Source organism: Ziziphus jujuba, chromosome 8 (assembly GCF_031755915.1).
Source record: "Ziziphus jujuba cultivar Dongzao chromosome 8, ASM3175591v1".
NCBI lineage: Eukaryota > Viridiplantae > Streptophyta > Magnoliopsida > Rosales > Rhamnaceae > Ziziphus > Ziziphus jujuba.
In genome coordinates, this window is record NC_083386.1 from 21,395,084 (window position 1) to 21,454,934 (window position 59,851).

At 32.6% G+C, this 59,851-nt stretch overlaps 5 protein-coding genes across 7 annotated transcripts; 1 reads left to right on the top strand and 4 right to left on the bottom strand.

The window, feature by feature from the left end:
- Window positions 1-1,232: 1,232 nt before the first annotated feature.
- LOC107413888 (putative Myb family transcription factor At1g14600) lies at window positions 1,233-3,217 on the bottom strand. The gene is made up of 5 exons (XM_048469570.2): window positions 2,626-3,217; window positions 2,429-2,505; window positions 2,261-2,297; window positions 2,040-2,151; window positions 1,233-1,899 (listed from the first exon to the last, which is right to left on the bottom strand). Exons 1-5 carry the CDS (start codon window positions 2,897-2,899, stop codon window positions 1,269-1,271), a joined length of 1,131 nt encoding a protein of 376 aa, XP_048325527.2. The 5' UTR covers window positions 2,900-3,217; the 3' UTR covers window positions 1,233-1,268.
- A 12,450-nt stretch (window positions 3,218-15,667) lies between these two features.
- Window positions 15,668-35,338, top strand: LOC107413895 (uncharacterized). 3 transcript variants are annotated; one of them, XM_048469485.2, is made up of 8 exons: window positions 15,668-15,974; window positions 16,252-16,330; window positions 16,897-17,031; window positions 32,304-32,638; window positions 32,747-32,891; window positions 33,290-33,447; window positions 33,761-33,845; window positions 33,958-35,338. In XM_048469485.2, the coding sequence occupies exons 4-8, from the start codon at window positions 32,553-32,555 to the stop codon at window positions 35,179-35,181; spliced, it is 1,698 nt and encodes a 565-aa protein (XP_048325442.1). In that variant the 5' UTR covers window positions 15,668-15,974; window positions 16,252-16,330; window positions 16,897-17,031; window positions 32,304-32,552; the 3' UTR covers window positions 35,182-35,338. The 3 variants fall into 3 exon arrangements, with proteins under 3 accessions (XP_048325442.1, XP_060675718.1, XP_015877436.2); XM_060819735.1 differs by having other exon boundaries at window positions 16,252-17,031; XM_016021950.4 differs by lacking the exons at window positions 15,668-15,974; window positions 16,252-16,330; window positions 16,897-17,031 and adding an exon at window positions 31,668-31,790.
- LOC107413914 (uncharacterized) lies at window positions 27,375-31,689 on the bottom strand. The gene is made up of 4 exons (XM_048469488.2): window positions 31,123-31,689; window positions 29,825-30,310; window positions 28,611-29,123; window positions 27,375-27,842 (listed from the first exon to the last, which is right to left on the bottom strand). The coding sequence occupies exons 1-4, from the start codon at window positions 31,687-31,689 to the stop codon at window positions 27,759-27,761; spliced, it is 1,650 nt and encodes a 549-aa protein (XP_048325445.2). The 3' UTR covers window positions 27,375-27,758.
- A 202-nt stretch (window positions 35,339-35,540) lies between the features above and the next one.
- LOC107413896 (proline-rich protein 1) lies at window positions 35,541-36,518 on the bottom strand. The gene has a single exon (XM_016021951.4). It carries the CDS (start codon window positions 36,142-36,144, stop codon window positions 35,608-35,610), a length of 537 nt encoding a protein of 178 aa, XP_015877437.1. The 5' UTR covers window positions 36,145-36,518; the 3' UTR covers window positions 35,541-35,607.
- Window positions 36,519-37,727: 1,209 nt separating this feature from the next.
- Window positions 37,728-42,422, bottom strand: LOC107413918 (probable inactive receptor-like protein kinase At3g56050). Its single transcript, XM_048470410.2, has 9 exons — window positions 42,049-42,422; window positions 41,792-41,927; window positions 41,091-41,162; window positions 40,834-40,977; window positions 40,598-40,738; window positions 39,805-40,280; window positions 39,176-39,366; window positions 38,961-39,093; window positions 37,728-38,491 (listed from the first exon to the last, which is right to left on the bottom strand). Exons 1-9 carry the CDS (start codon window positions 42,161-42,163, stop codon window positions 37,896-37,898), a joined length of 2,004 nt encoding a protein of 667 aa, XP_048326367.2. The 5' UTR covers window positions 42,164-42,422; the 3' UTR covers window positions 37,728-37,895.
- Between the last annotated feature and the right edge of the window lie 17,429 nt (window positions 42,423-59,851).

A 59,851-nucleotide genomic window follows, 5' to 3' on the forward strand; every position in this document is an offset into this window, starting at 1 on the left:
GGTATGTCAAAAAATAAAGGGACATATGCCTGATTTCTTCTTAGAAATAAAGGAACATACACCTGATTTCTTATATATAGAATCAAGTGTAATGCATTCTGTAAACATTTATATAATTTTACTAAAAAACGTATCAATTTTTCATCATATGGAGTGCCTCACGAGTGTTTTTTTTTTTTTTTTTTTTTTTTTTTTTTTTTTTTTATCAACAATAGACTAGTTATACAAGTTATTGTTGACAAATAACTCTATTATTGACAAAAGATTGATGACGTGCCCCTTATAATACAAGAGTGGTATGCATTATAGCAGAGTTGCATATACACATATATATATATATATATATATTTATGTATGTATGTATATACCTAAATCGTGAAGTTCTATACAAATGAAAAGGAGTGTCATTTGTATACCTAAATCGGATTTAATTAGTAAGTTTCATGCTATATATACTAACTCAAATATATACAGTGTTTGCCAAAGTTTTTGAAGAAAACATGAACTAACATATGTATAAGTACATGCAATGTTTATGCAACAAATAAGAGAGATTTCACTTCTCAAAATTTTCTCTCTAAACTAAAACTAAAATAGCCTTATAGGCAACTAAAACTTCGAGAAATAGGAAAGTGTTTAATATATATACGGATAAGAAGTTACTGGGTAGATTTTATATAAATGTATGCAGAAAATAAGCTTCTTGAATTTCACCTTAACGAATGCTGTTGATCAAGTCACTGCAGCTTACAAACAAAAGCTTTTTCTCAATTTTAGCGAAGATGGTGTTCTAAACAATATGTGAAAAATTGTTTGAGGTTCAAGTAACAAGGCTTCAGAGACAATTTTATAACAGAAGTTAAATATGATTTGAGTAATTCAAAAAATATAGTTCTTAATTAAGCAGGAAACGTTTTTCTTTTGGCTTGGAGCGACTATCAAATGACGGGTTTACTAGGATATTGGAGCCCTCTAATCTCTCAAAACTATGCAACATAAAAAACTTAAGGTGCATGTCTGCTAGTGCTATATAAAAAAACACACTCACATATAAATAGAGATTAATTCCTCGAAATTCACCCATTTGAAAGCGTACTAAAATTACCAGTTTAATCATGCATACAAAAATAATGAAAAAAGCAACTAGAAGGACAAAGTGAATCAATGACCATTTACCTTTGTATGCTGAAGCTACATGACAATGTTTCAAATTTTCATTTTGATAATCGTCAACAAGTACTTCAAGATCTCACTCAGAATTGTCTCATTCATAAAGTCAGATCAAAAGTACTTGTTGCCATCCTCCTAGCTTGCTTCCTATCTTGATGATCACCACCTTTTTCTTTTACCCTGCTAAGCTTCGAGGATGAAGTTGAAGACAGAGAAAGAGACAAAGTACTACTAAGCACTTCTTCATGACCTTCCAAACCCTTCTCATAAACTACTAGTTCATCATCTTTTGGTCTTATTTTCAGAGATAAATTCAAATCTAAGTCACAATCCGATTCCGAACTCTTTCTTTTCAATGGGTTTTGACCAGCTTCTTGAATTGTTCTACTATTTGTAGTAATAGACCCATTGTTCTTTAAAGAAATTGCTTGATGATGAAGGTTAGCTTCCATTGATGATGAATTCGGTCTAACTGGCTCTTGCCAAGATCTATGAAACGAAAGGTACTCGTCCTGAGCTTGATTTCTTCTCCAAGTAGCAATTTTGTTGAAAGAAGGATTGTTTAGTGGTGAAAGATTACTACTTGAAGAAGTGGCAATGTTATTGTTTCTGAGCATTCTGTCAGCGGCTGAACCATATAGTCCATGTCTTGAACTACCAAGAGCTGCTCTTCCTGAATAAGGGAAATAAATCTGGTGATCGTGACCTCGCCGATAAGAATCTCCATATCTTGAGAAGAGAAGAAGTGGATATGGTTAATTATGATAGTACTAATTAGATTAAAACAAGTTATATATATATATATATATATATGCAGTGCTTCCGAATCAAGGAGTAGGGAATATTTTGTGTAATGAATTTTCTTATACCTTAAAGCCGAATTAGAAGGCCATTGGTTAAAACTTTGTAGCATAGGGAGTTGGCTGAAGTTGTAAATATGGTGGTCTCCTCCTTCCATGAAAAACCCTTGCTCTGATAGAACTGTGTCAAAGAAAAGCAAGCAAGATCTCAACAAATTACACAGACAAACAAACCCTAATCGTTTTTGCTACATGTCGTAAAGATGATTGAAAAAACCGATAAAGTTTACCTTGATTCGGATCTTCTATCTTCTTACTCCTGTACATCTGAAGAAAGCAATCCAAAAAAGTCGGGAGAAAAAGAAAATCAGGTATAAATCATTAGCTAATTATTAGAAATAGGGGATTAATCTAGGTTAATTACGCAAGAAATTTATGGAAATATTTTATCGAATTACTTGAAGATGGCTCTTGACATGAGCTATGCTTAGACCCTTTATGTTCATCAATTGAAGAACCAACTTAGGTGTTGCTCCTGCGCCAACAAATCACAATTAATATAATTGAGAATAATAATAATAATAATAATAATAATAATCTCTCTTTATCTTCAATAGGAAAAGTTTAGTTCAGAGAAAATGAAATTGGTACTTACTATCTTGTCCACCTAGTCTTTCAACTGCATGAACAAAGCAAAGATGGAGATCAGGAGTCCATCGGAGCCTTGGTGTCTTGGAACGAACATACTGCCTTACAGATCCAGAAGCTCCCGTCTTTGCATTCTCTTCTGCTGTGCTATTGCTTGAGCTTCCACCATTCTTCAGCCGCTGGCTATCGTTGTCGAGCTGCTGATCATAGTCATCCTCGGGTTCGTTCTCCTTTGAAGGGCTTGGTCTGGAAACTTCGGAACTATCGTCACTTCTCACCATCGATCTCTTGATCTTTATGAAACTACTTTGCTTCCTATTTCCAATTCCAACTTGTTGATCAACAAGAAATAGTAGTGATGAGATCTTGGTATCATCTTCTTTGTTTTTGATTGAGAAATGATTTTGATGCGCTCATCCCCCTTCTTAATTACCTCAAGATGTGTGTTTGGAGAGAAAAATTGTCTTGATGAAATAAGGCAGTTGAGCACTATGACGAATTGGTACGGAAACTTGGAAAAACTTGGATACTTTTCTCCTTTGACATACAAATTAACTCTCTCTCTCTCTCTCTCTTTCTTTCTCTCTCTGTAGCTACTTGGATGTATTATGTAAATCTCTGAATGCCCTTTATGTGTATGTATGTGAGATGTTGATGTGAATATGATATATATATATATATATATGAAAAACTAAATAATTACCACATATATGCTTAAGGAAATGCTATTACACTTAATAAGAGAACCCAAAAAAAAAGAAGGAAAAAGGAAACTGCTAGCCCATTATGACCAAAGAAAGGTAGGTAGCTAGTTGGGAAAATGTCATACATCCGAAATACAAATTATGAATTAATTATCACAAAAGAAAAATGCGGATGCACATAATAAAAACTGATAAATTGTGGTGTGTTCAAATGTACATATAATTTAGATGTTATTTGACCACAAATATTATGAACTGTATAAGAAAAAACTGATACAGAAATAGTAATCTTCCGATATCTAACTCGGAAAAACTTAAGCATACTAAATGAAGCTCATGGAAGTCAAACCATTCTATTAACTACCACGCACCCTAAAAATTGACATTTAGATTTTGCAAAAGACTTAAAAAAAAAAAAATCACTTTCAGCAGTTACAAATTGATGGAAAACATATAGCTTTCCTTTTAATTTAAAGAGTAAATTTTCAGAAATTTTCTTCATGAAGACAATTCTTAAATTGGACAAAAGTAGTCAACTTTTATGAACCAACGTTGTTGCTTCTCACTCGCCTCTACAAGAATCCTGTGGCTCTTTAGAAAGAAAAAATAAAATAAAATAAAATAAAATAAAAAGGTTTAGGTCGTCAGCTCGTGACTAGTGAGAGGAAAAGACACATTAAATATAATAAAATAAAGAAAGAGAGAGAGAGAGAGAGGGGAAAAAGAAAAGAAAAGCATAAGGATGTGTGCTAGGAAAGAGTTATCTCCAGGGTTTGGTTTCAATTAATTTTTAAACTTGCTGGCCATTCATTCACTCACTAACAAAATTTATTAGAAAAATGGTAGAAATGCCCTTTTGATTAAATCATGGATTTGTCCTAATAGGGGAAATCTTGTCCCTCCCTAACTAAGTCAACTATTCTTTGAAACTCTAGGTACCCTAGCTAGGCTTTGGGTTTTATCTTGCCCCTTCAATATATGGCATATACTACCAAAATTATGCCCCCATACTTGGGACCATCACATTTGGACCCACTTATGCATTTACATAATTAAGAGAATGTTAAGAGGAATCTGGAATGTTGTAATTAATTAGAGTTAATTATAATCACCTAAACTGCAACTTTAAAAAACATATGCTATTTTATCAAATAATGATTTTAAATTTGAATCTCCACAACTATAATATAGATATATAAAAATGAAATATATGAATATGTATATCAATGAACCCCTATAATTGCAGATACGAAGTGTCAAATATAGCTTTGAGTCTGTTTTTGGATTCCTTGGAACAATGATGAATCCAAATATTCAATCCCAAATTTATAATGCATATATGTCCTCAACTAGACCATTGATTATTGTTTTTTTATTATTTATTTATTTATTTATTAGTATTATTATTATGTTAAAGATGGGGATTTGAACTCCAAATATTTTCCTAAAAAATTTAAGGAAACAGAAGCTTTGCCAAAAGTTAAAATTCGGAATTGAATATTCTGCTTATTAATTTCAAGTAGAAGAATATATATAAAATCAAGTGGTGTAGATGAGGTAGCTTATAAAGCTTGAACCTAGAACCTTAAAGGGAGGGGCACGTATTAATTATGCCCGTGGGTCGAACAAAAGTCAATATTCTGTGCTCGTGTATTTATGGTTTACAACATAAATACTACGCTGCATGATATATATAACCACTAAAGCTATATTTCATCCCCATAATCACAAGAATCCTGAGAGAAATCACAGCCGTCTAAGCAAAGCGTCCTCAAAAAAAAGGCGTCAAAATTAATTAAGATGGTTTACCATCTTCAGGGGAAAAAAGAAAAAAAAAAAAAGTAAAAATATGCTATAAGAATGTCCCTCTAAAAAAAACATATTCTAAATATATATATATATATATTTATTTATTTATAACCTATATAGGCAGGGTATCACTTACCCCAGTTGCTCATGAATCCCCTATACAAAAGAGAAAATTGAAAGACCTTTTTTTTCTATGAGGTCGTCTCGTGGTGCACGCTTTTCTTTTTAAAGTAGTTTTTTCTTTAAAGAAATAGAAAGCATAAGTGAAAAACATTCAATAAATTAACCTTATTATTGACTTTATCAGTACCAAATCTTGCTTTTAACACGTTTTTTCTTCTAGTTTCCCAATTATTAACAAAAATAATTATATAATTAAATTTTCGTGATGTGATCAAGAAATTAAACTTTTTTTTTTTTAATTTGTAGGAGAGAACAAAACATTTAATATAAAACAATTTTTTGGTTTCAAAAGATTGATTTTAGGCATATTTGGATATATGTCACACAGGAGTCCAAACATTTCTAAACTAAAAACCAAGCTGAATGTATATATATGTCTATATTCATATATAATATATATTTTTTGTATTTTATATGTATTAAATTTTAATGAGGAGCTGTCATATAGAAATAGGAATTTATGGAGAATCAAAAAAAGCCAATATTAATTTTTATTACAAACTACACATGACATTTACCAACACATGCAGGAGTAGTTTAGCCTGTGAAAACTATTAAAATACAGGTTTGCATGGTCTAAAGATTCGGCATCCATCAAACCCAACTCTAAAGTCAACCCCCCAACAGTACCTCTTATTTCTTTTCTTTTTCTTTTGGCCCCTACTTTTTCTACTTGTTAATTTAAACATAACTGTTTTCCATAAATTTATATACATATATTTTTCATGCATGAAAATACGTGACCCTAATAATGCGGATCTATATATGCCCTTTGATAAGAGGATGTCTGTCTTTTCTACATCGACTAAATCATCATCATCATTATGATGCATTTGATACATCATATATATATATATATATATATATGCAAATGCATGCCAACTTGAATGATATATTATTCAATAGCCATTGCATTCTCATATGCATTTTGCCCCACTTGCAATGGGACAGAGACTAAGCAATTATATAATTCAATATTTCAATTCTCACTTGAGGCATTCAAACTCAAGAAAGAAAATAAATCAAAGGGGAGGACTCAAATAAGACTAGTACAAGAGTCACAACTGCCCTGAATTTAAAATTATTAAACGTATATTTAGCTTATTATAAATTAATAGAGATATTACTTCTACTATATTCCTTTAAAGGCGACGTTGACTTCCAATAAATGTGAGCTCACATGCAATAATTGAGTTTTGTCCAAAATCAATAAACACATCCACGGCTATACTGCCTTGACAAACAAGTACAATGCCATGGATGGTACTATTTCTTTTCTTAGAAAAGAAAATTATTATGTGAGCATGCTAAGCTAGTTGTATTATTTTTCTGGCCAAAAAAGAAAAACCTCCAAATTATACGTATACAAGAACTTGAAAAGGAATAATACGAAGCTTAAAAATATAATTAATCTAAAAGGTATATTTTGTCTCCTTTTCAAGCAATTTGTATATTCCGTGAGGTTGATTATCATATGTTACCAATCATAAGTTGAAATCTCACAAAAGAGCTAGAGAAATAGGAAATAATATAAAATTGCTCGGATGTTATTGAGGTTATATACAATGTGAAGAGCTACACTATTATAGCATGTTAGAGAAAAATATAAATGTATTGATGAACTACCTTCTTTTAGTTTAAACTCTTAAAAGAAAAAGTAATTCAACATGGTGTTGAGGCAAAAATCTTTGAGGTTTTTATAATAAAGCATAATATTATCTATATATGCTATGCATCTGTGTAACATCTTGTCTAAAAAAATATTCGAAATTTTGAAGCGTTGATTGAGTTTGACCAACAGAACTATTCGTAGGTCTCAAATTTGACTTTTCACATGGTCAATATTTTGGTTTGACTAATATACCATTATATAGAGCATGTCAATATGAGTTCATAAACTGGCGGTACAACAAATTTTGAGTTATGTTTACAAAGCTGTGGTTTTAAAAATTTAAAATATCAGTATTATATCAGTTTCCAAACCAGTCTTAAATTTTTCTCTGCTAGTGACCCAACTTTGAACAAATTCCAAAATATCTGCTTTGTTCCCCAAATCTAAGAAACCTTTCCCCAAACTCAAGGGTCTGAACCTAGTCAAACTGAACCCATTTAATGCCAAAACCGAGTGGTTGCCATTTTGTCCCATTCCTGCCACTGGTAAGCTACATGCACTAGTCAGGCTTGTAGCCCGTTAATCGGTGATCACACCCTCCAATTTTCCTGCTGATCCACTGTTAGATGAGCCGAATCAGGCCGGCAAAGATATTCCTTGGATAACACAATTAAATTCATACTTCAACATCCTTTTACTCAAAACTCTTCTTCTATGATGTATTTTGGGAATGTTGTTAGTCCTCAAGGGTATAACCAGTTTGCTGGCAATACAAATATACTCTCCACCTCAAGTTCGAACTTACAATCAGTTTGTAACTCCTTTAGAGTAAACAATGGTGCTCAAATTGCTCAATCTTCTCAAAATCAAGTCGTAATCATTGATCAACTTAGCTGATTTTGGATCTCAAGCTGTGGTTAACTTTGCAGCGTCTATAACAATTGGTGATCCAAATTGGTATCTTCACAGTAATGCAACAAACAATATTGTTGGTGACACTACAAGCATGTTTCGACATGTTGACTACAATGGTAAGAATTAGCTTTTGGTGGGTAATGGTCAAAGACTTTAAATAACTAATATAGGAGGTACTTTATTACCTTGTTATAAGTTTGTTCACTTCTGCTTAAGAATGTTTTTTAATACCATGTGTTGCTAAGAATTGATTAGTATATCAATATTGGCTCAAAACAATTCAATTTTTCATGGAATTTTCCTCTAATTACTATTAGGTTAAATTCCAATAGCTCAAAGCAATAGAGTTTACAAGGACTATTAAAGGTGGTTTATACAAGCTTGAACTTCCAATCAAGAATTAGCATGAAGTATTACAAAGGGGATCAATAGTATATGTTACAAGTCAAGAATGAGAAGCTTTAAAAGTTGTCAAACTGTTTCAAACTCATATTTGTGTTCTTTCTAGAATGCTACTAGAAGTAAATAATGATGTCTCTTTTGTAAAATAGAACATCACGACTAATTTAGACATCTTGCATCAATGATTAGGCTATGCTTCAACTTTTGTTGTACAAGAAGTATTAACTTTTTGTAACCAATTCAAACATGCTAATAAAGACAACTTACCTTTTTATGAAGCTTGTAAATTTGGTAAGCAGTTAATCTAGTAAAACAAGTTCTTCTCTTGAATTGATTCATTCAGATCTTTTGTGTGCAACTCTAACACTATCCAAAGAAGGATATCGATACTACATTCACTTTGTAAACTTCACTAGATTTACATGGATTTATCCCTTAAAGAATAAACTTTTAGATTACTTTTCATGGATCGAAATGGTTGAAAGAAAGACAAAGTGCAAGATTAAATATCTACATACAGACTTGGAAGGTAAATTTAGAAGTTTTGTTCCATATCTCAAACAACATGGAATATTAATAAAGCATCCTTGTTCTTTTACACATGCACAAAATGGGAAAGCAAAAAGAAAGCATAGACACAATATAAAGGTTGGATTGTGTACGCTTGCATAAGCTTACATGTCACCGCAGTTTTTATGGAAAACATTCAGTTCTGCTATATTTTATCATCATCAATTTCCAATTGGTTGCCTATTACTGTGTTTCACTTTTACAGTCCTCATCAAAAGTTGTATGCTAAAATACTAAATATCTCGCTTCTATTTATTAAAGGTACTAAATGCACAGACGGTAATACAAATGGTAATATGTCTATGTTTGGCAATCTGCCATGTACATTATGCAATGGTGCTGGTGAATTGTCTTGCACGATTTGCTTTGGTGTTACTAAAGGAAGTTCATGTGATGCTAACGTTGTTAAAGGAAAGCTAGTACTGTAAAAGGAGGGCCATGTGCTATTGGTACTGATAAAGGAAAATAGTCATTAAAACTGATCAACAAGCTCATCCTTACACGTTAGAGCATTGCTGTAGTGCAGCCTCACATGTTAAGTATTGAAGTCTGACATTGATATTTGTTTATTTCATTTGATATATATTTACAATGCTTTATGACGTTACCATAAAGATTTCATATGGTAACACTATACAATAACCAACTTTTGTACGATTATGTAGTGTGGAATATTTGAATAAAACAATATCTTAAAACTCTTTTGGTATCAGAGCCACAACTTACAAGCCTAAACATGACTTCCTCAAACCTTTCCAAACCAATACTCAATATTCAAAGCTTTCATCAATGTACTAACTTGGTTTCAAGTCGTTTAACTCCTTCCAACTTCCTCATCTGGCATTCTCAAATTCTTCCCTTGATTAGGAGTCTCGGCATACTCCACCACATTACTGATGCTAAGAGACTTGATTTAAAAATTCATTCAAACATGTTTGAAGCATGGATCACGAATGATGATCTACTAACAACCTGGCTGCGTAGAAATATGTCTAAAGAGGTGTTAAATCTAGTAGTATGAGCAGATTCAGCAAAAAAAATGCAGACATCATTAGAAGAACAACTTCTGCCATCCATAAAGGAAAAGGAAGGACAACTGAAGAACATGCTGATGTTGCTCATAAAGGGATCTCTCACTTTTGATGAATACCTTAAGAAATTTAAAAATATATGTGACAACTTGGCTGCCATAGATTAACCAGTTTCTGATATTGATCAGGTTTTTCAACTTACATGAGGCTTAGGACCCAAATATCAAGATTTTAGACTTGGCATGCTTACCAAACCACCATACCCTACTTTCAATCAATTTCTTGCTCTTCAAGGACATGAACAAGCCTCATCAATTCAACCAGAAGAAGAAAAATAGACCTTTGACCATAATCAAGCATTTTTTGGATAGAAAGGTACAGGACAGAACAGCGAAGGTGGTCGAGATTTTAATTCCCGTGGAAGAGGCTTTGCACCCTCTGCTAGACAAGACTCTTGCAATCCATTTCTTTCTCGACAAAACTAGGTTTTAGATAATTTTAAAGATATGAAAAATCATAGAAATATGGATTATCCTTCTCAACGTAATCAAAAGAAAGAGAGGCCAAAGGTTTAATGTTAAATTGGTCATAATTTTTATCGCACTGCTGCAACATGCTAGAAGAGTTATTCATACCAACTTGATAAGGAAGGTCAAGCACTGGCTGCTATTTCATTAAGTGAACCAATTAATGAAACCTTTTATGTGGATTCAGGTGCATCTTCTTATATGACAAATGATGCAGGTAAACTTTCTAATCATCAAATTTATCATGGAAAAGATGTTATTTATGTTGGTAATGGAGAGAGTCTTTCCATTTCACACATTGGTGATGTCAACATTCCTACAAGCCACAGTAAAGTAAGGTTAAAGGATGTACTTGTTGTTCCTTCCTTGACAAAGAACCTATTATCTGTTAATAAATTCATTTCCAACAATCATTACATCTCTAAATTCAATTCTTTTGGTTTCTTGATAAAGGATTCAAACCAAAGGATAATAGCGAAGGGGCGTAGAAAAGGCTGATTGTTTGCCTTTGAAGATCCGGTTCACAAAGTTTTCTCAGTAATAAAAGGAAGGGCAGTTTTGTTAACTATCTGGCATCAAAGATTGGGCCATCCAAATTCTAAATTCTTACATGTTTTGAAGGAAAGAAAAAAAATATCAATTTCAGTCACTGGAATTCTAAGCCTTCGGTTTGTGTTAGTTGTCAGTTATGCAAGAGTTGTAAACTTCCTTTAGGAACATCAAATAAAACTTCTAAATTTCCTATTGAAAAAATTCATTGTGATCTCTGGGGACCTACTCCAATAACTTCTTCTCAAAATTTTGATTTTATGCACTCTTTGTTGATGATTATTCCAGATTTTCATGGTTTTATCCTATTAAGAAAAAGTCTGATTTTTTTGAATGCTTTATCAGATTTCAAAGACTTGTGGAATTTAACAAGTTTTAAAAATGTGGAATCTAATAATGTGGAATTTAACAAGTTTTAAAAAATCAGATTTTAAAAATATGGAATTTAACAAGTTTCCTGTCCTGGAACTCCCGAACAGAATAGATTGGCAGAACGTAAACACTATCATGTTGTGGAGATTGACTCGACTCTCCTTTTTCAAGCTAACCTTTCTCTCTCACTATGGGTAGATGCATTCTTAACAACTGTTTATTTAATCAACAGTTTCCTATCTTAGAACTCCTGAACAGAATGGAGTGGCAGAACATAAACATTGTTATGTTATGGAGACTGGCTTGACTCTCCTTTTTCAAGCTAATCTTTCTATCTCAATATGGGTGGATGCATTCTTAACAACTGTTTATTTAATCAACATGCTACCTCTATCTACCGTCAACAACAGCTCCCTATATTTTAAGTTATATCAATGGCATCCAAATTAAAATGACTTACGGGTATTCGACGACTGTCGTTGTTTCCCTTCACTTAGACATCTCAATCACAAGAAATTTCAACCAAAAACTTGTCCATGTATTTTCATTGGCTATAGTTCTCTTCACAAAGGTTACAAATGTCTGTATTACCTACAAATAGAGTTTTTATCTCTTAGCACGTTATGTTTGATAAGACATGTTTTCCATATGCTTCATGTGCAAAGTTTCATAAGAGTTCACAAGAGTTAGAACTCATCGAATTTCCTAATTGAATGAATGGTGTGCACCAATGGTGATAAGAGCTCCAAAAAGTTCGAATACTTCACAAAAGGACCAACAACATGGCCATTCATCACGAGTTGATAATTCTGTCGATACTGGTAAAAACATTTGTCACATGGCACCAGGACATTCTACTGGTCCTTACACAGTTACTCATAATGGTTCAGCTATTTCTTTTTTGCCAACAGCAAATTCTACTGTTTCTCTAACAGTTGAGCATACCGAATCCTCTGTTGCCACACCAGAATCTTTAACTTATGTGGAACCCTAGAGCTTAAATAATTCCCAGTTTTCTAAAGATATTGAAACACACAGTACTTCACAGTGTTTTGAGAATAATGAAGGATTACCTATTTCTTCTGCAATAGTTACTGCATTAGATTCTGTTCATGTTTCACCAGTGCCACAAAATGACATCTCACAACGTCTTTCTGTATTGCTTCCTCTTGCTCAGTTAATGTCCTCCATGGTTCAAAATTCTTCAACTCCCACACATCATATGATAACTAGGTGAAAGCTTCAGAATGATCCAACTCTTAGTTCTCAGATGATGCTACTGACAATAAGTTCCTCCAATGCTGTTAAAACAAAAACTTTTAAAAACAGCTTTTAAAGATGAAATATGGATAGCTGCAATGCACGAAGAACTTCAAGCTTAGAGAAAAATCAAACGTGGACATTGGTTCCCTGGCCAACTCATGCCAAAGTAGTTGGTTCAAAATGAGTTTTTATACTAAAATATAGAGATGATGGTTCCCCTGATAGTTTAAGGCTTGGTTGGTTGCTAAAAGTTTCACTTAAGTTCCTGGTCATGATTATGATGAAAATTTTAGTTCAATTATAAAACCTACAACTATTTGATTTATTATATCTCTTGCTCTTACTCATAAGTGGACTTTAAAGCAACTGGATGTGAAGAATGCCTTTCTTCATGGCGATTTAAAAGAAACCGTATACATGGAGCAACCTCCTGGCTTCATTGATTCTCATTTTTCTGATCATGTTTTTCTTTCAAAGATCAATTTATGGCTTAAAACAGCACTCGTGTGAAGTCCCACATCGGTTGGAAAGGAAAACGAAGCATGCCTTATAAGGCTGTGGATACATTTCCCTTGTGGGACATGTTTCAAACCCGTGAGAGCTGGATTGTAAGAGGATTCCTCGTTGTCAATGCGGACAATATCCACATGTAGGTGGACTGGACTGTTACACCTCGAGCCTAGTTTGATTGGCTATCACAGTTCCTACTCCATCTTGGCTTTCTTTGTAGCAAGGCATATTCATCATTATTTATTTATCACCGACCATCTGCTATCATTCTTCTTTTAGTTTATGTAGATGACATTATTGTTGCTGGAAATGGTCATTCTCTTATTCAAATCTTATTACAAAAGCTTAGTCAAGAATTTACTATCAAAGATCTTAGCATGCTCCATTATTTCTTAGGTGTGTCGATCAAATATTTTCCAAGTGGAGCTCTTCTTTCTCAATCACAGTATATAAAGTATCTTTTTCATCATTTCGATGTATCTTCTTATTCCTCTCTTGCTACCCCAATTGCTCGAAAAGAAAAATTTAATTTGTTAGACAATGAGCCTATCAATGTTCATCAATTTAGAAGCATTGTTAGAGCCTTTCAATAGTTATCTTTTACAAGACCAAATATACAGTACGTTGTTAACAAGATTTGTCAATCATTTAATAATCCTACAATGTTTCATCTCAAGGCTGCCAAACACATAGTACACTATCTCAATGGTACACAAGATCATGGTCTTCGTTTCCTGTCCAATAGTTCCTCTCCTTTGTATGGTTTCTCTGATGCAGACGGGGCCGATTGTCCAACCACTAGAAGAAGTACTACTGGTTTCTGTATCTATCTTGGAGCCAACTGCATTTATTGGTGCTCCAAGAAACAACCAACTGTCTCTCAGTCTAGTACCGAAGCTGAGTATTGATCCATGGCGTATACCACTACTGAGATTACATGGATTACTTATCTACTTCGTGATATTGGTATTTCACTACATCAGCCTCCACAACTCTTTTGTGACAACATTAATGCCTTACACCTTACTGTTAATCCTATGTTTTATGCCTGTATGAAATATCTCGAAATTGACTATCACTTTGTGAGAGAAAATGTTGCCTTAGGCTCTTTGGTCACACGTTATATACCTACTGCAGATCAACCAACTAATGTTTTCACCAAATCCCTTCCACAACGATGTTTTGATTTACTCAAATTCAAGCTAGGAGTTATTTTATTCCACTCTCTAACTTTAGGGGGGATATTAAAGGTACTGAATGCACTGATGGTAATATGTCTATGTTTGGCAATCTATTGTGCACATTATGCAATGATGCTGGTGACTTGTCTTGCACGGTTTGCTTTAGAGTCACTAAAGGAAGGTCATGTGATGCTAAGGCTGTTAAAGGAAAGCCAATACTGTAAAAGTAAGGCTATGTGCTACTGGTACTGATAAAGGAAAATAGTCATTAAAACTGGTCAACAAGCTCATCCTTACATGTCAGAGCATTGCTGTAGTGCAGCCTTACATGTCAAATATTGAAGTCTGACATTGATATTTGTTTGCTTTCTTTGATATCCATTTACAATGCCTTATGACTTTACCATAAATATTTCATATTGTAACATTATATAATAACCAATTTTTGTATGATTATGCAGTGTGGAATATTTGAATAAAACAATTTCTTAAAACTTTTTTACTATTAACGTGATATGGTAGGGTCTGGCACATTTTTTAGCAAAGTTGTTACTCTATATATATATATATATATATATAGCCAGTTTAAGTAAGATTTATTTAACTTTATTTTAGTCATAATAAAAGTAATCAATTAGTAATTCAAATTTTTATAATCATTTTATTTTAATTTGAGTTCTAACTATAAAAGCAAATCTAATAAAAAAATCATAAAAGAAAATTAACACTAATTAATTATTAATAAAAAATTATTATTTATCATCATTAGTGAATGATCACCAATAGAATCTAATAAACGTCAAATGACAATTTTAATTATTACTGTTTATAGGTTTACTTTAAGCTTTTAGTACCAAAAAAAAAAAAATAAAAAGAAATAATCCAATTAAAATTTGCTACATAAATTGGTCATCGCCATCAATGTGACAAATAGCAAGATTCTTAATAATTATCTTTTTGTATGAGAATGATGACATTCATAGTACATATTTAACCAATCCCCTTATTATGAAGGAAGTTACCTAGTAAATGGTAGATGACACACACCCTACAATATGTTGAGGGATGTGTAATAAAAAAATATGCAATTTATTATTATATGTTCTATAGCATGTTGAGAAATGTGTCACCACTATTCAATATGCAACTTTCCCACAATAGTAATTTTATATATTTAGCTATTGCATCCAACTTGGTTAACTATATTATAATTTGGTTGATTCAACTTATGATCTCCCATTAAGTAGTAATAATAATAATAATATATAAAACTGCTATAGAGAGAGCCAATCTATACAGAGAGAGCCAATCTGCACATCTTGGAACGCACCTTTCACGGACATTACAATATAACGTCCATTTAATCAAAACGGCGCGTTTTAACAACCCCGTCTTAAAAAAAAAAAAAAAAAAGAAAAAAAAATCGTTGCATCTCTTCCTTCCTCTCTTCTTCCTTATATGATTTGACCCAACTCTTTCCTATCTTCGTTCCTAAAATCCCTAAAGTTTCAATGCCCAACTGCAGAAAGCTCATTAGCTCCTTCCTTCCTCTCTTCCTTCTACACTCTAATTAACTACAGAAAGCCACCAGCTCTTAAGCCCACCAGCTGGCCACCACTTTTCTTTCTCTCCCGCCCACCAGCTCGCCTCCATTTTTCCTTCTCTGCCAATACACACTTGCCACCACTTTTCCAATCTTCGACATTTCCTCCATAGATTGGAGACAAGGTATGTCCCTTGTTTGTTTTGGTCATTGGTTTTTTTACCTTTATTTTTTTTGGTTATTTTCGAAAATCTTGACAATCTTTTTTTTTTTTTTTTTTGGTTTATGCTAGTAGAAAATTACGACATTGGAATTTTTTTTTTTTTTTTTTTTTTTTTGCTGTTGAAGTATTTTACCATTCTTACATATCCATCCAGCATTGAAATAAAGAAGATATAGATGAAATAAAAATGGGCTATCTTAGCTTCTATAAGAAATCTAACTTTGTAATTGACTTGATAGGTTGTCTTATCTACGAACTGTTCTTTGGTATGAAGTTCAGCAAACAGAGGAGCTGAGGAATCCCAATTCCACTCCAAAGGTTAGCTAATATCATGGATGGATCATTCATGTGTTTGCATCTGAATTTAATTTGTTTAATGATCTAAGACACCCTCTACCCTTTTACCATAGCATAATAGAGACTAATTGCGGTATTAGTATGTCTATTTATGTATCCATTGATTTTTCTTTCAATCTTCTAAAAGTTTAAATTTCATTTGCGTGTTTATTTTCTCGTCTTATAGTCTCTGCTTCCAAATTATCAGCTGCTCTTGAGTCCCATTCCTTCTCATAGATTGAACACATCAATGCTTATAGAAAATAGTGGCAAGTTATTCTTTTTAACTTGGTTAAAAAGAGGTTAATACTATCTAATGTGTGTGTTCTATCCACAACTATATATATTTGTAGCTCCCAAAATACTAGCTATCAAATGGTTGTATCCCATGTCTGTTATAGCTGTACGTTCTAGATTATATTTTCTCTTCCTTGTATTCATACTAAGGGTTGCTTGGAACAATTGATTACTCAATGGTCATTTATAACTTTAGTTTTCCTTATTTAAAATTTAATATATTTATTGATGTGTTCATATATGTAATGCAGACTACGAAAACAGCTTTGATAAATGCATTTACTATTCGTGCATTGAGTGACAGTTTTTCATCTGCTTAAGGAGCAAGAATCAAAACTTTTCCATTGGACCTATCTTTGAGCTTTGCACCATAGATTAGACACAAGGTATGTGCCTAGCAAAATTGCTTGGAAGTAGATCTCCTAATTTTTGCCTTAAATTGCTATCTTGGCCTAAGTTTTGGCTGGTATTTAGATATTACTTCGATCATCTCTTTACTGGTCTAGTTATGTCCCTTATTTCATTTGGTCATTGGTTTGTTTGCCTTTGCTTTTTTCTTGTTATTTCTAAAAATTATGAAAGTGTTTTGCACAGCTTGGTTTGTGATTATCATTTGCATAGCCTCAATGTCAACATCCGGTATGAATGAAAGTGCTTGGCAATAAAAGAGTCCTTGTAATGGTTATATGAAACTACTAATATCTCATTCAAACAAAAAAATTCTAAATAGAAAATTTTGGAAATGCTATAATAACAAGGTAAATGTACAAAATTATATATTATATTGTGTTACGAAAGTAATGGATCAGTTATTTATTAACTATATGAATGTTATACATGGTGGTAAATATTGTGAAAAGTTTGTATGGGATGATAAAATACATTATATATGTGGAAACATAAACAAAATGAAGATAGAAATGTTGATTAATGAAATGGCTAGTCTAAATAATAATGTAAGGGAGTTGAATTCCAATGTCAAGGTTCTACATAAATTTTTTACAGAAAACCAGGAGCATCAAAGGAAAAGAGACTATGATTGGGGATTACTAAGTGTCATTGTTATAGCTACAATATCAATTTGTTGTTTTTATAAGAATATGTAGATTTATTAGAAATGAACAAAACACTTCTTGAGTGGAGTTTATAGCCATTTTAGAACTTAAAGCAACTCCATGAATTATTATTAACATTTTCTTAGCTTGTTCTTCACCATATCTGTACTTCTACTTTATATAGAATACTATAATTACTTCCCATATTGAAAAAGTGATAATTCTTGACATTTATATATATGTTTATCCAATTCTCGCACAAAACCCGGTCAACATTGAAAGTGGAAATGATAATTCTCAAGCTATTAGGCCGATAAACTACACTAATTTTTGAGTATATATAAACTACAAGTAAACAATGAAGTCAGTTAATGTTCAATAATATATAAAGATTCACAATGTAAATGTGTCAGTTATAGAAGGTAAAATGTTTCTTCATTGTAGTTGTATTTCTACTTTTAAGACACATTAGGTATTTTAATTACAGAAAGAAGATAGAAAAATATGTTAAAAGCATAAACATAATGGCATTCCACACTTCAACCTTGGAAAAGAATTATTCTAATAAACGACACCTACCATAGAAAAATCCAAAAGATGCAATCAAGAAAACTCTGCTTTCCCAAAAACCAAAATCAGAATCTTCCTCCACGTCCAAAAATGTTATCTTCAGATAATTTATTCTTGATCACATAAAAGAAGTAGAGATAGTAAGGTACAAAACAAATGAAGGATCAACTAATATTAGGTACCAAATTCTGTATATTATGGCCAAACCTATCAACCTCCATGGTCACACAACCTTCACGATATGGCAACTATGATCTTTTAGCACCATGCAAATTTGATCCTACAAAAGAATAACATTACGAGGACATCTCTTTTGGAAAAAATAATAAAAAAAATTATGTGCAGTCATATATCTTGAGTATAAGAAATTACCAACATGAGAAGTTAAATTATCATCTTCACTTACGAATGAGAATTGATGTCTTGATCATATATTGTGAATCTATATGATACAAATATATATATATATATATATATAAAATAAAGCTTCAAAAATTAATAAAATTCTTTAATAATATTAATACTAATAAACATGATTTTTTTACTTAACATATATTTCAAACAGAGAATATAAAATTATATGAAAATTAACAATTGATTGAATTTACATTTCTTGCAACCGAAGACAATTTCTTTTATCATGTTGTTGTCCACGAAGTCTACATCCTCAACAAAGTCATGATTTTGAAACTGACATCTCTTTTGGAGTTTTAAATCTTTTCCGACATCCTTTTAATCTCACACGCGATGGATTATTAATACTTCGAAACTCTTTTGTACTTCTTTTGCTATTTGTTTCTGGCACTACAATTCCATCACCATTCATTTCCTTAATTTTACCACGTAGCAATTCAATCTCACTAAAAAGGAATTTGGTATCCTCAACTGTGAGAGATGCATCATCAATTGAAGTAGAACAAGATCGAGATAAACTTGCATGCCTAGTCACCAATGACATATTGTGGTGATCATTCATTTCTTAACCATTATTATCCCACACTTAACCAATCTTTGTACTTTTTATCCATCTCTTAAAAATGTATTCGCTTGGCAAAAACATGACTTGTTTAATTCGAAACTAAGCTAATATATGTCTGCATGGAATTCCACTAAATTCAAATAGCCTACAACTGCATGACACAAAATCTGAAAGCTTATTACATTTAAGTTGTCTACTTCTTGATGAACAATTTCCACTAGCCTTTTATACAGTATAAAGCATAGACTCATCATCCTTAAATGTGAAACTTAAGAAATAAGCAAAATTTTCAAATAGCTCATCTTAAAAAATTATAAATTTTCCCTTTGTGTATATTTTCATCATTTGTGTCTCCATTGGGCACATAGTTTTCAATTTTGGTTGCTCATTTACATCAATATGATCTGCAACTAACTCATCATGTCTTTGATAATTAACAGCTCTATTAAAGCATACAATAAAGTCCATCGATGAATTTTTGTTTGATATGTACCTTTTGAAAAATACATGTAAACTTTTTATTCTTTGATTGCTCAACATTCCTGTATTGAAGATATAATTAAAATAAATAGGAACCCACTTGTTGTAGATTTCATACATTTGGTGCAACCATATATTATCTTCCACATGAATATTCTTCAACAACGCTGGCCAACTTGTTTCAAACTCCTCAACAGTCTCAGAGTTAAAAATGATATTTTTGAACAAATGGTAATTATCCCGATAAACTATTGTATTTATCATTTTGAAAATTTATTCAAAATAGGCCAGATATAGTATCAATGACAAGTTGATAGAAGAACTTGAGCAACAGCCTTAGTTATTACAGGATCTTGATCTGTAATAATCACCTGAGGTGCACCCATTGGCATTGCATCTAACAATTGATACAATAACCAAATAAAAAGATTTGATTTTTTCACCACTCAATAAAGCACACCTAAAAATGACAGTTTGACCATGATGGTTTACTCCTGCCAATGGGGCAAATATCATATCGTATTTATTCGTGTTGTAAGTTGTGTCAAACACTAGTGCATCACCAAAGAAATGATATGATCTCCTTGCAAAAGGACATGCCCAAAAGCATCAAACAAGCTTGCTTTCTTCATCAAGTTCAAAATTAAAGTAAAAGGCTGGGTTTTTTCTTCCTCGGAAGAAAAAAATTCAATTAATAATTCTGCATCATTATCTTTTTGATCATCTCTCACCCTCTATCCATAGTTTCTTATATCTTTCCAACACCTTTATTTGTTACCACATTGGAATATTTGCTTCTGATAACTATTGGCTCAAAACTAGTTTTACAGCTAACACAACTCTATGAGATCTTAACAAATATACCTTGCTTGGATTAGCAAGTACATGGTTATGCTCTTCTACAAAATGATTAACAATCTAATTTGGTCCTCTTGCCATTTAACCACTATCATCTTAGCTTTGCAACCAACTCGAACTAATCCTCGATTCCTTTCACATGTTCTTTGGACTATATGTTTTTTTCTTCTGATAATATTCATTTGTCTTTCCTTCCTTAAAACACACAAACTGTTTCCATATTAGCTCATTTGTTCCTTTTTTTCTCTTACTAGTGCTAATTCTTGCACTAAATTCACATTCTCTTGCATATGCATTGTAAAATTGGAAAGTCTCTTCAATTGTTTGAAATTCTTGTTTAACCTTTGGCTTTTTTTGCTTTACATTTTGTGGAGTGGACAATTGAGTTCCAGTCTCATCTGAGTTCCAGTCTCATTAGACATGCTGCTACAAGCAAACTAAATATTTCAATTAATTATCATGTAAATAAAAATAATTAGTTAGCATGTAACACCCCATCCCAAACTACGTCGGAATTCTTGCACGTTGACCGTTGATCGAATGGGTCAAAAAGTTGACTTTTTGTTTCGGATGAAATTTCTAGTTGACCGTGGTACCATAGCGAAGTACATGATGCCCCGAGTTCGTAGATTAGTAGCACATCCGAATCGGAGTTACCATTTAAAAGTTATGGCCAAAATAAGTCGAGATCCGAACTGTCCAAAGGTGCCGGGAGTTGACTTTCTATGGTTGTAGAATTTTGTTTTGACTTTTGTATGGTTGTAAAGTACTCGTTGATATGAGTTCATAAACTAGTGGCATGCTTAAATTGGACATCTGGTTAAAAAGATATGGACTCGCAAAATTATTTGTATATCATATTATTTTATTAGTGTGTAAAATCGGATGCCACGTGTCAAGCCCTCAGCCAGTCCCGTGAGTGCACAATGGCACCCATGGGATGGCTTCTTATTGGCTCAACCCGCCTGGGAGCCGTGTGAAGAGAGGGGGGAGGAGAGAGAGAGAGAGAGAGAGCTAGAGAGAGAAACCCAACCGGCCACCATCGATTTGCCATTTTTCGGCCACCCTTTCCATACACGTGCCACCCCACCTTGAAGCCTACTCGAAAATCGTCCGGCCAGTCAAAAATCACGGCCAATCGACCGCCGATGCGCCCGGATCGAGACTTTTTTCCGCTGCGGTGCCGATTCCTTCAAACCCAGATTTCTCCCTATTCCAGCCTCCGTTTGCCTCACCGCCGGTCCCGTTGAGTCACCCATTCCCCGATCTACCTTCCCACCAAAAATCATTTCCAATGGCCACCGGACACGTCGCCGGCGATGGAAGATTCCCGTGACCACAGCGGCTCATCGGGAAATCGACTTTCCAGCGAGTTTCCAGTTGTATCGCACATCCTTTCCCACTAATTCTAACCCTCTGAACCCAAATCTGGTGTCCATTTTCCTCAATTCTTAACGGATTGTGAGAATCGAAGACCTAAAATCCGAAAGCTTTCCGGCGAGATTCCAGCCACCTCGGGTCAGATCTCTGGGAAGTAAGACTAGATTCGTAATTCTCGTTTCACAAGCTTCGATTCGGTGCACGCGTGGGTAGTGGAGTTGATCCTGCAGAGGATCTCGATTGATACACGTGCTTGAGGTGGGTGACCCACCTTCAAAACTATTTTGGATTGATAAATTTCATATATTTTTATGTTGAATATATGTTTGGAAATTATGTTCATGTATTAATTATTTATAAATTATATTTAGGATTTTGATGCTACAATTGAATAAAATTATAGTATATTTATGCATTAAAGTATATATTGATTTTGGTAAATTATGGGAATTTTATTTTATGAAATTGTGGATTTAATTTTATTTAAATTGTGGTTGAAACAAATTGTGAAATTATTTATGTTTAATATGAATGTATTATCCATTGACGAATTGTGAGATCCAATTATATTTGAATTTTGAAGAATTGAAGTAATAACTATTTTTAATTATTGTTACATTCGTGGATGGATTTGAAATTGATGGAAAGTATGCGATGGATTTATGACAATGAATTATAAAGGAATTGTGGAAAAATTTATGGGTTTAATTGAATGGAAAAAACTCGGTGGAATTTTTTTGGGATTTGAAACTATATGGATTTTAGAATTTTTTATGATGCACCACACACGTATCGGTATTCTATATATGTGGATATGATTAGTGCGCACATGGATATGATTAGCGAGCAAATGGGTGTGAGTAGCGTGCAGGTGATTTATGGGTTGTCCTATGGTTGCCATCGGACCGAGGGTCGGCAAGTTGATATCGGCCGTAGCCACCCCCCGCCATGGTCAGGACGCCTGTTTGCAGCGGCGCGGTGGGACGCCACGCGACCGTATGCCAGTTTTTCTCTTTAACCTCCTGTCTAGAGGTATCTTGGGACGCTGGATATCGTTGGCGCCACTAGTATATAGTGTGTGCATCAAATGGTTTTTACGACCTGATTTTTTATAAAATGTATTTAATAGTGTTTCATTAATTATTTCAATTTAAAGGTTACACAATTTTTTTTTATAAAAATGCTTTTACGAAATTATTATTCAAATTGTTTGGTATTTTGAAATCCATTCTAATATATTATATTTTCCTCCATTTTATTATATTCTTAACGTTTATTTTAAGTGGGTGTTTTATTTTGATTAAATTATTACTTTATTTAATTGTTCAATTAATTGATTTATTTTAATTATTTAATTATTTTTCTAAATCTTGGGCATAAAACATTGGGTTTTGTGAAAACGTTTTAAAAATGGAACATTTCCAACTGAGTGACTGTGAGGGTTTTGAGAGAAAAATTATTTTCAACCATTATTACTAATCCATTCATGTATTTATTTATTTAATAATTACTTATTCATTTGCTTACTGCTAAATTACTTGATTATTAGTAGTTAGTAGACTGGGTTGCTCACTGAGATGATTAACATCTCATGTTTTCAAATTTTGTTCCCCTAGACTCAGGTGGTAGACATTGTTCGATCAGGGCGAGCTCGACTGTTTGATTGTTTTTGGAACTTCGAGAAGTCTTCTTTCCTTCGTTTCTTTCTTATTATGTAATTTTCTTTCTACTTTGTTGTAAAACTTTCGTACTTAATTGTATCTTATGATGCTCTATATACCATGGGATATATTTCCTTAATTATTACATTAGTTCCCTATCATTTATTTGAAGTACTGAAATTTGTGGTAATATTTTGTCGTAAAGTGGAAGGAATAAGAGGTGTATATAAAAGTATATTTTCAGTGCAGAAAAATTGTGGTAAGTCCAACCTTTAAGGGAGGTTCTGCCGGATTTTCCGTTGAAGGGTCCGGTAGGATTTTCCTAGGACCAGGGCTTGTCTAGGGTTCCGGTGAGAAATTTTGGACGGTTCCTGACACAGCACATAATAATGCAACCAACCAAAGAGAAGCAATGCGGGCAAGCAGAAAATACGACAACCAACCAATGACCACTAACAGATATGAAAACATCAAAGCTGGACAGTAAATGTGTTTATCAAAGTTGTTTTCATAATCTGCATTACAGATGTGAACACAACAATAAACATCTTAAATTTTAAACAAGGAAAACTAAAGTTATAAATGACCACTCAGAAGGATTCTTCGGCTCCTCTGTTTTGCTTAACTTCATACCAGAAAAGAGTTCATAGATAAGATAGTCTATCAAGTCAATTACAAAGTTAGATTTCTTACAGAAGCTAACACAGCCCAATTTTGAGATCTTTTTTTTATTATTATTTCATCTATAATAACAAATACAAAATAACTTGCAATGCCATAATTTTCTACTAGCATAAACCACTCAAAAAAAAAAAAAAAGGATTGTCAAGATTTTTGGAAATAACAAAAAAAAAAAAATAAGGGAAAAAAACCAATGACCAAAGGGAACAAGAGACATCCCTTGTCTCCAATTTATGGAGGAAAAGTCGAAGGTTAGAAAAGTGGTGGCGAATGTGCAACGGCAAAGAAGGAAAAGTGATGGCGAGCTGTTGAGCTTAAGAGCTAGTGGCTTTCTGCAGTTGGTTAGAGCGTATAAGGAAGAGAGGAAGGAAGGAGCTGGTGAGCTTTTTGTAGTTGGATATTGAAATTTTAGGGATTTTAGGAAGGAAGAGAGGAAAGAGTTGAGTCAGATCGTATAAGAAAGAAGAGAGAAAGGAAAAAACGAGTAGTGTTTTTATTTTTTAAAATAAAAAAAAAATAAAAAACAAAAAAGAAAGGGTGTTAAAACGCACCGTTTTGATTAAATGGACATTAGATTGTAACATCTGTGAAGGGTACGTTTCAAGACATGCGGACTGGCAACAGTTCTATATATATGTTGCCATCCTCAGTTATTGAAAGAAGATCCTTCTCCACATGTATAGAGTGAGGAAGGAGAAGGCGAGGAGATATTATTCTCTCAACATACAAATACAATATATTGGCCAAAAAAAGATGATTAAATTTCTATTTTGATTTGTCTTCATACAAATGTTTAAAATATCGAAAGTTTTTTTAAAATTTTCACAAAATTTTCATTTTTTAAACACATAAAAGGGAAATATAACTCTCGAGTGAAGACGGATATAATTTTCATCATATCCATTGAAATTTTCGATATTTCTTCATAATATATTCATATCAAATCCTTCATAATTTGGTTAAAATCCATATTTTTCATGAAATGTTTCAATTTTTTTTTAAAATTTCCATAAAAATTTTGAAAATATCTATGATTTTTATTTTAAATTTTTGTAAATATTATTTATGTTTAATAAAACTTTTTGCCAAATTAATATTATTGATAGTTTTTTTTTTTTTACTTTTAATTGTCTTCCAATAATTAGAAAAAAAAATCACATTTAAAAAAAATATCCAAAATTACATAAGTCTACTTATCATATTCTTAGAGAAAATTAGTATTACAAATTACAAGTTTACCTATCTATTATTACTTTTTTACAATAATAAATTTAATATTTGTATAAATATTATAAAATAAATAAAAATTAGAAAGTAGACAAATTTGAAAGATATACGAAAAATATATTTTCTGAAAACTAAGGTTTTAAAATTTCGATATTAATGATATATTAACAGTTACATGTAAAATTTTCAAGGAGATACATATTTTAATAATTACTTTTTATATTTCACATTTTAAAATGAAAACGAAAAAAATATAAACAATTTCTAATTACCCATAAGTTTTTTATAGTATTGAAATAGCATTTATAAAATATAATGTAATTGTAATAATTGTTCTATATATCTTAATTAATAAGTAGCTTTATTAAATATATATTTTTATATTTTTTTAATAATATTATATTTTTACCTATTAACGTTTATAAACTGATTGATTAAGAGAACTCTAATATTTATTCAATATTTTTATAATTTTTTAATAATCATTTTGATAATTAATTAATTAAATAAGCTAATCCTAAAATTTTATTAAAATTTCATCATTTTTTATAAACTTTTATCGATATTCGATAATTTTCAATATTTGTGTAGATATTTACATATTTTGAACATTTAATATTTACATCGATATTGAAATTTTGAACAAAAAAAAAAAAAAAAAACATTCTTAAACAAAATAAATATGACTTATCCATCATTACATTTTTTACTTTTTTCCAAATAAAAATGACTTAATTCATTATGGTATTTTTAAAAAATTTTGGTATACAACTTTGTTAGTTTTTGTTTAAGTCCTTCACAACATGGCGTGATAATTAGTTATAACTATATAATTCTTGTTTTTTTAATTATATTATATAGAAATAATTTCACAAATTCTTTTTATAGTGGGAAACTATAAACTACTTATTTTTTAAATGAAAAAATACAATAAAATCGAACTAATTAAATTCACCAGTTGATAGAATAAAATGAAACAATTAGATTTTACTATAGTAATATTTAAACTATACTGTTTTTAAAATTAAATATTTATGAGCCTCTAATTATTATTTTTTTATTAAATTGACTAGATATTACAATAATTTAATTATTTTCTCGTTGAATCCATCAATTTCGGTTCTTTTTATATTTTTACTAAAAAAAATGAAGAAATTGCAAATAATGTAAAATTCAAGATAAGTTTATGATAAAAATGAAAAATGCAAAAGTATGAAAAACTTCAAATTACCAAGGGAAATTTAAATGCCATGAAATTAAATTTGTTGAAATGCGTACAAGCAAAAGCAGAATTTGGTGTTAGGTATGCCAAACAAAAAATTTCTAAATGAAAATTAAATATCAAAAAGACGACCAAATGGATATTTTTTTTCATACCCAAAAATATTATTTTTGCACTAAGTTAAACCGTAATGTAGTTGGGAAGGGTTTGGATCATTCCCATTATAATCTAACAGCGCCAAATGGCGCATGGAAAAAAAAAAAAGTAAAAAAAAAAAAAATATATTTCACCTATGGACCTCAAAGGTCGCAAGGGAAAAAGTAAAAAATACAAAAAAACCGTCTTCCAGAGCACTCAAAATGAAATCAGTAGTCCTTAATTGTTCTTTTTTTCAGGTAACCTGAGCAATTGTAATTACTCTTATCGCTAACAATATACTAAGCTACATAGAAACAGCAGAACGTATTATGTATATCCTGTGCACCATCCTAGAAAACACTCCCAAGACGAAATTCATATAGAATGAGACCGACTGACCTAGCACAAAAACACACCCAAAAGACACTAGAAGAAACCAAACCCCAAATTCACCGACAAGAAAATTTCGGGCCAACAATTTAACAGTATAGAGAATTTACTTTTTCAAAATGATTTTAGCATTATTGTAAACATACAGGGAAAAAATGAGCTCCTACGAGAAAAAGAACAATTGGATATCAGACCATTGCCAGGTAAAAATTCAATGGACAGTCACATATTCCAGATTCGAAATACCATGTTATTTTCTTCCACTCGCGCATATTATAACACCATGCTTTCTGAACTTCCAGTCTAGGTTTGAAATTACAAAAAAATGCAATTCTGTCTAAAGTTATGATGCTTGGCAAAGAAGCAGAGTTGTCAACCATTAAAAAGAACCACCTCCATTACCTGAAATGACACATTCAGTATGCAATCTCATGGTCGCCAAATCAATTATACTTGACAGAAATTCGAGATCTCATGATGGAGCTGATATACTAAACCGAAAGCCAGTCTTTCCACGGTCATTATCAAACTGCTTCAATATGTAGTAGTAGTTGCACTGACAAGAAAATCACACTAGTTAGGACCAAAGACTGAACTAGAAGCCGAAAAAAAACACAAGAAAAAGAAAGGTAAAGTAGAGTGTAATAACACTTTTACAGGACCCCATTAAACTTATCAGGGTAGGATTCAGAGTCAGGAAAGATTAGCAGCTGCTTAATAACAAATTTCATAACTAAAATATTTCTCTAAACCAGTGCAGAAGTTTCACAATGGCACAATATATTATTTTTTTGGGAAATGAAATAGCAGAACGGAGAAGTGTTAAAAAAAAAAAAAAAAAAAAAAAAAGGTTCTTTTGTTTTTATATAAATTTTTGTAGCTCTTTGAACATGTTCCCATTTTCACGAATGGTAGCAACTTTCCTAAGTTTTTTAAATAATTTCAAAAAGAGTTTGGATAGTGAAAGTAAATCCTCTTAAAACTCATAACTTAGGCATCATCCTTTAAAGTTGTTTACCATTCATTTGAAAACAAGTCAAGAAATTATTTCATTAGAAAACTATTTTTCAGAAAATCCTTCACTAAACAACCTCTAAAATCATGTTAAACATTACATCCAGCATTATCATGTTCAGAAACTAGAAAGTTTTAATACTGGTCACATGGACACAGAGTACAACCTGCACAGCTACAATGAATATCCCTTTCTAAAACACAGTAAGAACCTGCCCAAGGATAATATCTTCTTCTTTTTTCTTTTCTTTTTTTTTCTTTTTTTTTTTTTTAATATATTTTTTATCTTAAGGTATCAGAGACAACTAACCTCTAGGCGGAAAACCTTTGTGGGGATAACAATACCAGCTCCAACAGAACTTCGAAATGACTCAAAGAATCTCCGAAAAGAAAAGTTTCTAAACTCATTCTCTGTTAATTTTGCTGTGTTTCCAGAACCAGCAAAAATGTGTCCATGTACTCCATGTTCTCTTAACCAACGAATTGGTAGATCAAAAGAGAGGTCCGCAAATGCAGTAACTGCAAGGTCTCCACCAATAGCATCCCTTCCAGAAGTTTCTGAATTCTCATCATTAGTTCTATTACTATTTTGCCTTCTTGGCTCAGTGGGGCCTATTCCTCTAGTCTTAAATCCCCAAACAGTTACTGGACCTCCTAGAGTACAAACTGGAGAGAAATCACCACCCAAGAAAAATCTTTCAGGAAGGGGTGAGGGCTTGTTCAAGAATCCACTTCCCCATGGAAAAATAACACCACCAGATATCCCAAAATTAAGGGCAGCATTATAAAATCCAAAGGGAAGAGCATAACGAAGATCAAGCTCCTGTTAGAAATGTCAAGAGAAGAGACTATCTTAGTGATAAAATGCATAATTGAATACTGGAAATGGATTGGACAAGTGATGAACCTAAATCTAAATGGCACATCCCACAATGGAAGGGAAATTATGGAAATAATTTTCAGTTCAATGTGAATCACATCAAGAAGTGAGGAACTTGAACAAGTTTTGCATTCATAAAAGCTTCTGAAGGAGTTGAAAGGCACAGATGGGAAAATAAGGAAATTTGTCCAGCAAGAACAATCAACTTATGTCCATTTTCTAATCATCTAACCAAAGGTTAGGGTAAGGAAGCAAGAAAGCACATGAAGTGAAATAATATCAACCAGGAAAAACACTAAAATATATATTTTCTCCTCACATAACCCAGACTTTGCACCAAAAAGGGAAATCATATCCAGCTTAACTCACATATGAAAAAGGATCTGTATTAACAAGAAATCAAATTCAGCTGAACTCATATTCATATATATGACTAGAAACTCAGGGCTATCCACTTAACATGCTGTTTATTCAAATATGAGAATTACATACCTGAAATCTAAAACAAGTACATTAGAATTCAAATTTAGACAACAGGTTCCCAAATGTGATATTTGCACTTCATGTGTCAATTCAGTTTTTATATGTACATGCTTTGTAGTAACTAGGAAACCAGAAGGAAATGAAAATGGAAAATACTAAACCTGGCGCAAAAACCGCAAGCTCCGCTGATCAGGAGCAAGGCCACCAACTTGACTAGTAGAAACAAAAGCATAACCATGAGTTGGTCTTACAGGCGAATTCCTTTTATCAAGCTTAAATGTATAATTAAGAGAGGAAAGTAATCCATGACCAAGCTGCCTTCTTATTGACCTGGAGGCCATCTGTGAAGGATCTGACAAGGTACGCCATCCAAGATTGTACGCCAAGTCATGACTCCTGGTCGTAAATAAGCCAAGAGAAAGACCCGCCATTTGCTCTTTGTAAGAAGAGAACTCTAGCCAATCTTGGGAAAGCAAGAACACCCGGGCCACCAAAGGGGCTTTGAATCCTCTGACTCTTGGCAAAAACACACTGGCACTTACCTCAGATGTTTGGTTGGGTCCATATGCCACAGAACCATCCCAAATATCCCCATGTCCAAGCAAATTTTTATACTTAAGTGTACCTTCAAGTGTCCAAGATCTAGCCTACAAAACATCATGCAATTTTTCATGAGCCCATATAAGAGCTGCAATACACATTCATGCACTTCCACCAACAGTAAAATAACATTCTAGGCATTCTAATTATAGAATCAGTTTAAACAATGAAAACATCATATAAATCCTCAAGTATTCGAAGACTTTACATGACATGGCAATTGACAGGGTTGCTACTTCATCCATCATAACCATGTAGACAATCTAACACACACACACACACACACACACACATATGCATATGCTAAATTTATAGTTTACCAAATTCTAGCATAGGCATCCAACATGCCAGGAAAATAAGGGCATTGTATATTTGGCACTACCAGCTCACAACATAAACAACAAACATTTTTCACACTTCCATAATACTAAATATTCAGACACTCACTTACATGACAAATACCATGTCCATTCCTAATTATCTTATAATTATGCCAATCACTGTATTCCTCTTAAATTTAGAATTTAAATTTGCACCATTGCAACATCATTATATCAATTAAAGCAACATAAGAGCAATACGTCCTTTACTTCTTCATATCACACCCAAAACACAAAGCTGGTCAGGGGGGGGAAAAAAAAATCAAATGTGAATTTCTTTGCACTATTAGGTTACAATAGAAAATGCACTATTAGGTTTCCATTTTCATTTTCCTTCCCAATTTCTAAGCAACCAAATATAGCAAGACAAGCCAATAATTCACACACACGAACAACAATTTTTCACCAATTCCATATATAAAAAATAAAAGCCCATCCAACAAGCACAAAATAACAACGCAGAAAAACGAAACGGTTACCGCAGGCTTAGTGTAAACACCGCATTCGCCGGTGACGGGTCGTTTGGTCTCGGCGACCTCAACGATGACATTGGAGGTGCCAGGCAACTCGGGCGGACCCGAATCGAGAGTGATCCGAACCGAGTCAAAGATCTCGAGCCGCTGAAGCTTCGCATTGGCAATCCCAGCCGCCTCGAGAAGCTCTTGCATGGAGCTAGCTTTCTTGATCCCTTCCAGTTCGGCCTCAATCAGATACTCCTTGGTCTTCGTGTTCCCCTTGACAATAACATCGTGGACTCGCAGTTCGACTTTCTCGGTCGACAATCGATGGATCAGATTGTCCAGTTTCATCCTGTCCTCTCGAATCCGAGCCTCCGTGGATAAAGGATTTTGTCGCCTATGGTGATGTTCTAGTTCCTCTTCTTCTTCGACTTCTTCTTCTTCCTCATCGTCGTTGTCGTCGTCGCCTTCATCGGAGTCATCTTCGCCGTCGCCGTTGTCGTCCGCATTGGAAGGCTCTTGGTCCTTCTGGTCCTTGTTAGCATTCTCGATGTTAGGGTTTGGTTTGTCTTCGTCGGAGTTCGCCATAGCAAGAGACAGAGAGAAGAGGAAGAGCGGCGGTGGTGGCGAATCTTTTTGATGGCGTACTGAACTGACTGCGCCGAGAAATTGCCCGAACGATAAGAATGGTTCTCACCTTCTATTGGGCCTGGACCTTGGGCCTTCGGCTTTTGACCTTTATAAACCTTTTTCTTTTTTTTTCTTTTTTTCTCTCTCTCGTGAGAGTTTATTTTCTTAAATGAGTAATTACAAAATACCCTTTATTATTTTGACTATAAGTTTTAACTTTCTTCTAAAAGCAATTTTTTTCCTTAAATTTTGGTATTAATATGTCAATTTTTTTATTGATCGGTTTATTTTATCAAAATCTAACCCAAAAAAAAAAAAATTAAAAGAAGGGATAAATTGATACTATGTCAAACTTTCGAGGAGAAATTAATTTCAAAAAAATAAATTAAAACTTCAATGTTTAATGGTGTATTCCCTTTTGAGAATTTATGAAAATCCTTGTTTGTCTTTCTTGTAGTTTTAAAAGTAATTTTTTTTTTTTAAAAAAAAGCTTGAGTAGTTTCAAAAGTGTTTACCTGCACGCCAAGTAAATATTTGTATAGTTATCGTAATTTTTTTATTTTTTTTTTCAGGAGTTTTCTCTAAAAATAATTGAAGACAATGGACTAGGTTGACACGGGTCGGGCTTGGCTGAAATCTCATGGGCCATGACCCATAAAATCATTTGAACGTTAGGGTTTGAAATAGATAAATTATTTAAAAATTCTCAAAGCACCTTATTTCAAATCTCACCTAGCTCTCCTTCTTCAACCCCTCAATTTTTTTTTTTTTTTTTTTTAATTTCACTGTAAAGATCCCACTCTGGTTTTTGAATCAAACCCATGGCCAACAACAACGATCTCTTCGCTTCTCTAGTTTCAGATATAAAGAACTATACTGGCAAAGACCCACTTCTTCCTTGGATCCGGTACAAAACCCCAACAACCTCCATTTTTGCTCTGTCTCTGTCTATCTTTCTCTCTGCCTTTGGGTTCGTAATGGTTAAACATTGCTTTCTTATGTTTTCGGTTTGCAGAGGAATCAGGAAGATGAAGGATTCACTGCCTCCACCATTTCTGAAGGAGAAGCTACCTCGGTTTCTGCAGAAATGCGCTCAGACTTTCGACTCCGATCCGCGTTATAGAAACGATTTACGCTATCTTCGCGTCTGGTTACAGTTGGTAAAACAAATATATCCCCATCTCTCCCCTTTTTTTTCTGTTTTTTTTTTCTTTTCTTTTTTTTTTTTTTTTTACGTTTTTGTTTTCCGGGTTGTTCTGCTTTTGTTCGATTTCTTGCCCATTTGCTTGGTTGCTGAGAAAAAAATGATTGGGATTATTCGAATTTGAAATTTTGGAAACCTATGCTTTTAGGTTTAGCAAGGCACCTAGGTTTGAGTCAGTGATTGAATCTATATATATATATATATATATGTATGTATGTATATATATTTTGTTTTCTTTTCCTCAATTTAATTAGCTACCAGCGCGAGTAGAATTCTCTGATTAATATAAGGATTTCTCATACATAAAAAGAAGAAAAATTCCTTTCTTTTAATTTTACTTTGGCTTATGAGCAGATGGATTTTGTGGATGACCCAAAAACACTTTTGAGAACTATGGAGGCTAATCGAATTGGGACTAAGCACTCTCTTTTCTATCAAGCGTATGCTCTTTACTATGAGAAAAACAAGAAATTTGAGGAGGCTGAGAAGATGTACCATTTGGGAGTGCAGAAGTAAGTTTTCTATTAAACTAAATATTTTATTGGGATGGTTCAGAGAAATTAAATGATTCTGGGATTCATTTCTATTGTCAACTTGTACTTTCAAGGACATATGAGCTAATGCAGTGCCCACTGTTATTGGGATCAAATACGTTCTTATTTATATCCACATGTTTATCACTGATCCAAATGGTTTGAACTTGACCACTTGCTTCATTCTCTTGGGCAGCCCAAGGATCTTAACAACCTTTTATGACCTAGGAAAAGATAACCACTGAAAGTGTTGGATTGCTGCTAAATTTTCCTTCTCTCAATTTTTGAACAGCCTTGCAGAGCCTCTTGATGGGTTGCAGAAATCATATGAGCAGTTCCTTCATCGCATGGAGAGACACAAGAACCAAAGAATCAAGGTGATGGTTTCATTTGCAGAAGTACATGTATTGGGTTCCAATGTCTTGTTAGGAAGAGTTTTATGTATGTGTATATATATTATTTATTTGAGTGAAGTTGAATTTTCTGCAGCGGCAGGAAAGAAGTACAAAAATACCCCTCTCTGCTGGGAGCATTCCTCCCAATGGTAGCAAAACTGAAGAAAACAATGAAAATGCATGCAGTGTTGGGTCCAGGTTCACAGGAGCCGGAACTGATGTATCTGTACCTGGAATGCAAACTCGAGAGAAAGATGGAAGGACAAAGAGAATACCAGAGGAAGGTTCTCACCTTGTGAACCCATTGATGGAATCTAATCGTAATGAACTTATCACAAAGACTGCACCTAGAAATAAGCAGCAAATTTCTGCTGAAAGATTTTCAGATGACGATAAATTTGTGGCGAAATTTGTAGATACTGCCATTGTGGGAAAGTCTGAAGCGGAAGATGCCTGTCATCATGGGTTGGTTGATCCTACAATAAACATGAAAGAGGCCATGAATGCCATAAACAGCATGTTCCAGGAGCCTTTAGAGAGTGCTCCAGTTGGTAAGAGATCATTCCAAAGACGACAGAAAGATGATGATAGGCTGAAAAATGGGTTCAAGGTGTTCGTAGATGAAAACCTGGGTTATGGAACTGAACTAGCAGACCAGAGGGAAGCAGGTTATCCTCAGTTGCAACATAGTAGAAAAGAAACCCACCGGCCTCACCAAGAACCTTTAAGCATTTTCATTGATGACGATGTAAATGATGAGATTAGAGACAGCAATGATGAGGAAGCTAACTTTGACCATAGTGATTTTGGCAATCCGAGAGAAGGATCTGTCTTATCTTCTTCCCATGCAAATATGTTTGTTTTTCCTAGTCCAAAGGATCTTGGTTATGAAAATTCTGATGATTTGGGTGTACAACGCTCACCTCGAACAGGGTTTAGGGAGGATACAGTTGTTTGTAGGTTTGTTGGATCCACAATTTCAGACGAGCCAGAGGTGGAGAACGTTTGCCACCATGGCTTGGTAGAACCCACAATCAACTTGAAGCAGGCCATGGACGATATCAATAACATGTTTGGGAAGCCAATAGATTTTGTAAGGACCAAGAGAGTGAAGAAGCAGAACAAAGCACCAGATACAGAAAAGGTGTTTGGTGGATTTTCAATACTTCCCGATGATGACTTGGAACATCAACCAGTCAAGCCAATTTCAAAATCATTGGGAAAATCAAGGGGATGTGACTTGTTTGAGCCTACTGTAACCACCAAGGAGGCCATGGATGATATAAATAAGATGTTTGGAATGCCGTTGGACTTCTAGCAATGGTATATTGTGCAACAGAATTTTTCAGATTTTGTTGTTGGTAGATTTGAGTTTGTTCTGATGTAGCATATGTATTCCAAATGCGAAAAAATTACAGATTCTTATACTTGAAAACTTATATTATAGGAGTGCTTTGCTGTCGTGTCTTGTTATCCATGTTCGAGCTGAAACTTACTGGTATGATATAATGAATTGAATCCTCCATTTACTCAGTCTGAGGAATCAAAATCTAAATGAAAACAAAATGTAAACACCAAGAAATGAGGCACACTATTCAGCATTGCAACACAACTCAGTTTATTTAAGAAACAGAACATATAGTTGACATCTCAGTTAACAAAATGCAGAAAACAGGAAAAGAAAAGGAAAAAAAAAGATGCAAATTAATCAGGGGTCATTGGTCAAGAACAATCGGCAGCAACATCAATAATGAGTATCAGGAGAGCAATGAGCAGGACGAAAAGCCAAGGGACCTGCAGCATATATGACAGCCTCATAGTTCTTCCCCTTCAATATCTTCTTCTCATAGCGAAGTGGGGAGCCATTGAGTCCATAATTGACATTGGAAAGAAGGTCGCAGTTTTTGCGGGGAGAAGAAACGAGCTTCACATGGCATGACTGGAGTGGATGATCCACTAAAGAATTAACCATTTTGAAGCCTTCAAGGGGTGCATAGAAATACCCATTGTCGTCTGTTTCAAAAACCTTGTAGAAAGTGACTTCTTCATCGTGCCTTTTGCAGATGACACTGAGTTTAGCTGAAGGGATTGGATCAGCCCCAGACAAAGACCAGCTTCCAAATTTGTCACAACTCTGGCAATATACAATTCCTTCTACCACCACCTCAATCTTTTTCTCCACTGGTTTTGTTGGGACATCGTCGTAGGCTGCTGTGAAAGTAAAGGCCAATGGGAGGAGAAGGAAAGATGAGAAGAGGATGATGAATTGGCTGCGTGCCATTTCTTTTCTTCTTAGTAGAGTTGTGTTTGTATTATATCTCAGAAGCAGAGAAAAGAAGAAGGTTGGGTTGGATTATGGTTGATGCGGTGGCATATATATATATATATATATGTATATATATGTATATATATACGTATATATGTATATAGGTTATTGCCTTGCTGGTTTGTGAGGATTTTTGTTGGGACTTTGAAGCGTTCAGATTGACGTGGGAGCTACTAAGCCGCATGTCAACGCCTTGTATTCTATTTAACTATTAGATTCTACGTGAAGGCCACCTTTCTTTTTGATAAATCATATATAAATATATTATTATTTGTATTATTATTATTATTATTATTATTATTATTATTATTATTATGCGAAAGAAAATTAGAGAAACACCATGGCTGACAATGTAAAGCTTATCCATCTAGATTGTTTGCTAAGCATTTTCAATCAACTGAATCAAGTTTGCATGGGGAAAAAGAGGCATTGTCCAGTGAGCTGAAAGCTGTCTCTCGTTTCATATTCATTTCCATTTTTATTTTTTTTTCTCCTTAATTTGAAAAGATTATTTTTCTTACATGTGGTCGTGTCTGTATAGATGTGACATTCCACTTTTGAGATTTTTCCTAATATATTTTTCCACACATGGAGAAGAATATTCGGTGGAAAATCATTGGCGTGAAATCTTTTTTTTTTTTTTTTTTGTGTGATAATATATATATATATATATATTTATTTATTTTCTTTTTCTTTTTCCTTCTTTTGCTGAAAAGTCTTTTTTTTTTTTCTTTTTTTTTTTCCCAATGCTTTTAACGGGTTCAAGCATGTGATTATCGAAGTCAGACATAGGTGGCCCGACGCGGTCTAATGTTGGAAGTAGTATCTGACAGACTGCAAATCAGATTGCTAAGAAACCATGTGATAGTTGATTGGAACGCAACAAAATTCTCTTGTAACGGATTTTGAGTCTATTTACATGGATATCTTCCGTACTGGCCATTCAAAACATAGAGGAGAACCCAAATGGAAACTTTGAGGTGTACAAATCATAAAATATGCATGTATATGTAATTTTTGCAGCAAAAGGCATCTTCTTTTGCAACAATCCTATGCAACTGGTATAAATTTTTGCATTTCCAACAATAAATTATTAGGCTTCATCATATTTATATTAGAACACTTGGCTACAAGAAGCATTTATCTGTGAACACCTAAAACGTTTACAAATATATCTTTTGAAAATGTAAAATTAAAACATTACATGTATATCCTCGAAAGATACAAAAATTTTTACACATCTATTTTTTTAAACATACGTGCCAAAATGGTTAGGCATGCATAAGCGCTTATTTAGCATTATCCTTGGATTAAATATTTGATCGGTGATCTTGTTAAAAGAAATGTGGAGGCAGTAATGGTTACGTTCGTTTCAGTTTTGACTTTTGAGGATCTGCTCTTTCATTCAGCTTCACCCACAGATTGGGTCGAAGAGGGTGATAAATGGATGGAGCAAGGAAGTAACAGAGAATTGGGAAACAAAAAAATGATCCGGAGTTTGCAATAAGTTGAGTGAACACAAAGACTACCAAAGAAAATAAAAAAATAATAGTAATAAATTATTTGACACATGGATGAACATTTTTGCTACGTATTTTCTCATAGAAGTTATGTACAAGTAAAAACTTCATTAACCTGCGATTAAATACGAGGAAGAGATTGTAAAGCTTTACTCGCTCTTACTCACAATTCGAAGAAATCTAATTTTAGACTGCTTCTGTAGACATAAGTTCAAGCTCTGCCCACCAAAGAGGAGACAGTTTTGGTGTAGCTCCATCTGGTGATATTCCAGTTACGTCTCTCAGTCTGCTACTGACTTGCCTCATTGTCGGTCTTTGTTTCGGGTCAGGGTGGACACAAAATTTTATGACATCTCCAAGTTGCTCTAATTCTTCTTCTACAAAAGAAGTTAGAGTTGGATCAACCATTTCTTTGAGGGATTGCTGTCCTCTCACATAGTCTGATGCCCAGTCTTCAAGTGAGCCACTGTCCACTGAGTAAGGAAGCCTCCCTGTTATCATCTCAAACAGTATCACACCGAAGCTGTAAACATTACTTTCCAAGCTTGCTGATGGTGCTTTTGGAAGCTTTTTGCCAGGAGACTCCACCTCAGCAGATATTTCATTCCAGAAACTGAGTTCTGAGACTTTAGCTGCATAATCCTCAGTGAGACGGACAGCTGAAGAGTTTAAGTTGTTGTGGGCTATAGGTTGTTCCAGCTGATGCATATGCTCAAGGCAGTAAGCCATGCCCATTAAAATCCTCACTCGCATTGCCCAGTCCAAGTGCTCGGATTCTTTTACTGCAATTCGATGCAAACTCATCAGATGTCATACATTATATGCCAATAAGTGGCATGTTAAATCAGCAGTAAATGAAAAGCTTGCTGTTAGATTAAGCTTATTGAGTTCTCAAAGATGAGATTGTTAAATGTAAGTTTTTTATGTGACCAAATCATAAATTTTGAAGATGAAAATGACTAAACAAGATAAAATATTTGGATATCTCAAGATATTTATCTAGATGTATACAGCCTAGATGTATAATCTTCCTGTTTATTGTTCTTGCATGAATACAAAAACTACCAGTGCTGCACACAGGTTTCTTCTCCTTTAATGACCAGGAACTTGCTTTGGAATAATGTTAACGACTAAGAATAATAACTCATGAAATCAAAATACCGAAAAATATTTGCCATGATATTTGGTATAATATTAACCTTAATGTAATATCCAGTCCTACTGTACCTATAAAAGTGCTAAGGTACTTACTGTGTAAATGCTCAAACAGCGTTCCATTGGGAGCATATTCAAAAACCATCATTCTAGTGAGAGGTTCCTCTTCCACACAATACCCAATAAGATTCACAAAATTCTTGTGGTTAACTTTTGAAAGTGTGTCAATCTGAAACCAAAACGATAACAATATTAGGGGCTGTATCACCGTATAGTCCCACATGGTTTTATAAAATTTGTTTGTCCCTTACCTTCTTCCTAAACTGTACTTCTAGATTCCTTGACCAATCCTTGGTAGATGTCGCTGTAACAGAAGCCACAGCTATTTCAACTCCATTAGACAATGTCCCTTTATACACTGTACCTATTGGCGAAGTACCTATTACATTACTGAAATCTTCACAAGCTGTTACTAGCTCTGACCTCTTAAGCTTTGGTACACCTGCAATGGGACTCCAAATCAATATGCATGTGTGTGTTTTATATCTACCATATAGATTAAAAAAAAAAAAAAATCAACAAGAACATAAAGAATCTAATAAACAAACAAGGGAGTGAAGGAAGACGAAAATATATATGATGAATGGCCCACTTTCTAGCTTGGTACTTTTCACAGCAACAATCAACCCCAAAAGATGATTCACCATAAAGGTAAAGATTACAGGATGGGTATGAAACAAATAAAATACATCACAGAAAATGCTTTTCTTATTCCTCAAATGAGTCATCGAATCACGAGCAATACTGCATACATTTAAGGCTTCATGAAATATGCATGATCAGGAATGTCAGCTAAAAGTAAGATGGCAATTACATACCCATTATCAAATAAATTTAAATTTATACAAGTCTAAGCTTTCTATTAAGAAAGAGGAGTTACCAGTTATGAATGCTTTCTGAAGCTGTCCACTTAATCCCGTGGCCCAAGGTTTGACAGTAGCCACCTTGTTGTTCATATAGAGATATATGCCAATTATTGAAAGTACAAGAAAGATACCACCCCCAACTGCTCCACCTATTATTGCAGCTTGATGATTTTTAGAAGTAGTGGTAGAGTCTGGAACAGTTATATTGGGTGGAGATGGACGTGAAGACGAAGGTGGAGGTGAAGGTGAAGGTGAAGGTGAAGGTGGAGGTGAAGGTGCAGGTGAAGGTGAATGTGACGACGTAGGTGAAGGTGAAGGAGCAGAACTTTGTTGTGCAGTAGAGTTTACTGTGGAAGATGATGACGTTGACGAGTTGGTAGGACCAGCTGGTGAATCAGCTGGTGAATGTTTATTGCTGCGATTGAAAGGACTTGGTGGTTGAGCCTGCTGCAGCGTCCGATGAACAAAGCCTTCAGTTTGGGGGAATTTCCTAACAAAATTAAAAGAAAATTTATAACAAGAGCAGAGTGTCCACTAATACTGCAATACACTTGGGTAATAAAAGAGTTTACAAAAGAGATTACTCCCCATAGGAAGGGGCCGGAGGCATGGAATTAACAATACAACCACTTTCGACAAAGGACAATAAAATGGTTTTCCCAATTTCCCAAGTTTTGATTTTTTGAGTGTGTAAAAACAGAGAAAGGTGCAGTCCTTAACATTTGATTCTTCTAGTGTGCTCTTAGTCTGCAAAAGACGTTCACTTGAAATCCAACATACAAAAGCATTAAAAGTGCAATTAAATACCTAGTAGTTGCTATTTTGCTGCAACATAATTCTTTAGCTCCATTAAATAGCAGGCTTTCATCAACTTGAAATTCGGAAATCATCTCCAAGTCGTAAATTTCAGGAGTCATGCTACCAAGAAGTCCATTATTGTCCAATAAACTGAAGTACAGACAGAAAAATGAGTTATTATATGGAAAGGGATTATAAAGGACCTGAAAATCAAAGCTGAAAACTTTTTGACGCTATCAACCTACAGGATTGCCAGTGACAAATTACTGCCAAGGTCTCCAGGAAGCGGCACACTGAAGTTGTTGTATCCTAAGTCCAGCATCTCCAACTCCTCCAATTTGCCAATCCCCTCAGGAATGATCCCGGTAAAGGAGTTGTTGCGCAAAATACTATCGAAAACAAATTTATTGAGAATGATACACTGGAAATATTATATAACCAAAAAAAAAAAAAAAAAATTGAAAATTCTACAACGAGGCAATGAGATCCAGACAATGCTTACATTGACTTGATGTGGACAAGGTTCGTAATTTCAGGTGCTAGTGTTCCTCCAAGACAAAGATCTTTCAAGTTCCTGTACATCGTATATATCCAATTTCATTATCGATTAGATATGAATAGGAAAATCAAAACTGTTTTTGGAATAGAAATGAAATGGCAGCACTAGTAGTCTAATTTCTAAACAACTACATGACCAGCCGTCATCCAATTTGGGATTGACTTATTTGCAGAATCCAATTCAGGAAGAAAATTTCTATAACAAAGGCATAGGATCTGACATGGAAGATCTCCAAAACTGAAAAAACAGCGGGTGGAAACTTTAATTTCAACACAGCACTAGTGAGGATAAAACATCTTCAATTTTTGGATGAACATTCATAAGTTGGAAATCTTCAATGATGAAAAAATAACAACAGAAAAAATCCATCTCCACCGAAAAAAGATGAAGAAAAAAACCAAATTAAGGGTATAATTTTATCAAATCTAAGATTTCAAAAATCTAGCAATCTAGCCACTGTATGGTTGAGAAGGAAATGGAACTAAAAGTTACATGATCAAAATTTTTGGTTTTCTTATAAGTTAAACTGATCTCTTTCCTCTTGCTTTTTTATGGTTTCTGAGAAACCAAACAGGAAGGCAGAAAACAATTCCTATGACATTGCAAACAAGTTAAAAATTAATAAATAAATATATAATACTCACAGAACCACGACTTTTCCATCAGAGCACTCGACCCCGAACCAGGAGCAGGGATTAACATGTCCATCATCATTCCAGTTAGACAAAGCGCCAAAAGGGTCACTTACAACTCTCTCCCTTATTCTCAAAAGCGCCAAACCTGCACAACAGAGAGAACCATTAAATTTTCTCAGCATATTTTTCTTTCAGATATCACAACTTTCCAGAGAACCAAACGAATTAAGGGGGACAAAAAAAAAAAACTCGTACTGCCTTCTTACCTTCATCATTCAAAGACCAACAAAATCCCGAGTTTTGAAACAAAAAGCAAGCCACCACAATACCAAAAACACCCAAACGGTCCCTAAACCGATTGAAATGCCATTTCTGGCCCATTTCCTCGTCAAACACCGCAAACCAAGAAGATATACACACAAAGCAAAAGAAAACCAACAAAGTTCTTCGCAAGGTTATTCACGAACCAGGTTAACGCCGAACAAATCAAGCTTTGCACTTATCGAAAAAATGAAAAAGAAAAAACAAAAACTGGAAAAATCTAAATGGAAAAGGCAAACTGGTAAAGATCAGAGACCATACTCGCGTGCTTGCAAGCTAATTTAGACTCCATAAACATGTTTGAAAACGCGTACACTGAAAGTATATTTTAATTCAAAACTACTACTCAGTAATTTCCTATTTGACTACCAGTAAAAAACAAAAAAACAAAATTAATCCAACAGAACCTAACTATTTAAGAACCAACTCTCACGGCAAGTTTGGGCCAACCTGAACTAACAAAGGTAGTGTAATTATTACCCCAAAAAAAAAAAAAAAAAATAGTGTAATAATAAGGACGCGTTTGGATGATCTGTTTTGTGGGTCTTGCTCTTTCACTTTGAGTTTATTACCAGAGACGGCAACGACTTTCTGAAAAAATTAATAATAATAAATTGAGACAAAAACAAAAAGCTTTCTCTTTCTTCATTGACCTGGTCATAAACACCTTTTCCTCTTGGATAAGTCTTTTGGGTCAGCACAGCCCACGAGATTTTACGATTCTTCTGAATTGATTAATCTATTTTTATTTTAATATATATAAAAATAATAATACTAATTTTTTTTTTTTTTGGCAACTAATAAAATTCCAAAAATTTATTGCTAGTTTTTTAGACTGATTCTTTATGGCCGTCATTTGGGCTGGTTCCGAGATGTTTCCTTCCCAGAGGTGGAATTTGTATAAATTATTAACATTGTTATATAATTAATTGAGATTAATGTTGAATTATATTATTTTATAAGATTTATAATTTGAATACCTTGTTGGTCGCATTTGGAATTTTTTTAGAGGTATTTAATTTTCAGGTTTTTATAAATTTTTGGACGTAAGATTCTCATTTGGTTGGTTTTGTATTTAAAAATGATTTGACGAATTGCAAATTAGATACAACCTAATTTTTTTTATAGTTAGGGTGACATTTTCAAGATATTCTATGGTTTTAATAAATGTTAATCGCTACTAGTGAAAATATAGAGATCTTGACCATATGTAATGATTTTGATATTGAAAACTAGGGAACTATTATCTTTAAAAAAAGGTTATAGCAATATAATAATAATAATAATAACAAAGGTTGTTTCATTTTTAAAATCTTAAAACAAACAAAACTAATGTTTAAAAAAAAAAAAAAAAAATCTTTGATGTGCAAAAGTTTCTTGGAAGTTAATAAGTTTCGCTTTCTTTTAAAAAATTTAAATAAAATCCAGTTCATAACGTAAAACCATGTGATGGACTGGTTCATCCTTAAAAGTACAAATACATACCTAAATAAAAAAATTAAGTTTTTTTTTTAACCAAAAAAAAAAATTATGTTTTTGTTTGTATTACACTGTGTATAATTAGAACAAATAATAACTTTAATACACATAGCGAAAAGTTGATAAAGAATTTACCATGGTTTTTTAGAAAAAAAATGCATGGATGGCTGGAAACATTTTATTTCATGAAACAGAACCCACACATGTCAAACATGCTAGTACATTTTTTTCTTTATCTTGGAAAATAATGAAAGATATATATCAAAGACAACATAAAAGTCCTTATTCTACAGATACAGCAAAATTTTATCTGATGACACTATCATCCATTAATCCAAATTTTTTTATTAAAAAAAAAAACTTATATGCATGAAATTCCCACTTTTTCATGGAAATGAAATTCCCACTTTAAACACTTGATTTTCCAAGTAATAATCATGAATGTGGAAATCAATTGAAATGAAAAAAATTATCTATATATATGATGTATTTAATTCACAATTCAAAAACAATTGGCAGATTAAGCATTTAAGGAGAAAGTAGAAACTTATCAAACAAAATTAATACAAAGAAAAACTATAGTGAAATCCTTGGAATTTTTAGTTTCGGAATAGAATATTATTATTCAGCACCGCTAGTAATATCATCAGTGGAACCTTATTAATATGTTAAATAGTAATTGATTATATTTAAATAAATTTTAACTTTTAAAAAATTAAGTTCTTACATAAAAAAAAAAAAGGGTAAAGTATTAAATAATAACTGACAAATATTGATTTCAAGAAATATATAGATTCATTAGTTTTTTTTTTTTTTTCGTTACTTCACTTAGATTGATTGTTTTTTAAAGCAAGAAAAATAATATAATGTTTAGAAAGTTACAAATAAAAAAATAAAACAAATGATATCTCCTTTGATTGGGTAGCTTTTTAGTTATATAAATCTCCTAATCCTTCGCATCTTTTTGGTCGTTTTAGACTTTCTCAACCTTTTTTTTTTCTTTGATTATTTTTTTTTTTCTTTAGCAGAAAGTAAATAAATAAAACTTGAAACATCTAAGTAGGTTTTGTAGTTTCAAGAACTTATGTCCCAAAGGTCTCCAATGACGGCTCTGATTGAGCAGCTTAAAATAAAAAATAGTTATAAAATATTAGGTGGACTTAAAATAAATTAAAGATAGATAGAATAATTCCAATCATGCAGATGTATACCATGAATAATCAACATTAATAAAATATAAATTGGAGAGAGCTGCACACATTGCCAATTGCAATTGTAAGCCATACGGTTTTAGTTTTAGCCTTCAAGATCGCCCTCTTTGGGAATTCAACTTACATTTTTCAAATGTTCATACTTTATATGTAAAGCGTAACTATGCATTTGTCTGTAGTCCATTTGCCAACTAGAAGCTCTAAATTTATACAACACATTTACTTTTTTCTTTTAGAAAAAGAAGTTTAAGTTTACTTTATCCAGTTTCTATGTTAGTAATATATAGGATGAGTTTTGATTTAGTAGATTACCTAGTTTATTTCATCATATCAAATATTGATATGATACAAAACTAAATAAAAATAAAGAACGAAATATATAAAATTTAAATATTGATGTGATACAAAAGTAAATAAAGGTAAAGAACGAAATATATAAAATTTTTAAAAAAAAATATGATGTTATTTAAACAACATGCAATAATTTTAATTGGTTTTAATTAAATAATTCATTTTTTATTAGATTTTTAATATTAAAAAAATAAAAATAAAAAAATATTTTAAATTAATATTGTCAAATATGATTTATCAATCCTATTTTTGAAACAACCAATTATGGAAGTAAGCTAAATAGCTTACTAGATCATCACTATATATACAAATATATATATATATATATATAGATATATATATATTTATTTATTTATTTATTTTACAGAAATTAAAGTCTTCCTTTATTGCTTGTGTTACGTAGGTGCTAACACATCAAAATGTTTACTAAATGATATAATATTGATGATATATTATGTTATTGGTTGACAAATGAATTTAAATAAGTAACTTTCAAAAAAAATAGAATATGGATATATGAGTAACCCTAGATAGATAAATATATTTCAAAACAAACCAAGAACATGAAGATACACTATTTTACTACATTATTTAATGAAAATTAATGGTTACAAAAAAATATATATTGTTACTATTTTTCAATTTACTTTTATTTTCTTTGTATTATAATTTCATATGAAGTGACATTTTATAACTTGTCAAATATGAAAATAGAACAAGAAATCTAGATTTCAAAATTTATCTACCAAATAATGTCTCATATTATTGAGTTCAAATTTCATTCCATAAATATAGATTTTAATATTTTGCTAATCCTTAATACCTCGTCATATTATTCGGTAATATATATATATATGAAAATTTTATGGTGAAGACGGTCCGCATGAGAACCGTAGTATTAGTGACGGTTTTTCATAGTATTAACCACGGTTTTTTAGAAAATCGTCACCAATACTGTGAAAAACTGTCACCAATACTGTGGTCCGCATGAGGACCGTCCGCATCATAGACAGACTGTATATATATATATATATATGACCCAAGCAATATTGAAAAAGTAAATGTTGGAGGGTTGAGGGTTTATCATATATTGTCCCATCATATATATATATATATATATAACGAGGCATCCTGTAAAGTGAATCCAATGGTTTTATCATCAAAATATTTTTTGAAATTTTGGATCATTTTGAAGTTGTGATTAAATAATTATTTATAGTTACTAGCATCCAATTTGTTTTGTCTAAATAAAATTTTAGAATGATACTTAAACTCATATTTTGTTAATAATTTAATTTTAAATCTTAACTATATAATATCTAATAATAAAATATAAATTATCAAAGTCGATCTAAGTTTAACTCCTTACATATGTGCATATATATATATATATATATATACAATTCGACTGAAATCAGGTTATTAAAATCAAAACTAATATCGTATCGTTAATATTCATATATTATATTTACTAAATTATCGAATTCTAACAAAGTTAATTTTTTTCTAAATAGATTTTTAATATTTTAATAAATCTATATTTTACTTTTTAAAATTTAAAATTTTTTAAAATAACACAAAAAATAATAAATGAAAACTAAATATTAAACTATGATGTCGTTCTTATTTGAGCCTGTATATATATAATTTTGTATTATAGTGTTATTACTTATTATTTATAACAATTAAGAGTGAATATTTCATCACAACACTCGTAAACATCAATATTAATTTTGTCCCTAAAAAAGATAAATATTAATTGACATTCATAACGGTACAACAACAATTAATTCTATAGGAATGGGTACAATCATACATTGAGGATTGCTATACTTTCATAATCAAATATTAATTAACTTCTCGGTGCATTTTTTAATTTATTAATAGCACCCAACCATTCCATCGCAGGGAAGAAAATAAGTAAAAAAATTCACGCAGAAATGCTCGTATTATACTGTAGAACGCTCACAATCTACATCATCATTATTATTATTTTTTTGTCTTATATATTAAGCCATTTTAATTTAAATTTTTTTTTGGTCGGATTACAAGTAATTTTTACTTTAAAATGCAGTAGACCACGACCTGGTGTGGATATAAATGGCTTAGGCCAACTTAACCATTTTTAAAGTTAAAAGAATAAAATTTCTTGACCAGTTCGACCACAATCCCTGTTGTGTGGTTAAACCACAGTATATATATGTACATTAGTTCCTTATGCATAAATTAATTTATTAAATTTTAAATACAACATAATATGATATTTTGTGTTATACGAAAAATAAAAATTATATATTTTTATCATCTATTAATTAAGTACACTCCAAGTCTCTTATAAGAGCAGCCAAGTTTAAAGTAAAAAGCTTGATTCCAAAGGGAAATCTTGACTATTTGGATGGAGTTTTGTTGACTGAATCCATTAAACTTCACCACCAATAAGATAACATTTGCTTAATCTATAATTTTATCTATATATGTAATACATTTCTTAATATCTTTTATAATAATTTAATAAATATTAGTTGGAGTAGTATCTTTACAATAATTTAATAAATATTATACTCTAATATTATATACGATCCCCACATGTGAAACCCTTAAAGCGCAAGAAAACCTAATTCTGAGCCCGACTTGGCTGCAAAATAAAGCGCCGAATGCAAATATGGACCTTATGCATGCGTGAGCTGGAGACTTATTTTAAGTCTTTTGTTTTGGTCATTGATTTTGATTTCCAAACTTTTTCATCCCTGGTTATTCCATATATTACAAAAGCTTATTTGAAGTTTAATTATAATAAAGCATCATTTTCTTATTACGTGGCTTTGTTTTGTCAAAAGGCGTAATATAATTATTATTTATAGGAGATAAGATAACAAAGATGTGTTTGATGATCAAATTCCCACGTTAAAATAATCTGAAATTGCAACTAGAAAGAGCAAAGCTGAAAAGGACGCTATGTGGAAAAAAGGTGGGTTGGAAAAAGATTGAAAGGAAAAGTTAATGAACCACCTATTGTTCATGATAGATCCCCTAGACTTGTTTTGTGCCCTTATTTATGTTTTATATGACCCTCTATCACATGCTAATATTTAATGATATTTTTTTGAGTTATTGGCCTTGTCTCTTGTGGACAGGGGGAAAAATGGAATTGATAGGTGGACTGGGTCTTACAATGTCTCTTTATATGGAGTCAAATGTCGCATTTGCTTGGCCATCAAAATTGGGAAATACATTTGGTATAAAATTAAAACTGGAAATATGTTTGGTATAAAATTTAGATATTAAACAAGCTGAAATGAAAATAAAAAAGTGAAAACTAGCTAGATAAATTAAATTGGAAAAAATGATAATAATATAATAATTATAATAAGAAAGGAAACAAAAAAAAAAAAGAATCTACCATTTCTATTGTTTTAAAAAATATTTAAAAAAAATTAGTATAATTTGCTACACTTTACCAAATTATAATGAAAAATATGATTTCGAAGTGAAAAATTAGCTATAATCCGTCTTCCTAAAGCAAAGTTTTTTTTTTTTTTTAAGGAAAAAAAAATCATGAAATTATATATTAAGGAGCATTAATTTGGTGGACATGATAAAGGCTGATATTGTAATTATATAATTCAAATTTTATGTTTGGGCCAACAGTTGACAGGATTAAAAAATCTTGACCTACGAATAATCCCTCTCATATGGATAAAGTTATCCCACTGAGATTTGCTTATTGATATATTTTTTTTTAATCTTTTTTAAAATCTTTGTTTCTTTTGATATTTTTCCAAATCTTTTTATTTTTTTTAAGTCTTTGTTTCTTCGTTTTTTTCAGTAGTGTCAAAACTATTTTTTTCTTCCTTTTTTTCTCCTTCTTCTCTTTCATTTTCTTATCTTTTCCTTTTTGATATTTTATCTTCCTTTGTTTTGTTTCTTTCTTTTTTAATCTTTGTTTATTCTTTTTTTTTTTTAATTGCATCAGCTTTAAGTTTTATTTATTTATTTTTTTCCTTCTTCTTCTTATCTTTCAATTATTTTCCTTTTTCTGTTTTTTGTTTCTCCATTTTTTTTTCTCTCTTTAAACCTTTTTAAAAGATAATTAAATAAAAGATTTATCTATTTTTTTATATTGAACTTATTTAATTTAAATCATTTTGTTTAATTCAAAAAAATCAGTTATGTTATAATTTATATTCATTTTTTCTTTTAAAAAAACTTATGTTTTTTCTAATAATAATTATATGAAAATTTAATTTTATCCAATTAATATAAAATACAAGACTGAATTAATTCTTGTTACATTTAATTTGAATCTCAATTCTAATTTCAATCTCAATCTAACTATCTCTTGCGTACTAAATAGGTTCCAATGTCAACTTGTAAAGAAGGGAGTAACCACGCATGGCTCACTTTCATATGAAATTCAATTCTATCCAATTAACACCAAATGCAAAACTGGATTAATTCTTATTACATTAAATTTCAATCTCAATTCTAATTCCAACTGTATCTTGCATATTAAATAGGTTCCAATGTCAACTTGTAAAGAAGGGAGTAACGCATGGCTCACTTTCATCCAAGTTTCAAAAGAACTAATGAATAGCATGCTTAGTTAAACACATGCGCAACCTGATTTGTTTCTCTAGAAGCATAAGGAGAACGAAAACATCCAACTATCAATTTACCTAAGGGGAACTACCATACCAAATTATCCATATCCAACCAGTAAAGTTTTTATTTTTTTTATTTTTTTATTTTTTTGAATAAAAAATAAAGTTTTTTTTTTTTATTTTTTGAAGAGGAAAGGAGATGAATTTGAGATTATAATCCAAGAAAACAGTTATTCAACAATGACAATATCAACTAGAGTTATCATTAGGGTTAGGGATGTTAGAGTTTTTAAGTTACATTTTTTTTTTCTTTTCTTTCTACCTTTATTTAATAAAATATATATATATATATATATATATATATAAAAAGATATTTTAAGATACGAACTGTATCATATGGTTACTTTCTATATATATATATATATATATATATCAAATATTATATAAAACTTGGCGTGACTATGAATCCAAATTCTCGAACGAAGTAACAATTGCTACCAAACTTTCCTTTATCCCATCAAGGAAAGTGAAATTTCATTTTATGGTTATGACAATGAATGACTAAGAATGGATTCATTGTAATGACTTTGTTCACCAACCTTGTAATTACTTTGAGAACTGGGAGTCACAAGGATACCAAACCATTGATTAGGACTGTCCTTTGGTTGGTGGACTAGTACTCCCTCCCTGGTAACTCATCAGTCTGCTCTCCTCTCTTCAAGTCAATGGAAATTGTGGTGTAATTGTGTTAGTCATGTATATATGTATTCGCATTTTCAAAAATAATTACCTTATATAGATATTAAAATATTTGATCCACAAGTTAAAAGTAAAATATTTTTTTATTTATTAGTGTTAATTAATCAATATATTTCTCATGAAATAATATATTATAATTTTTTTAAAACTCCAATTAAAATACTTATACATTTAATGAAAGTGATTACTTTAAAAAATTTATATTGAATTAAAAATGATAATCAAAATTTTGATTATAAAATATTTATTTGTTGATACATATTAGCATTGCATTTAATTTTTAAAATTACATTGTTAATATTATAGGAGAATAAAATTAAACCTAAAAAATAATATTTTTAATTTAACCAATAAATTTTAACAATGAAATATCAATTTTATGAGAAAATAATAAAAATATATTACAATGTTAAAATCTAGATAAAAAAAATTATAACTTATTAATTTCTATTTGAAAAAAACAATAAGAAAAAAAAAATTTAGTTGTTGCTTGTGTAATGGGTGCCATCGAAAGGTCAAATCGAGCAACAGGGGTAAAAAACAAAGTTGCCGCACACTTAAAAGTATCAATCACAATCAGAAACTACGATAGTTATTTACGAAGTTACCATTATATCTTCGACATACCATCTTAGGAGGAGAACGACAAAAGAATATATTTGGGTACTTCTATTATGAACAACAGCATTTTAAAAGCAAATAAAAAAAAATTTCAAAACCAAACAACAAGCAAAACGCACATAGATGCAGTCGTTTTTAAACCATTTTGAACAAAAAAAAAAAACTAAAACTCATCATCCCTTTCTCATTTATAGCATAGATAAAGGATATCCAGTGTTTTTTATTTAACATTATTTATTTAAATAAATTTTTTTCTATATAAAATCGGAAATTCAATTTTAGAATTGTTATCGGTTAAAAGAAAAAAAAAATTTAAAAACAGACTATTGTAATTAGAGTGTCTTTTCGAGGATAGTTTTAGAATTAAATATTCAAATTCAAGATAATTTTTAGATTAAAAAACAGGCAATAGTTTTTTCTATTGCACGCGTAGCATATTCACTTTGGTTGGTGAAAATATATTTGGTAAAACTAACTGAAATTTCATGAATTAGTCTTGAAAGTTAAGATCACATAAAAGAATTATTAATTTTTGTTAAAAAGTAATGGACATGAGTGAGGGTGTGAAGGTTGGTTACAGTTGAAGGCAGGCCTGGTCCACTCCATTGTTTACTTTGTCATAGACAAACGTCTGTCACGACTCCAACGGAACAGAGCCCACATTCATCAAATTTTCACTACAAAATTCAAGCTAACATGTGGTACTTGGCTGGTACTAAACTATTAATGTTTCTTCATAGCCCTTTTGTAAATATAACCGCATGCTTACGGATGGAAATTTTTTATTTTATTTTATTTTTTTAATATCTATTCCAATTTTTATTTCAATTTCATAAGTGATATAATTTTATTTTATTTTTAAAAATACTATTTTTTTTATATAAATTTATTTTTTTAAAAAAATTAAATGATACAATATTATATCTTCGATGAACATTAAAAAAAAAAAAAATTGACAAAAAGATTCGGATCCTATGTCAACTGTAGGTGCCATTTTTCTTGGGCAATTAATACAAACAAAAAAAAAAAAAAATTTACTATGTCATTCGGATCTTAATTTACCATTTTTCCTAAGTCAACTGTAGGTGCCATTCGGATCTTATAAATTGTTTAATTTACATCGTATTCGATTATTGTTATTGGCTATAAAAGTTATCCTAAAAACCGAAGAAGACTTTTGAGGGGTTTACTTCATCATTCACCTCTGTTCGATTTCATGAGTTTTTATTGAGTGTTAAACTCTGATTACTTTTATTCTGTTGAAATGACATTAGCGCTACAGCAAAGACAACACCGTCAACTTTGGAGAAAAAGTAAAGAGAATTGTGATGTCTGAAGTTGCAAAAGTCATGGTTATTTCTAACGTAGTGAAGAGGTTCTAGCATTATCATAAATTTTTATAATCGAAATATGAAAATTCAAACTTAAACAGAGCATATTATATATATCAAGTATATTATACAATTTCGTATCCTTTCTAAGTTTAATCATTATGTATAAATTAAATTCAATAATTATTAATTACATATGACATCACATAATATCAAAATAAAAAATATGATTTATTCAAATATTATAAAGTATTTAATTATTAATAATTTGTAACATAATACCATTTATATACTAATTGTATAGAAAAACTTTTATCAACAATGATATTATAAACTAGGCTGTCCAATTGGATTCCAGCACCATCAAATAAAGAGAGGGAATTCTATTACGGGTTTGAACAAAATAAATCTCCCACATATCAAATCCATTCTTACATTTGAAGTTGAGTTTTAAAACGGGTAATCATGTTCCTTTATCGACTATGTGAGACAATAGTTCAATCATAAAGTCATACAATATCGCTATTCTTCGGACAATATCATGCACTCAAATCCCTATCCCTAAAAAAAATAAATAAATAAAAGAGAAGGGAAGTATACACTAAGGTTATACATAAAACAACTCAGCGAAAAGTCTTTGTCAGTCCAGTTAAACCCAACCCATTGCCATATCAAAGTTGCCCAGTTTCGACTTCCATTGAGTTGGCAAGCCTCACACCTTTTGCATTACCCAACCAGTGGCCCAACTATTCTTAAAGTCACTTGTTTTAAAATTTCGTAGGCCTTAATCAAATGTAGAAAGTTGTTAGTCAAAAGATAAATATTATGGAAATTGATTAATTTTGCATCCCCCCCAAAAAAAAAAAAAAAGTTTTTCTTTTTTTTCTTTCCATTTTCTTCCTAATATTTATTATTATTAGCATAAATGTATTTTCTGACCAAAAAACAAAAAGAATAATTAATCTTATACCTTTGCTCTATTTTTTTAGTTAAATACAATAAGATGTCTCTATTTCTGAAACAATAGCACTAATATCCCTGGTAAAACGACGAAGATGATAATTTTAGTGGTTGAGTACTTTTACTTATACCTGTTAGATTTTTATGGATCTAAATATACATAATAAATTCCATAAGTCATAATTTACTAACCTCCAAACGCAGCCATTGATAAATTAGATCTTTAATCCTGCAAAATAGAAAATAATGTAAAGTAGTGCCTATGGACACACTACTCTCAAACCACTCTCAGATCTCTGAAAACCCTAATATCAAAATACCGTATGGCATCAATTGTTTGCTTGCCCTAAACCTTTAAATAGTCTCTGCAAGTCAGACTTATCCATTAATTTTGACACATATCAAATAATAATAATTTGATAATATAATTATACTAGGAAAAATATGGATAAGTCATTGGGCTTATAAAGAGAGTTGGTCCTCCAGTCCAATGGGCCAACTAGAGTCTTATAGAGAGTGTGTGACCAAGAGCCCTACTACAAAATAATAAAATAAGTCAGTCCCATTAATGGCATAAATAGGCCCTGTAAGTGAGTAATTGATTATGCCAAGTCCACAAATATTAATTTAATTCAACATTCTCCCACTTGGACTGCATAATCATCATCATATAATCCAAACTCACTTACTATAGAATCTCTCGAACCATAATGCCATTTCATCCAAATATATAGTATACCGACAGGGCACAACAATATACTAGACTAGGCAGTAGAGATTCTCTCAGTAAATCTCCCAAAACATGTTACCATTTCAACTGAGCACTTTGCATGCCATAAACTCAGTCTAGGTAGTAGAGATTTACCTAACCATGTGCAATCCCCCAACACACAAAACCATTTCATTCAAGCACATTGCGTATCGACAGGATACAACAATATACCCAAACTAGGTAGTAGGGATTCACCATGGCACCTGTGGATCAACATACACATATACATAGACTAATAGTCTCAGCAGGCCTGTAAATATAAGGAGCAATAATATGTGTAATAAATCATCTCATAAATAAATAATGATCCACATACATCAATGTATTAAAATATTCAAAGAAATAAATAATTCTCAACATGGATATTACTACAGAAAACATAACAAACTCCCACTGACCCACAGCAGTCTCAACTGCTTAACAATCCCATACGGGACACATGCTCCTCAAATATGCCTACCGGTAAAGCCTTGGTCAGTGGATCTGCCACCATGCTATAAGTCGGCGTGTGAACAACAGTAATGAGGCCCTCTTCAACTTTCTCCTTTACCACAAAATATTTCACATCAATGTACTTCGCACCAGGAGTACCTTTTAAATTATTGGAGAAAGACACCGCTGCAGTATTATCACAATACATCATAATAGGCCTCTCAATGGAGTCAACCACTCCTAAATCACGGATAAAATTCCGTAGCCAAACTGCATGACGGGTAGCCTCATAACACGCCACATATTCTGCCTCCATAGTCGAGGATGCTGTCACTGACTGCTTGGCACTCCGCCAAGACACAGCACCTCCTGCCATGATAAATATATAACCAGTGGTAGATTTCTTATCATCCACACAACCTTTATAGTCTGCATCACTATAACCCACTACTTCAAGAGAGTTGGTGCGACGATATGTCAACATATGATCTTTAGTACCCTGAAGATACCTAAAGACCTTCTTAACTGCTTGGTAATGAATAGGACCAGGATTGCTCATAAATCTACCAAGCACACCCACAGGAAAGGCTATATCAGGCCGTGTACAAACTTGAGCATACATCAAACTACCTACTGCTGAAGAATAGCGAACATTCTTCATTGCCATCCTTTCTCTATCATTCTTGGGGCACTGATCCTTAGAAAACTTTTCACCTTTCGTAACCGGTACACTTCCAGGAGAACAATTATGCATATCAAATCTCTTAAGAATTCTATCAATATAAGCTCTCTGAGACAATTGCACTACATAATTAGTCCTATCTCGAACAATCTTGATGCCCAAAACAAAAGAAGCCTCACCAAGATCTTTCATATCAAAATAGTTGCACAACATCTGCTTTGTCTCAGCTAATAGGTCAATGTCATTAGTAGCCAAAAGTATGTCATCAACATACAACACCAGAAAAATAAAACTGCTCCCACTGACCTTCATATATATGCATCTATCAACAACATTCTCCTTAAAGCCATTTTGGATGACAACCTCATCAAACTTAAGATACCATTGTCTTGAAGCTTGCTTAAGACCATAAATAGATTTCTTAAGCTTACAAACCAAATTACCATTCCCCGTTTGTTGGAAACCAACTGGTTGAACCATATATACATCCTCATATAAATCACCATTCAGAAAAGCAGTTCTGACATCCATCTGATGCAACTCCAAGTCATAATGCGCCACAATCACCATAATAATTCTAAAAGAATCCTTTGTGGATACAGGAGAGAAAGTCTCTGTATAATCAATTCCTTCCTTCTGGCTAAACCCTTTAGCTACAAGTCTAGCCTTATACCTCTCCACTTGACCATTGAAGTCCTTTTTAGTCTTAAAGACCCATTTGCACCCAATAAGCTTGCTACCCTCTGGTAACTCAACCAAATCCCATACTCCATTTGATGCCATGGATTTCATTTCATCTTCCATTGCATCCAACCAAAAATTTGAATTTGAACTGCTTATGGCTTCCTCATAAGTGACTGGATCTGAATCATCACTTATGTCAAACTCATGCTCCTGCAAGTAAACCTCATAGTCATCAGGAATAGCTGATCTCCTAGTCCTTTGTGACCTCCTCAAGGGTACATTAGCATCTGCAATAGCTGGAATATCCTGCTCTTCAACAATGAGTTCATTCTAACCAACTACTGGTTCATCAACTACTGGATCAACAATATCTCTATCAGGAACAACTATACTGGGAATGAAAACACTTTCTTCTCTAAATTGAGATTCCCTTGGACCATTACTATCATCAAACCCAAAATCATCTTCAAAATAAATGGCCCTGTCTGATTCCACGATCCTGGTGGTGTGAGAAGGACAAAAGAATCTTGAACCCCTAGATCCTATACAATAGCCAACAAAATATCCACTAATGGTTTTAGGATCCAACTTCTTAATTTGGGGATTATAAATCCTTACTTCAGCTTTGCAACCCCATATTCGAAAATGATGCAAATTAGGCTTTCTTCTTGACCACAACTCAAAAGGTGTCTTAGGAACGGACTTACTTGGAACTTGATTCAAAATATAAGCTGCCGTCCTTAAAGCCTCTCCCCACAAATAATCTGGCAACCTAGAATTTGCCAACATAGACCGTACCATATCCAACAAAGTTCTATTCCTTCTCTCAGCTATGCCATTTTGCTGAGGTGTACCAGGCATCGTATATTGCGCATCTATGCCACACTCACGCAAATAAATAGCGAAAGGCCCTGGGTTCCTTCCAGTTTCATCATACCTACCATAAAACTCACCACCTCTATCAGACCTTACAGCTTTTATTTTCTTATTCTTTTGAAGCTCCATCTTTACCTTAAACTCTTTAAAGGCAACTAAAGAATCTGACTTCTCACGAATAAGCTCAACATGTCCATAACGAGAGTAATCGTCAATGAAGGTAATAAAATATCTATAACCACCCAAAGCAATTGGTGTAAAAGGTCCACATATGTCAGTGTGGATTAACTCCAAAACATCTCCACACCTAGCTAACTTATCCTTTCTTACCTTGGCAGTTAACTTCCCTTTCACACATTCAACACAAGTCAACAGATCAGAGAAATCAAGATTAGGAAGTATCCCATCCTTCACTAACCTTTCCATTCTGTGCCTAGAAATATGTCCCAAACGTTTATGCCATAACATTGAGGAATTGTCATTAACTCTTGGGCGTTTGGAAGCAACAATAGAATTAACAGAGAAATTGAGACCATTATTAAATAAATCAAGCTTATATAAATTGCCACATAAAGTTCCAAAACCAACAACTTTACCATCCTTAAATAATTCAACTTTGTTATTTCCAAACAAAAAACTATAACCTTGACTATCCAAAACAGAAATAGATAGCAAGTTTCTTCTTATTGAAGGTACATAAGAAACTTCTTGCAACTCCAAAGCATATCCAGTGGAAAGCTTCAACTTGATTGTTCCCACAATGTCCACCTTCACTCTTGAGCTATCTCCCATATAAACATGCTGCTCAAGATTGGTTGGGCCCCTTCGGCTTATCATCCCCTGCAATGAATTAGTAACATGAATTGTAGCTCCAGTATCTAACCACCAAGAATTCATAGGCACATCAATAATATTGGTCTCAATCATTAAAATATTACCTTTCTTCTCTTGCTTTCCCTTTAAGGTCCAACAGTCTATCTTCTTGTGCCCAACTTTATTGCAGTATCCACACCTTCCATTGAAGTACTCTTTCCTTTCTCTAATCTGAAAACCACCATCCCTAGGTCCTTTAGGCTTCATACCAGAAAACTTCTTCCTATTGGGGTTAAAACCCTGCCCAGGCTTGAAACCTTGTCCTGGCTTGAATCCATGTCCCTTCTTTTGGAAAAACTTCTTGGACTTATCTACCTGATGTGAAACCATAGCAACAGACCTAGACTTACTTAATTTAATATCATCCTGTTCCTTGACAAGGATAGTAGTCAATTCCTCCAAACTACAACCTTCTTTCTTAGTATTCAAACTCGACCTTATATTATCAAACTGTGATGGAAGACTCCTCATTATAGAATAGGTCAAGAACTCCTCTCCAATGTCCATCTTAAGATCCTTCAGCTTATTATAATAGGAGGAAAGTAGCATAATATGGTCCCTTACTCCTTTAATACCATCATACTTGGTATTGTTCAATAGGTCCAAATAATGATGCTTCTCATTCATATCAAACTTGATAAACTTCTTTCCTATCTCCTCAAGAAGTCCCTTTGCAGTATCCACTTTAGGAATACTAGCATATATGGCCTCATCCATGTAATTCTCCATCATCATCATACAGCACTTATTAGAGTGCTTCCAATCCTCATAAAGTTTCTTAGCTGCTACAGTACTTTCATCAGTCGGAATCTCTGGTGGATCTATCTCCAAAGCCAAATCCAATTTCATGAAGGTCAAATTCATAACTAAGGTTTTCTTCCATTTCTGATAATTTGTCCCATCCAATTTCATCATGGCAGTCATAGGCATAAGATTTGGGGTGCTACTAGCTGTAAAAATAGTAAACAACAAGACATTTAAAAAATTTAAGACAATTCAATTACTATTTTCCAGCCCCTCAACACAAAAACACAAACACAAATATCGCTTAGGGTCTTTGTAGCACTAAAGATACCCTTACGCGGGCCAGGGACAGTCAACCAAATAACCACAATCAAATGCATTGAACTGAATCACCGACAGGGCAACTCAGAACCTGCAATACATGGCATTTAATTAACTTCCACTGCCATTCCAGGCGTCATACAAAGCAACTAAAACTACCGACAGGGTAGCTTAATTACCCGCATAGACCCTGGTTAATAAATGGGAGAAAATAACATATTGGCAATTTCATGAAATAAGCAAATATAAAACATCCTATCCACTATGCCAATATACATTACATTGGTACACATAATGCAGATAAAATAAGTCTCACGACAGGTGAGTACCTAAAATCCCACACTACTATACCAACTAGGCACAAAGCCTCTTTGGGTAAGCTCACACAATCCAATTTTCCAATCACAAATATTTAATTTAATTTAATAAAATTGGAATGTGATAATTAAACAAATAAACAAACAATAAATAAATAAATTGAACAATTGAATCACTAAATTAATTAATAAATAAACAAAAATAAATCAATAAAAATAAATAAGTTTTTTTTTTTTTTTTTGGCCTGCTGACGTCAGCAAACGACGTGTCGTGCTGACGTCAGTAGATGACGTCAGCAACCACCCAGAACGACACGTCGTTTCTCGCTTCTTCTTCAGCCAACCGGGTCACGGGTGACCCGGTTCCAGTCTAAACGGGTCACGCGACCCGCGATTTTACCCGGCCAAATCTCACCTTTCCGGCTACCGTTTCCGACGATTCCGACTGCGTTAGTTTCGTCTTCCCTTGGGCAACGTTTCCCACAAACAAATTTGATTCAAAAACAACTCAAAATAAACATCCAAGCTAGGTTTATTTTCGGCCAAAAACATAAACAAAAACCCATGGAAACACAAGAAATTCGAGCAAATTTTAGTCAAAATTGATGCTGTTTGTTTCGTTTATTCTTGGGAAACTTTTACCCAAATTAATTTGGTTCAAAACCCAGAAAATCAGTATGTGAAATTCATGGCCGAAAACCCAGTTTTTTTTTTTTTTTTTTGAACAAGCCCGA

Bases quoted from the DNA above. Each gene is read 5' to 3' on its own strand.
- LOC107413896 (XM_016021951.4), bottom strand. From the start codon at position 36,144: ATGGCACGCAGCCAATTCATCATCCTCTTCTCATCTTTCCTTCTCCTC.
- LOC107413918 (XM_048470410.2), bottom strand. From the start codon at position 42,163: ATGGGCCAGAAATGGCATTTCAATCGGTTTAGGGACCGTTTGGGTGTT. The intron at 41,928-42,048 runs GTAAGAAGGCAG...TCTGTTGTGCAG, and splicing joins TTGGTCTTTGAATGATGAAG to GTTTGGCGCTTTTGAGAATA. The intron at 41,163-41,791 runs GTGAGTATTATA...TACGATGTACAG, and splicing joins GATGGAAAAGTCGTGGTTCT to GAACTTGAAAGATCTTTGTC.
- LOC107413888 (XM_048469570.2), bottom strand. From the start codon at position 2,899: ATGGTGAGAAGTGACGATAGTTCCGAAGTTTCCAGACCAAGCCCTTCA. The intron at 2,298-2,428 runs GTAATTCGATAA...TGCTTTCTTCAG, and splicing joins ATGTCAAGAGCCATCTTCAA to ATGTACAGGAGTAAGAAGAT. The intron at 2,152-2,260 runs GTAAACTTTATC...TCTTTGACACAG, and splicing joins GATAGAAGATCCGAATCAAG to TTCTATCAGAGCAAGGGTTT.
- LOC107413914 (XM_048469488.2), bottom strand. From the start codon at position 31,689: ATGGCGAACTCCGACGAAGACAAACCAAACCCTAACATCGAGAATGCT. The intron at 30,311-31,122 runs GTAACCGTTTCG...GATGTTTTGTAG, and splicing joins GTGTTTACACTAAGCCTGCG to GCTAGATCTTGGACACTTGA. The intron at 29,124-29,824 runs GTTTAGTATTTT...CATTTCTAACAG, and splicing joins GCTTGCGGTTTTTGCGCCAG to GAGCTTGATCTTCGTTATGC.
- LOC107413895 (XM_060819735.1), top strand. From the start codon at position 32,553: ATGGCCAACAACAACGATCTCTTCGCTTCTCTAGTTTCAGATATAAAG. The intron at 32,639-32,746 runs GTACAAAACCCC...TTCGGTTTGCAG, and splicing joins CCACTTCTTCCTTGGATCCG to AGGAATCAGGAAGATGAAGG. The intron at 32,892-33,289 runs GTAAAACAAATA...GCTTATGAGCAG, and splicing joins TTCGCGTCTGGTTACAGTTG to ATGGATTTTGTGGATGACCC.